This window comes from Lactuca virosa, chromosome 3, assembly GCF_052849685.1.
Source record: "Lactuca virosa cultivar CGN04683 chromosome 3, Lactuca_virosa_CGN04683_v6, whole genome shotgun sequence".
Lineage (NCBI taxonomy): Eukaryota > Viridiplantae > Streptophyta > Magnoliopsida > Asterales > Asteraceae > Lactuca > Lactuca virosa.
The window spans coordinates 226,837,742-226,909,830 of record NC_136428.1 but is presented as its reverse complement, the minus strand read 5'-3'; the positions used below and the strand labels follow the sequence as shown (position 1 = coordinate 226,909,830).

General features: G+C 38.6%; 1 protein-coding gene across 1 annotated transcript; it reads left to right on the top strand.

Annotated features, from left to right (window-relative positions):
* The first annotated feature begins 40,119 nt into the window (after nt 1–40,119).
* Nucleotides 40,120–67,499, top strand: LOC145164444 (putative receptor-like protein kinase At5g39000). The gene is made up of 7 exons (XM_079083159.1): nt 40,120–41,031; nt 46,139–46,165; nt 46,267–46,293; nt 46,394–46,420; nt 46,514–46,540; nt 46,919–46,945; nt 67,278–67,499. The coding sequence occupies exons 1-7, from the start codon at nt 40,120–40,122 to the stop codon at nt 67,497–67,499; spliced, it is 1,269 nt and encodes a 422-aa protein (XP_078939285.1).
* Nucleotides 67,500–72,089: the final 4,590 nt, after the last annotated feature.

Below are 72,089 nucleotides of genomic sequence, written 5' to 3'. Positions count from 1 at the left end.
GCCCATACTACCTTCCACATCTATCCGTACTTTCCTCAAGAGTTTCCTCGACTCCACCAAGTCCCTTGCACGACTACTACTGCTGCTCCCAGCACTAACTCATCCTAGGCCTACCCTAGGGAAACCTCTGACCCAAACCAGTCCTCAGCTGCTGAAGGTCTCTTTGCAATGCCAATTAGCCATCACCTGCATACCATCACATGTAACGAGGCTCAGATAATCCTTCGAGTAAAGGACTCGTCCCTACAACGGTTGGACTCAAACAAGAGCTGCGCAATAGGGCCAAATCCAGCACTATGAGATTATTCAACCCTGGTCACATGTGACTTAACACATTCACCTAATAGCTAACTCCCATCACTCAGAGTCCCACAAAGCACAAAGCAGGCAGCATTCAGACCAAAGGAAAATCTAACCAGAGCATAATTAAGCAATTCTATCAAAATACAAGAATCTATACTAGCATGCAATATAAGCTCACATAATCAGGAATAACCTAAACAGGCTATCCTACCACTGTCTAACCAATGCTAGCATATAGCTCAATAAGCGCATATAACAGTCACATAAGGCATCCTCCTAGATCCTTAGCCCTACATCTAGCATGCTGATCACATAATCATATCATATCATAAACTTGAATGGGTAATTTAGGAGAACTTACTTGAGCTCGGCTGATTGCATGCACCACACCCTTTTCTCTTTTCAAAGTTCCTTTTGCTTTTTCTAAAACCCTTTTCTTTCCTCAAAATCCTTTTATAAATATGGTCTTTCTTTTGAAAATTTAATACCACTTCCTCAGTTTGAGTTCAGACACACCCAAGAGTGTGCCCGAATCCCTCAAACCAAGGCTCTGATACCAACTTGTAACATCCCAAAAATCGGGTCCAAAAATTTCTTTTAAAAACATTACTAATTCATAGCGTTAAGACATTCAAACATACTAAAAGGGTTTATATGACAAATCATAGTTTCATTTCCAAAACACTTGTTTAATTGTCAGAGTAAACATCCCAGGCTAACTTGTCATGGTGTGTGCACTGCAATCCTCCCGAGCTCCTCTTCTGAAAACTGAATACCTGAAACCAAAACTGAAAACCGTAAGCACGAAGCTTAGTGAGTTCCCCAACCTACCGCATATCGTACATATCTACTGATCTATACATGCCATACATAATACTGAGCACATAACCACATACTGGGCTCCCGTCCGCTGTATTGGGCCTCGCCTGCTATCGGACCCCGTCCGTCACCAGGCCCCGCCTGGCTTCGAGCCCCGCTCGACGTACAAATCTGTTTTCCTTAGGCGCCGCCTGTCTCCGGGCCCCGCCCGCTAACATATACTAGCATACAATCATATCACAACACATAACTAACATACTCTACTGGATTATTGTGCTAAGGCCTCGCCTTTCTTGGGCCTCACCCCTGTCCTGCTACTGGTGAATGATGGAACCCCGTCCACGCTCCTACTGATAGTGAGATACGGGCCCAGCCCATACTCACTCTTATCCTAACTTGGGCCTCGCCCCTACTCTACTGCTAATGAGGTATGGAACACCGTCCACACTCTGCTATTAGTGAGATATGGGATCTCGCCCACACTCACCTCCCTACCAGGCACATACATGTATCACACAGACAACAAGTATAACTATCAAACAAACCATTCCTTGGGCACCCGCCCGCTAACATTGGACCTTAGTCCCGAATGTCATACTAGCATACTGTGCCTAGGGCTAACCCCCGGGTCTTCCTACTCATAACTACATGGGTCGGCATTGTGGCCGTAGACCCATTCACACAAAGGGAAACTCACCTCGAACTGCTGAAGCTGCTGATAACCCTCTGGCTGCTGTCCGACGACTCTATGAACCGCTGCTCCTCTAGCTCCCCGAGCTACCAATACCAACAATAACAATTAGCCTAACTGTCCTACAGAAGTCAACTAGGTCAACTCTGGTCAAGGTCCTTCTCAAGGTCAAAGTCAACGGTCAGAGTCAACTTCCAGTTGACTCGACTCGCCGAGTTGTTCTACCAACTCGTCGAATCCATGCTCCTCAAATCCAAACAACCACGACTCCGCTCGCCGAGTCTAGCGAGAACTCGACGAGTTCTCCTTCATCTAACACTTCGGGACTATCTTCAACCGACTCGCCGAGTTCATCCTTGAACTCGTCGAGTTCATCATCATCGTATGAATGTCTAGACCATGACTCGTCGAGTTCATCTTCATAACTAAGAAGATTGTCTTGGACTCGCCGAGTTCCTCTTCGAGCTCGTCGAGTACCATGATCTTCATGTCCATAACGGACCCAGCCTGGCTGAATCCTTTACTAACTCCACTCACTGATCCGAATCACAAACAGAAGGGTTTGGGTTTGCGACCCGACTCGCCGAGTCCATGAACTGACTCGCCGAGTCCATCTTGTGGCATCTCAATTTTGTCAATTACAGACCATCCCAACACCTCCAACTCATAGATCTGGACTCCTTATGCTAGCATTGCACGTAAAGTTGCTAACTTTACGTGCATGCAAGGTGTTATGGGGCTAAAACACTTAATCCAAGCTTCAAAGAAGACCTAGGTCATGAAATGGGACCTTTACTGAATAAAGCCAACTACTTTGAGCTTCTAAAGCTCAAGAGTGTCCAGATCAGCTGTCCAAACCATCCTTAACGGTTTAATACTCGGTTTAACCTTGGAAATGATCCAAATGTGACCAAAAGCAAGCTAGAAAGGGGATTTATCAATTGAAAGCTCAAGGTCCAGACTTTTTACCTTCTAACAGTTGCCAACTCGATGTGAAGGCTGGATCTACACTTCCTTCCTTGCTCCTTTCTCCCAAGCCTTCAAAATCGACTCCAATGGACCTTAATCTTCACCAAAAGCTCCAAAAATGAAGTTGGGTGGCTAAGGTTTTGGGGTTCTGGACGAGAGAGGCTGTAATGAACCCTAGGGAAGAGAATAAGATGCTTAAATAGGGCACCAAGTCCCGGAATTAGGGCTTCCTAACCCATACCTGACTCGCCGAGTCCACTCTCCGACTCGTCGAGTCGGTCACTTAATCTTGTACCCGGATCCTGCTCCGACTCGTCGAGTTCTTCCCTGGACTCGACGAGTTGACCCCTTTGACTTAGGGTTTTCCTTTCCTTTTCTTGGCCTTTCTGATTCTGGCTGTTACAGGCACACCCTGAATTTAGGGTTTCTGGACTCTGGACGTACGCTGAGCGTACCTCCTGTACGTTGGGCGTACGTCAAGGAGCACCCGCGACCATTTCCCTTATACGCTGGGCGTACCCACGCGCATCCATTTCACATGCATGGCCTTCCATGCCAACTTTTCTCTTTAAGGGACCGTTTATGCCAAAAACTTCCAAGTGTCATATCTTCCTCACCCGATGTCCGTTTTCGACGAACTTTATATCCATGAAAAGGTAGCGAGAATTTCTACACTTGAATCAAATTTATTTCTCCTAGAGCCCACTCGAACTCAGATCCAAAATTCATGAAAAGTCCAAACCAACACTTGCCGATACCCTTGGGACCTAAAGCACAAACCGAACCCCTTTCTCACACAATCCACCCTATCCATATCCAAGAAGACCTAAACATATCTTTTTCAAAATCTTGAAACCTTCTCATATTCAGATTACGGCCCACAAGTCTTGAATCGCAAACAATCTGAAACCGGATGTTACATCTAGTGTAATCGTACTATGTGTTTTCCTCTTTTCTTACTTATAATGTATGCTAGCATTGACTAGTGGTGATATCGATGTTTGTTATGTTATCTAATGCTTGTGTTTTCTTTTGTTGCCATATAACCTTCCTTATGTGAAATGATAACCATGCTTAACCACATAGCCTTGGTTTCTTCATTGTCTTATCTTATCTTAATCGATTCATGATGTGAAAATCATATTGACATAGTCGAACCTCATTATAACGACCATGGTGGCTTGTTAAATGGTTGAACTATAATGCGCGAGTCATGGTGACCTAACATAGCCAGACCATGATGGTGGAACCATGGTGGCTTGTTAACTGGTCGAACCGTGATGTGCAAGTCATGGTGACCTAACATATCCGGACCATGGTGTTAGAACCATGGTGGCTTGTTAACCGGTCGAACCATGATGTGCAAGTCATGGTGACCTAACATAGCCGAACCTTGGTGGCTGGTTAACTAGTCAATACCTATGATATCCAGTGCATACCACAGAAAGATTCATAATATTGATAATAATTAAATTGATCTTCGGATCAAACATATTGATTTCTTCATTCTTACAAACTTTCCAAACGAAGGAATCGAAAAAAGATGATTTAAAGATCTTATTTTCCGAGCTACCCCGCTTGAGGCTTCACTACTGAGCGATCTGAAGTATAGAAATGGAAAACACGCAAGTTATGCATGTTCCAAGTTCTTGGAAAATTTTACCCTTGCATGGTCTCTAACACATATGATCAGTTACGCCTGGCCTCCCCGACTCTATATGACCCTTCCCAATTAGGTAAAAGCTTCTTAGTGTGCTCCTCCTTGCTTGCCTTATTCTTCCAGAGCACCAAATCACCAACCTTACATGCCTTCCCTTTCACTCGCTTGTTACAATACCTTTCTCTCATACTCTTGTAAGCAACCTGTCGTATAGTTGTTTCATTGCTACCTTCTTTAAGCATGTCCAATTTTTCCCTCAGATCGATAAAGTTTGTTTCGGTATTCAAGTGCATCGTTCGGGTAGCTCGGATTCTTACTACAATAGGTGCATTGTTTTGGGACCAGGCTATAGGGTATCTCATTAGTTCAATTTCGGATGGTAGTTCGGTATGACCACAAGACATGTTGTAGTTCGTCGACTCAGTTTTATTTTTTATTTTCCCAGCCTAGTCTTGATTCCTCACACTATCGCTTGGTTAGTTACTTCTACCTGCCCATTGGCTTGGGGGTGTGCTGCGGACATGAAATTTTGTTTGATACCCTTGTCCTGACACCATTTCTTGAAGGGATTCTCAACGAATTACTTTCCGTTATCACCGACGATCGATGGGGTTGGCCATATCGACAGGTGATCTTTTTCCATACACATTTGATAATCTTCTTCCCATATATGACTACTAACGACTTTGCTTCTACCCACTTCATGAAGTAATCCACAACCACTCTAAGAAACTATAGTCTCACAGGGGCTTCAGGGATGGTCCCATAATGTTACTTCCCCATTGTAGGAAATGCCACTTACTAAAGCTGCTCATCATGGGAGCTGAAGGTAGGCCGACACGTAAGTATACACTTGGTAACTGTGGCACTTTCGAGTTAAGGCATTAGTATCCTTAGTCATTGTGGGCTAGAAATACCTTGTGTGTAGAATCATTTGAATCACTTCCCTAGACCCCATATGGCTCCCACACATGCCCGCATGTATATCTTCAATTACTTGTTTTGCTTAGACAAAGTTTATGCACTTCAGCCTAGGTGTCGAGTACCCTTTTCAATATAGCTCACCTTTGAAAATTATTTAATTAGTTGCGTTGACTCTCACTTTTCGAGCCTCCTTATCATAGACGGGCAAAGTATTTCTTTGAAGGTATTGTATCATTTTCACCATCCATAAATCCTCTTCTTCATGTAGTTCCATCGTTTCTACCGAGCTTTCTTCTATGCTTCTTTTGGGCAGGACTTCCATAAGTACCTTCTTTGAGAGATAGCTGAACACCACTGAGGCCAACTTGCTCAAAGCATCTGCCTCCTTGTTTTTTGATCGTGGGATTTGGGGTATGCCAAATCTTTTAAACCGTTTAATCAACTCCTTTGCTCTTTCCCGATATTTTACACTATGCACCTCCTTGGCCTCGTATGCCCCATTTATCTGATTTGCCACTAACCTTGAATCTACGAATGATTGTATTTTTAACACTCCCATGTCCAAAGCTATCTGCAGGCCTACAACCAATGACTCATACTCCGACTTATTATTTTAGAATTTAAAGTCAAATTATAGGGTGTAGGTCAATCTATCCTCCGTTGGACTGATGAGAACAATCCCCGCCCCCGAACCGTCATACCTTGAGGCCCCATCTGTGTACAACGTCCACCAGGCTTATCAGTCATGGCCTAATAGGGATGGCATACACTTTGCTGCTCTGACTTCTGATGTTTTCATAACACATATATTTGATTTTCTTCCGTCCAATATCTCATTCAAGAAGTCTTCTAGGGCTTAGTCTTTAATGCTCTCCCTCGGCTTGTATGCGATATCATATTCTCCTAACTTGATAGCCCATTTTGTCATGCACCCCAATAGTTCAGGTTGCACTCGGATCTGCCTAATGGTATGATCGGTCAGGACTATGATGGGGTGTGCCTGGATGTACCTTCTCAGTCTCCTTGTTGTGTAAACCAGAGACAACATGAGTTTTTCGATGACCGAGTAGTTTAGCTCCACTTCTTGAAGGAAACCTACTTACGAAGTATACATGTATCTGTTTCTTGTCTCTTTCGGCCACGAGTACCGCGCTTATGGCCTTCCTACTAGCGGAGAGGTATACCACTAATGGTTCGTTTGGTTTTCGTCTGGCTAGAGTTAAGAGGTTTTCAAGATGTTCCTTTAGCTTTACCAGGGCTTCTTCTGCTTCTTTTGACCATGTAATAATATCTTTCCCTAGATGGCTCTTCAATGATCGGAAGAAAGTGAGAGATTGCTCTGCCAACTTTGACAAGAACCTTCCTAGCACAACCAACTTCCCATTTAAGCTCTAAAACCCCTTAACCGTTCTTGGAGCCTTTATGCCTAATAATGATTTTACTTTATCCGAGGTTGCTTCAATTCCTTGATTTTACACGATATGTCCCAATAATTTTCCCTTTTGAGCCCCAAATATGCACTTCTTGGGATTAAGCTTCATGTTCGTTTCCCTTAAATAAACCATTGTTTCCTCAACGTATCTCAGGAATTCGTGATCCTCTTTACTCTGATTACCATATCATCGATGTAAATTTCCATGTTTCTCCTAATCTGCATCTTAAAGACTCTATTCAACAACCTTTGATAAGTTGCTCCCACGTTTCTTAGCCTAAATGGAATTTTTCTATAACAAAAAGTTCCTCGTTCTATATGCAAGGTCGTCTTGTCTTCGTCTTCTTTGTCCATCTACACTTAGTGGTACCCCTCATACGCATCTAGGAATGACATCCATTTTTATCCTCCCAACTATTATAATTTTTGTTCGATTTCTAGAAACCGGTAACTGTCCTAACACCCGGTTTCGAGTCATTTTATAATTCGGGGCCATGACCCGAATAGAAATTATATTAAGGCTTCAAGATTTGGGGAAATAGAGGTTTAGACTCATTTGGATGTGGGTAATGTAGATTATATGATCCAAGAGTCCGGGTTGTGTTTTGGAGCCTAAGGGTATCATGGTAAAAGTGATGGTTCAGACCTTTCATGAATTAAGGATTTTTGTTTGAGTAATTGTAAGTCAAAAGTAATTAGATAGGGTTGTAGAGCTCCTCAAATAAATTTCCTTGGATATAAGGATCATCGAATTCGGAGTTAGAACGAGGAAGTTATGGTCTTCAGAAGTCCGAATGGTTAAAGGCTTGTCGTGTATGCTGGGCATACGAGGGATGTACACTAGGCGTACATGACTAGAGTGATGGTGAAGGTTCCTTCGCATACGCTCGGCGTACCAGATGTATGTTGGGCGTATGTAACTTAGAGTTAAACCTTCATTTAGAGTCTTGGACCCTATTTAAAGGCCTTAACTCATTTCCAACACTCCTTATCTTCAACCTCCATCCACTCTAACCCTAAATTCGAAACCCTAGCCCCTATTGGGATAGATTTTGAGCATTGGAGTGATTTTGGTGGATTGTTGGTGCGTTTGGAATAAGAAGAACTCCTTGGAGAAGTGTTGGTTGTCTCGGAACATGAAGATCCAGGCTTTATTCTTCTTGATCTATCTCCTGGAGGTATAAAGTTTAAATCTTGATGGCTTTCTCATGTAGATCTAGCTTGGGGTTGTAATTTGCCATGTTTTGGTCCCCATGATTGTGGTTCTTATGATTAGAAGTTACTCTAGAACCTTTGAGCCTCATATTTGGTCCTTATTAAATTCATTAAGTTATAAAGTTTGAATCTTGATGATGCATTTGTTAGATCTACCTAGTTTTGGATGTTATGAGCTATTGGTCACATTAGTGCATAAAGTTTAGATCTTGAAAGTTTGTGACCTTGTTATGGATAAAGTTGGAAACTTTATCCATCTAAACATCATATTAATTCAGATCCAGTGGTTTGATATTGGGACTTAATGGATTAAGTTGGAAAAGATGCACTTTTGGTGTAACTGTTGATTTAGTATCTAAGCCCATAACTATAATTGGTATGTACTTGACCCGAGAGTAGCATGGTCCATTTGGGTTGCATGACACCAGAATAATTTGTAAGGATGGACTTTTGAGAAGAGGATATTTATGATTTATTAATATATTATAAATTCTAATATATTAATATGAAATCATATTATTTAATTAGTATTGATCAAGAATTAATTTGGAATTAATTTTGTGATCAAAAGAGACTAATTAAATATATGAGGATTGATTGTGTAAATCATTCATTCTTATAAAGTGGGCTTATGATCCATAGTTCTTTATATTGAGCTAAACCCATGTGGTGACCCATGGATGTGAAACCCATGGAGCCTAAGGAATGTGGAAAGTCATGCACATTAGGAATTACATGGTGTAACCCTAGTTGTGTCACACTATATAAGAAACCTCATGGCTACCAAAATTAGCACTTAAGTGAGATACAAGAGGGCTAGCCGATTTTGTGTGTGCAAGACAATCTCTTCTCAAGTTCTCCATTGTTGGTGGTGTTGTGTGAAGCATTTGAGGCATCACACTTGGGGTGCTAGGCTCTTAAATGCTTAAGGTTTCAAAGCTACAACAAAGGTAAGTCATCTAACTAGATTTTTGTAGTGTATATACTCCATAGTATGCTAGTTAGGATGATGCCTTGGAAAAATGAATGTTTGCATATATAATAGAGAAAAACATAGATCCAAGGCATCTAGGGTTGCATGTACACCATAGGAGTGTTAGAATGCTCAAAACCCTTCAGTGTTATCAGAGCCTAGGCTTGTTTTCAATTATACTTGATGCTACTTGTTTTTCAAAGTTAGAAAATCTGCCATTTTCGGTTCTGCCTGCTCACCATGACGTGGCAGCTATTACCACGACGTGGTGATGCACCTGTGAGCAGAATTTCGAGTTTTGGCTTGCAATTGGATTGGGATCATTACCCTAAACTGTTTTTTGAACCTAGAACCCTGTTTTTCAATAGGGTAATGTTCATGTTTGTCCAATTAGTAGATAATTGTCAAAGTTTCAAGTTTTATATTAGTTTATATGATTCTTGACAATTGTTGATGTGAATTATCCTTGCTTATGAGTTTTGCTAGATCATAGATATTATTTGACATATCTTGTTAGTTTAATTATTGATCTAAATGCCTTTTAATGGACTCCATAACTGTCCTCAAGTTATGGAATTCCAAAAGTTCTTTTTCTTAAAAGTCATTAAAACTCATAAGTTATAGAAATGAAAGGTTTTGAATAGTTTCAAAACTTGCCCTCAAGTTTTGGAATTTGTAAAGTCACTTTAGAATACTTTAATTCTAAACCCTAGAATTTTAAAAGTTTAAAATTCAACCAATATACTTTATAGTATTATAAGTTAATAATATATATATATGTATAAGATCAATTCAGTCTTACCGTTAGTAGGCCTCATTCACGAAGTCGGTCTATAAGGGGGGGGGGGGGGTATAAGGTTACTGCCTATAAAATGGCAGTTTAATGGGTGTCCACTCTCACCCACCGCTTCCTTGACTGGTGGAGGGTCGTTAGCCGAACAGGTAGGATAAGACTATAATTATCATTAAGTATAAGGATAATAAAGTAACTAAATGTTTTATTAAATTCCCAATCTTAGTTACTTTAGGAAAATGTGAAATTGATGCTAATCCATGAAAATTAAACTTTGCACCTTACCAAGTCGTTGATGGAGCGTGTATGGTTAACCATCACATTAACTTGGACTAGTAAGGGTGGCAAAGGGTGGCTCGATGTTTATCATAAGATCAATGGAGTATGTGTGGTTAACCGACACATTGATTGGGTGATAAAGTCGGGAGTACCAAGCACATTTTTCATGGTTATTCACACCTTGTTTGTGATCCTCGGTATCCCAGTCACAAACCTGAAGGGCATAATCGAGATTTAAACATGACATTGAATTGTTCAATAAATCTCAAAGGATCTAGGAATTTCAATCCAATTATAACTTAATAACAATTTCGTTTTTCATGGTGGAAATTGGTAAATCGTCATTTACCTACCTTCAAATATTTTGAAAGTTGGATTACGGCATCCCTCTTCCAATATATAAAATATTGTGTTGGGTCCTAGCCTTAATATTTCATTTTGGGTGTTATATTAAGGACTCTTTATCTAATCTAAACTTTGTCTTTCTTTCTTTTTAGATGTCTTCCAACACTGCTTCTGGCTCAAACCCTACTGGCTCCTTCTCTCTCATGGACCTTTGTGGGAGAGTCATCTTTGATGGTTCTAACTTCAATGACTGGATGAGGAACATCGGGATGGTCACTTGTTATGAGGACAAGGAATATGTCCTAGACAATGAGCTTAAGGAAATCGATGAGTCTTCTGCTACTCCTAAGGAGATCGCTGACTTTAGGGCTCATGAGAAGGATGCCACCAAGGTGTCTTGTATCATGTTGGCCACCATGACAGCTGAACTCCAAAACTCCTATGAGGACTTCTACCCTTTTGAGATGCACCGAGACCTGATGGAAAGATACCATCAGAGTGCTCGTCAAGAGAGGTATGAAATCATCTCTTCCATGATAACAACCAGGATGAAGGATGGTGAACCCATCACGGGCCACTTGCAGAAAATGCAAATGTTTGTGGGTCGATTGCTAAAGTTGAATGTGAACTTCCATGAGGAGCTGGCTATAGATATCATTCTACACACCTTACCTCCATGTTATGATCAGTTCCGCATGACCTATCATATTAACAAGGAGGAGGTTACACTTAGCAAACTTCAAGGGCTTTTGAGGACTACCGAAAGTGGTCTCAAAGGTAAAAATGTTGTTGTTTCTACTCCTACCGCAAATGCCCATGTTCTGTCAATTCGACAAGGGAAAGGGAAGAAGAGGAAGGCTCCCTCAAAGAGCCGCAAGGAAAAGTCTCTTGATGGATCCTCTTCAAGTGGGACCAAGGCTGGTTCTGCTGCTCCCTCTTCGATTCCTAAGGAAGCAGAGTGTTTCTATTGTCATGATAAAGGGAACTGGAAGCGAAGCTGCCCCAAATACTTGCAGGATGTGAAATATGGGAAGGTTAAACCCACCCATGCAGGTATTTATACAATTTTATCTAAAAACTCATCACATTCTAACTCTTGGGTTCTTGACATAGGTTGTGGAATTCACATTTGTTCTGATGTGCAGGGCCTAAAAAGAAGTAAGGATGTGGAGCACGGGAAGATAAACTTGATCATGTGCAATAGGAAGGTTTCACTTGTCACCAAGATTGGAGTTTACTCTTTATTCCTTAGTAGTGGGTTAGAAATAGATTTGAATAATTGTTGCTACTCGTCTGAAATGGCGAGAAATATTATTTCTTTTCATGGTTTGTACAAACAAGGATTTAGTTTTTCATTTGATAATGAATGTGGTGCTATTAATGATTATTATAATGGTGTTTTTTATTTTAAAGCATTACCTTGTAATGGTGTAAATGAAACTGTGATGCTTGTAGACAACTTAGGAAATAATGTGTTGCACATTGATTCTTCCAATGAACTAGATAAGGCATGCTTGTGGCATTGTCGTCTTGGACATGTCAACAAGAAGCGCATAGGCCAACTCCAAAAGGCTGGAGTTTTGGAGTCATTCGACTTAAGTTTAGATGACACTTGTGAATCTTGTTTACTTGGAAAGATGACCAAGTCACCCTTCACTGGTACTTGTGAAAGGGGTGAAGGTTTGTTGGATCTTATACACACCGATGTGTGTGAGCCCTTCAGAACCACCACAAGGGATGCTAACCGCTTCTATGTGACTTTTACTGATGATTACAGTAGATATGGCTATGTCTACTTAATGAAGCATAAGTCAGAAACCTTTGAGAAATTCAAAGAGTTTAAGCAAGAAGTGGAGAATCATCTGGGTAGGAAGATAAAGATGCTCCGATCCGATCGGGGTGGTGAGTATCTTAGTATCGAGTTCCTAGACTATCTTAAGGAATGTGGGATTGTCTCACAATTGACGCCACCTAGGACACCACAGCTCAATGGTGTGGCTGAGAGGCGAAATCGAACCTTTTTGGACATGGTTCGTTCCATGATGAGTCGTGCTTCGTTACCTATCTCATTTTGGGGGTATGCCTTAGAAACTGCCACCCATTCCTTAATCTAGTCCCAACTAAGAAGGTTGCCAAAACACCTCACGAGATGTGGACTAGTAAGGTTCCCACATTAGACCACATCAAGGTTTGGGGTTGTGAGGCTTTCGTGAGACGCGAGACTCATGACAAGCTCGAGCCTCGAAGTGAGCGGTGTATTTTCATCGGCTACCCACAGAAATCATTTGGTTATCTCTTCTACAGACCGAGTGACAATGTTGTCTTCGTTGCGAGGAGAGGAGTCTTTTGAGAGAGAGAGAGAGAGAGAGAGAGCTCATAGGCCAAGGAGACAGTGGGAGGAAAATTCACCTTGAAGAACTTCAAGAGTCAAGCGGTGAAGGAACCTCAAACACTAGCGATCAACCTGAATATGAAACTCCTGTCGATCCAATTTACGAGTCCTTACCTCTGAGGTGTTCCAGTAGAGTTAGAAATATACCTGAGTTTTATGGTTTCCATATTACTACTGAAGGTGATACATTTATCAGTGATAGCACACTGGTAAATTTGGATGAACCTAACAACTACAAGGAAGCCATGGCAGGCCCCGAGTCTACTAAATGGAAAGAGGCTATGGACAGCAAGATTCAGTCCATGTATAACAATCAAGTTTGGAACTTGGTTGACAATGTATCGGGTCGTAAGACAGTCGGGTACAAATGGATCTTCAAGAAGAAGACCGACATGGATGGGAAAGTACACACTTATAAGGTGCGACTGGTTGCGAAGGGCTTTACTCAAACTCCGGAAGTTGACTATGATGAGACCTTCTCACCAGTAGCGAAGATTAAGTCTATTAGGGTGATGCTAGCCATAGCTACATTTCATGATTATGAAATATGGCAAATGGATGTCAAACCGCTTTCCTTAATGGAAAGTTGGTTGAGGATGTTTACATGAGTCAGCTAGAGGGTTTTGTCGATGCAAAGTACCCTAATAGAGTGTGTAAGCTTGAGAAATCCATTTATGGATTGAAACAAGCATCTCGCAGATGGAATCTTTGTTTCGATGAGAAAGTGAAAGAGTTTGACTTTTAGAGAAGCGAGGATGAGTCCTGTGTATATGTCAAGGCTAGTGGGAGCATAGTTAGCTTTTTGGTATTGTGTGTGGATGACATACTACTCATACGAAATGACATCCCAACCTTGCAGGAGGTTAGGTCCTTTCTTGGGAAGTGTTTCGCTATGAAGGACCTCGGAGAAGCTGCCTATATTCTTGGGATACGGATATTGAGAGACAGGAGTAAAAGACTAATTGGACTTAGTCAAAGGACCTACTTGGATAAGGTGTTGAAAAGATTCAGCATGCATGATTCCAAGAAAGGTGACTTACTGATGAAGAGCAATGCCAAACTGAGTAAAGCTCAGAGTCCGAGTACAGAGGCTGAGATAGCTGAGATGAGTCCAATACCATATGCTTCCGCTGTTGGCTCGATCATGTATGCTATGACTTGTACTCGCCCTGATGTGGCATTTGCTTTGAGCATGGTCAGCAGATATCAAGGGAATCCGAGCAAGGCTCACTGGACTGCAGTAAAGAACATTCTCAAGTACCTGTGGAGGACTAAGGACTGGGTCCTTACCCTCGGTGGGAGTGATGACTTTAGAGTGGTGGGGTATAGCGACGCAAAATTTCAGACCGACAGAGATAATTTCCGCTCTCAGTCGGGCTGGGTCTTTACCCTGAATGTAGGAGCAATAACTTGGAAAAGTTCCAAGCAGGAGACTGTAGCTGATTCAACGTTCGAATCAGAGTACATAGCAGCAAGCGAGGCGGCGAAGGAGGCAATATGGCTGAAGAACTTCATCGGAGATCTTGGAGTTATAACAGCTATAAAGGAGCCTATGGATATTTTTTGTGACAACGAGAGTGCGGTTACCTTAGCCAAGGAACCAAGGGATCATGGCAGATCCAGGCACATTGATAGAAAATATCACTTCATAAGACATCGAATAGAAGAAGGACTCCTCGTGGCAAAGAGGGTTTTGTCTGATGAGAATCCAGCAGATCCCCTCACGAAGGGACTGAGTAGGGTTAATCATCTACAACATGTGAGGCACATCGGGCTGAAGGACGATATTAGTTTTAATGATTAGATAGCTTTCGAAACTTGTAATAGTTGAAATGTAATTGACATTTGATGCTTAAATAAAAGGTGCTTTTTATTTACTAGTATGGTACTTTCTTGTGTCAATCATTTACTATTGTTTCATTTTGCATGTTTTGACTTCCCGAATAATTATATTATTCAAAATATCCACAGTCGATCATACGTTGGAAGTAGGTATTGAATCAAGACTGTCATCATACATTGGATTAAACCCGCGCTCACTTGTATCACTTCATGGAATTTATCTCGAGTGATCGTGAGACGATAATATCATATAAGTCTTTAAACCAAGAGATATGAGTTGTTGACTATGAGTTCGTTGTGCATTGATAGTACGAACCGCTTCAGTAATTTGATGCTATAAAACGTGTTGTTGTGTACAATTTGATGAGTAGTTAGTACAAGCATATGAGTCGAAGTTTATATGTTCCTTTTAGTCCTTGGAGGATTAAAAGCAATATCTTGGGCCCCTCGATGAATTTTTTTTGAATTATGTGTCCGGCACGGTCAGAACTAAATTGATGTGTTCGATTAAGTTCTATGTCAAACAAATCGGAAATCGGGAAACAAATTGCTCGACAATAAGTATGACGTTGTTCCATTTATTTGTCCGGCTGATATCTTGAGAACAAAGGATTATATGATCACTTATCTAAAATGGAGCGTCTCAGTTCGACAGGGGATTTTAAGAGCTACGATTGCTAATCGGTGTTTTAAGTCGTACGTGTAGTTATATTTATTAGACTTATCCAAGTGGGAGACTGTTGGATTTAGTGTCTAAGCCCATAGCTATAATTGGTATGTACTTGACCCGAGAGTAGCATGGTCCATTTGGGTTGCATGGCACCGGAACAATTTGTAAGGATGGGCTTTTGAGAAGAGGATATATATGATTTATTAATATATTATAAGTTCTAATATATTAATATGAAATCATATTATTTAATTAGTATTGATCAAGAATTAATTTGGAATTAATTTTGTGATGAAAAGAGACTAATTAAATATATGGGTATTGATTGTGTAAATCATTCATTCTTATAAGGTGGGCTTATGATCCATAGTTCTTTATATTGGGCTAAACCCATGTGGTGACCCATGGATACTCCATGGAGGTTAAAACCCATGGAGCCTAAGGAATGTGGAAAGTTATGCACATTAGGGTTTACATGGTGTAACCCTAGTTGTGTCACACTATATAAGAAACCTCATGGCTACCAAAATCGGCACTTAAGTGAGATACAAGAGGGCTAGCCGATTTTGTGTGTGCAAGACAATCTCTTCTCAAGTTCTCCATTGTTGGTGGTGTTGTGTGATGCATTTGAGGCATCACACTTGGGGTGCTAGGCTCTTAAAGGCTTAAGGTTTCAAAGCTACAATAAAGGTAAGTCATCTAACTAGATTTTTGTAGTGTATATACTCCATAGTATATGAGTTAGGATGATGCCCTGGAAAAATGAAAGTTTGCATGTATAATAGAGAAAAACATAGATACAAGGCATCTAAGGTTGCATGTATACCATAGGAGTGTTGGAATGCTCAAAACCCTTCAGTAACGACCCAAAAATCAAGGGTGAAAATTTCATTTTTAATATAGTCAAAACATAGATATCATTTATTCCAAACATCCAAAACATCGTTAATTAAAACATTTATCGGAGTTCATCCCAAAATCATTCAATGCGGAAAACATGGGTGTGTGCACTGCGATCAATCCGAACCCTTCTTTTCGAAATCGATGATACCTGAAACCAATAAATAAAACTGTAAGCACGAAGCTTAGTGAGTTCCCCAGAGCATACCCCACACAATCCACACAACAGCATAATCCACATCAGCTATAACAGCTACATAAACCATATCAATCACATAACCATGTATATAAACATATACGAATGTCGTGGGCTCCCCCCAGGGTCTTACTCCAGGATGCCATGGGCTCCCCCATGGTCTAACACCTAAGTGCCATGGGCTCCCCCCATGGTCTTCAATAGGAAATCCATGAGCTCTCCACATGGTCTTACATCCAAGTGCCATGGGCTCCCCCATGGTTTTTAATAGGAAAGTCATGGGCTCTCTACATGGTCTTACATCCGGGTGCCATGGGCTCCCCCATGGTCTTCCATGCAAGTATCACAAAGACAACTAGCATACCACATACCACATAGTCAATAGCATACCACATAATCATTTGCATACCACATACCACTTAGTCAATAGCATACCACATAATCACTAGCATACCACATATACATGCATACTAGACATATCAATAGTGAATATACAGTAAACACTACAACTAACTGAATGGGCCGGCCTTTGTGCCTTAGACCCATTGGTATGGTGAGGAGACTCACCTGAAACTGCTGAAGTCCGACGGATAAAACTGTAGTTGCTGGTTGATAGGTTCCCGAATTGTCAATCATCAAAACGACACCCAATTAATAATTGGGTTCCAATACATAACCATAAATCTACACTTGGGGTAAATGGACCATTTACCCCTAATCTAGCTTGGTTCAAAACCCAAGGCCCAAACTCACACTCGAAGGCCCAAAAGCCAAACAATCAACCAAAGCCCAACATATAGCCCAATTTTCCAAATTGGGTCCAAACCTCTACATGGACTTATTTTCAGGCCCAATCAATTATTCTAGTCCAAACAATTGCATTCTGATGGACCAATAGCTAATAATCCTCAACGCCCAATTATGGCCCACTTATGGCCTAATTTTCCAAATTGGGCTCAAGCCTCTCTAATGGGTCTTATCCTAAAGCCCAATAATTTCCTTAGTCCATAAATATGTTCCCAATTGGCACACAAAGGCTCACAGCAGCTTAGTCCAATAAATTGACCAATAAGAACCCAAACCCAATTAGGGTTTTTCACATGAAATGACGATTAGGGTTAGGTGTTCCTTCTTAACCCATTAAGGACTTAATCTATTAAGTCCGTAAATATACTAGGTCAATCATATAGTGTGGTCGGGATTAATTCATAATCCCAAATCCAATGGTCAAACGCGGGTCCCGACAAATCCAAAATACACGTTTCCAAAATTAGGGTTTTCCAAATCCTAATTAGGGTTTCCAGCCCAACACAATCCAATTAGGCCCAAAAGCAAAGTCCTTAGGCCCATTAGGGTTTCATAAGGACAATTAGGATTTTCCTAAGTCGGGTACCACCCACTACCACCTCGGGTAGTGGTGGTCAACGGTGGCACACGGCGGCGGCCCCCACCTCACGGTGGTGGTTATGGGTCTAGTCCATTTTTATCCAAGCATCTCAAACGAAGTCTAAACACAAACAAAGCACACCGCCACCCAACACGACGACTAGTGGTGGTAGGAGGCGGCAGCTACCACCTCACGGTGGTGGTTATGAGTTTTCTTCTTATTATTTCGACCTCGATTACAATATACAACATAATATCCCAAAAATAACACACCCAAATAAAATACACATAGCCACCTCGTGGCGACAGGCGGCGGTAGAGAGTGGCAGCTACCACCTCACGGTGGTGGCGGTGGGGTCTTTCTTCGGGTCCCTGGTCAAGAAGCGCTCCTATAGCCATAAACCATCCCAACACACGAACACCAACACCATAACACCCACACAGCCACCACCACACGGCGACTGGTGGTGGCAAAACAGGAAAAGATAGTGGCAGCCACCATCGTTGGCAGCCATGGTAGTTTTATCGGGGTTTTCTGGCCAAACGAGCCCACCAACTACGAACAGCGCATCGAAGACACACACATGCTTGCGATACACGGCTGAAACGCACACAACAGCCTCCCTCGGGGCGGCGGAGGTTGAACGAAACAACCAATGTAGTAGAAGAGTCGCGTGGGGCCGGCAGCGGAGCAATAGATAACCGCTTCGAGCTATGGCGGCGACGGAGCATGGTACAAAACCACCGTAAGGGACGATGGCGGCGCGTCATCAGCCAAGAACAACGACGGCGCAACGGTGGAAAAGAAATGGAGACGGAGAAGGTTGGTGACCCAACTTGCGAACAACAGCAACACGATCCTTGATCTCCCGTTTTTCCTGACTAACACGGATAGCCTCGTGGCTCTTCGTCTTCACCAGTAATGGAAAAGTTGGCGGCTTCCTGCTTCAATGGTGGAGGGGTGGCGGCTGGAGGATATGGAATGGTAAGGTGGCGGCTCAGAATAGTGAAGTAGGGTTAGGGTTTGGTCATGTAAGGAGAGGGATCAGAATGCATCAGTTAAATCCCGTGTTCCATACAACTTCTTACAAAATAAACACTTCCAGTCCCTCCCACTCATAATCCTTTCAAAATAAGTCCATAAGTTACCATTCAACCCCTTATCCTCCAAAATCTATTCAATTAAAGTCCTAATAATTACCATGTAGCCCCTGTCTTAAAAAAATCCTTTCATATTAAACCCATAATTTACTAAACAACCCTCAACCATCAAAATTCTTTACAAATAAATACGGAAATTACATTTTAACCCCCGAAAGTCTAAAATATATCATTTGGCTCCCCGAAACCAACTCTCCATTAAATATTATTGATTTTAGGGCCATTAAAAAATAATATAAATTATAAATTTACATCTTGGGGCTCCGGGTTTATTATTTATTTAATTAATTTAAACGGAATGTTACAACTCTCCCCCACTTAAATTAGATTTCGTCCTCGAAATCATTCCTCACCACTCCTGACAAGCCAAATAACTTGAGCAACACGGCTACAACTACAAGAATACCCAACCTTTTCAAGGCAACCACAACCATCCCTCGTAGGGTTCTAAAACCCGCTGATGAACGAGTTCCTTGCAACTTGATCACCTTCACTCAATCTGAAATCTGGAGTCTCGAGATGGTTTGTCTTCCTGACAGACCGCCCACAACGAATCATTGCCGTGTTCACTGTACTTATCTCCCAACTGGCTATTCAACTTCTAACATTATTTATGCCCAACTTAGTATATGCCCTGAATGACATGCAGCTCCACACACAGATCCCAAGTCACTAAACTCACCACGACTCTTCTTGCTACCACTTGCTACTTTCTAGAGGCAGTTGAGACCTCCCTGATCTCACCTTATTTGTCATCTGCTCGAAACATCGGACACCTAACCGATTGTTGGGCTAAAACACCCGTAACAGTATTCCCAAATGACCTCCGAAGGATACCTCGTCTGACAATAACTGCCTTATCTATACCGCGACTCATGGTTCCTTCAATCCTTTGATCCATCCGATCATGACAGGCTGACAACCTGTCGCCACTGAATCCAACGCAAAAAGGTGAATGCTACCAGAATAACTGTAGTCTTACATCATACCCGGTCTCCTTCGACCGACCGTATCCTGATCCTAATTATGTTGTGACCTACTCCCAACCTTGCAAATTGGCCCACCCGGGCCTAAATCATCTGAACAAATCCATGAATGCCATGACTACCCTGTAATCTTTCTCCACTTCTCACACTATCGGACCGATTGTGAATGCTATGGATCCCCCGCAGTCTTACAACACTTTCCATACTATCTGACTATTGGTGAATTCTACGGCTCCCCCGTAGTCTTACAACACCCTCATCCTAACTGACTATTCGTGAATGCTACGGCTCCCCCGTAGTCTTACAACACTTTCACTCTAACTGACCATTAGTGAATGCTACGGCTCCCCCGTAGTCTTACAACACTTTCATCCTAACTGACCATTAGTGAATGCTACGGCTCCCCCGTAGTCTTACAACACTTTCACTCCAACTGACCATTAGTGAATGCTACGGCTCCCCCGTAGTCTTACAATACTTTCATCCTAACTGACCATTAGTGAATGTTACGGCTCTCCCGTAGTCTTACAACACTTTCGTCCCAACACAAACGCAATCCAATTCCTTACCCCTAATCTATCGATTCGAAGCGCTTACAGCGCTGAGCATGCACTCGACCGAACACCCGAACTGAACTCAATTCATGACTGAGGCCCCAACCTGCTTCCCCAAATTCTACTATTAAGCCCCCAAAGAAGACGCGATTCACACGCTGAGAAGTTTTACCGAACTCCAAACTCACACAACCCTCAAACTAAATAGCCACTTGGGTCACCATTTCCTTGATGGGGATGAGAAACTCATCCCGGTCTCATACCTGCTCCTGTCCAGAATACATGCGTGATTCTCCCCCACTTAGATTCTACTAAGTCTTCACAATACATGAGGTTTGAAGGATTCCCAATCCTTCTTACTCTTAAATAACCAAACTGCTGACAACCTGTGCTTACCCGTTTTAGTGTTCTATTATTAGCCCAAACCCTAAAGACCACACAAATCCTAAGGATCAGAAGAACACTCCCCGAATCCTAGTGAAACTAATAACCTCCGATACCTTGAAATGATACCACACTCATATCTTGAAGTCCAAATAATCGATGTCCAGACTAAAGCCTCTAGAGTAGACCACTTCCCCTGGCGCTTCCAAACGCCGACCCAAGCACAATGGATGAGTCACCAATCATGACCGTAGACCTTCCGCATCACGTCTCTGAACCGATCTCGACCATAGACCCAAATAACATTGGATGTTCCAAACCATCAAGGAGGGAAACGAGTTTTCACTAACCATCCCGTAACTCACGGTATGCACATGGCATGAGATAATGTTTGAAGGTATAACCCAATTTCAAATAGGGAAGCAAACTCAGAGCTATACTTAGCCAAACCCTTGGAACGAAAAATTCCATCATGCAGTTTTTCCTACAATTACTGCACTGAATCCGGCCCTGCTGGCCGCTCAAAAGCTGACCCGAACTCTTGGGTCTATATCCGGGACCCTCTAATATATGCACCTGATCTGGTTCCCTCTTCCGAAGGTGCTCCAAGTCGATCCCTCGCTCTTGGCTCCATAAATCATATCATTCAGGGCCTCGCACCCTGACACACCCACCAACTCAATCGTCAACGGCTGATATGCCATAGCTGGAGCAACCTCTGCCCCACCCGAGCTACAACTACTCCCAAGTCATAGTCTCCAATCCTAAAAATGTAATAGATCGCAAAATCAATCTGTGCCATTCGATATAAGAGTTCCACGGCGAACTCAAAAGCCTAGCAGTCCTTCCACTAACTGGCTCACCACCAGAGCCGGGACCAAACCCTGGTCCTTCCTCATGTGTGCTCATCCTCATCTGGAAAAGCAGCTATCCTCAGTATCAAAGCATAACCAAGAATTCTCCTTCTCATAAGCTTCTTAGATTTTCCAAGAGTCTCACTGATTCGAGTGTGGAGCCTGTGCTTTCAGTAGTACGGGCCCATACTACCTTCCACACACCTATCCGGACTTTCCTCAGCAATCCTCCTGAATCCTCTAAGTCACCTACTCCACTGGTGCACCAAATATCCGCTAAACAACAACACAATACCCACCAAAGCAACTCCTAGGCTCCCCTAGGTTCCCAACCTCAACGAACCGTCCCACCAACTCACGGGAGCATATCCTAGGCTTTTCTAGGTTCCCAACCTCACCCTGCTATCAGCTGCTGAAGAACTCCCCATGATGCCAGCTACCCACCTCCTGGATATCGTCATATCCACTTAGTAGTTGACTCCCATCACTCAAGAGTTCCACAAAGCACAAAGCAAGCAACATTCGTGAAGTAGCACTCTGATCCAAAGGACTATCATAGAACATTCAGCCCACATATCGAAACTCGTGCTATCCTTATCCATCCATCCTCACTAGCGGCTGCCTTATGCATGCAAATTATACACATAACAGGATCTAATAGACTGTCATATAATAGACTCTACCCTAGGACCACAACCAGACAAGGAACAGGAAATAAGGCCAAATCAATTATTCTACGGCTATAAGATCCTAACCGTATACAATTTTAAAAGCATACACTTAGTAGTTACTAATACCAATAATCCTTCTCATTCAAGCATGTCATACAATATTTCCAAGGCTACAAGCATCACATATCAGACCAATCTATCGCTGACTACTCAGCCCTAGCATGCAAGTCTACCAGCTCATACAACATATAGAGGCATATCTCCTAGCCCTAACTAGCATGTGATTCTCAGATTCATAAACCAAGTCATAACAGATAACATATATGGGTATTCTGGGAAACTTACTTGAGCTCGGCTGATTCCATGCACCACACCCTTTCTTGTCTTAGAAAACTTTTTCCTTGAAAACATTTTTCCTTTTGAAACTTTACAGATCCTCAGTTTGAGTTCAAACACACCCGAAAGAATGTCCGAATCCCTCAAACCAAGGCTCTGATACCAACTTGTAACGACCCAAAAATCAAGGGTAAAAATTTCATTTTTAATATAGTCAAAACATAGATATCATTTATTCTAAACATCCAAAACATCCTTAATTAAAACATTTATCAGAGTTCATCCTAAAATCATTCAATACGGAAAACATGGGTGTGTGCACTGCGATCAATCCAAGCCCTTCTTTTCCAAATTGATGATACATGAAACCAATAAACAAAACTGTAAGCACGAAGCTTAGTGAGTTCCCCAGAGCATACCTCACACAATCCACATAACCACATAATCCATATCAGCTATCACAACTACATAAAACATATCAATCACATATCCATATCAATCACATAACCATGCATATAAACATATACGGATGTCGTGGGCTCCCCCCAGGGTCTTACTCCAGGATGACATGGGCTCCCCCATGGTCTTACACATAAGTGTCATGGGCTCCCCCATGGTCTTCAATAGGAAAGCCATGGGCTCTCCACATGGTCTTACATCCAAGTGCCATGGGCTCCCCCCATGGTCTTTAATAGGAAAGCCATGGGCTCTCCACATGGTCTTACATCCAGGTGTCATGAGCTCCCCTGATGGTCTTCCATGCAAGTATCACAAAGACAACTAGCATACCACATACCACATAGTCAATAGCATACCACATAATCACTAGCATACCACATATACATGCATACCAGACATATCAATAGTGAATCTACAATAAACACTACAACTAACTGAATGGGCCGGCCTTGGTGCCTTAGACCCATTAGTATGGTGAGGAGACTCACCTGACACTGCTGAAGTCCGGCCGATAAAACTCTAGCTACTGGTTACAGGTTCCCAAACTGTCAATCATCAAAACGACACCCAAATAATAATTGGGTTCCAATACATAACCATAAATCTACACTTGGGGTAAATGGACCATTTACCCCTAATCTAGCTTGGTTCAAAACCCAAGGCCCAAACTCACACTCGAAGGCCCAAAAGCCAAACAATCAACCAAGGCCCAACATATGGCCCAATTTTAAAAATTGGGCCCAAACCTCTACATGGACTTATTTTAAGGCCCAACCAATTATTCAAGTCCAAACAATTGGCATTCTAATGGCCCAATAGCTAATAATCCTCAAGGCCAAATTATGGCCCGCTTATGGCCCGCTTATGGCCCAATTTTCCAAATTGGGCCCAAGCCTCTCTAATGGGTCTTATCCTAAAGCCCAATAATTTCCTTAGTCCATAAATATGTTCCCAATTGGCCCACAAAGGCCCATAATAGCTTTGTCAAACAAATGGCCCAATAAGAACCCAAACCCAATTAGGGTTTTTCACATGAAATGACGATTAAGGTTAAGTGTTCCTTCTTAACCCATTAAGGACTTAATCCATTAAGTCCATAAATCTACTAGGTCAATCATATAGTGTGGTCGGGATTAATTCATAATCCCAAATCCAATGGTCCAAATGCGGGTCCCGAAAAATCCAAAATACAGATTTCCAAAATTTGGGTTTTCCAAAACCTAATTAGGGTTTCCAGCCCAACACAATCCAATTAGGCCCAAAAGCTAAGTCCTTAGGCCCATTAGGGTTTCATTAGGACAATTAGGGTTTTCCTAAGTCGGGCACCACCCACTACCACCTCGGGTAGTGGTGGTTAACGGCGGCACACGGCGGCGGCCACCACCTCACGGTGGTGGTTATAGGTCTAGTCCATTTTTGTCCAAGCATCCCAAACGAAGTCTAAACACAAACAAAGCACACCGCCACCCAACACGGCGGCTGGTGGCGGCAGGAGGCGGCAGCCACCACCTCACGGTGGTGGTTATGAGTTTTCTTCTTATTATTCCAACATCGATTAAAATAATACAACATAATATCCCAAAAATACCACACCCAAATAAAATACACACAGCCACCTTGTGGCGGCAGGCGGCGGTAGAGAGTGGCAGCCACCACCTCACGGTGGTGGCGGTGGGATCTTTCTTCGGGTCCCTAGCCAATAAGCGCTCCTGTAACCCTAAACCATCACAACACACGAACACCAACACCATAACACGCACACAACCACCATCACACAGCGGCGGGTGGTCGCAAAACAGGAAAAGATAGCGGCAGCCACCATGGTTGGCAACCATGGTGGTTTTCTCGGGGGTTTTCTGGCCAAACGAGCCTACCAACTACGAATAGCGCATCGGATACACACACATGCTTGCGATACACGGCTGAAACGCACACAGCAGCCTCCCGCGGTGTGGCGGAGGTTGACCAGAACAGCCAATGAAGTAGAAGAGTCGCGTGGGGCCGCCAACGGAGCAATAGATAACCGCTTGGAGCTATGGCAGCGACGGAACACGATAGAAAACCACCGTAGGGAACGATGGTGGCGCGTCATCAGCCAAGAACAGCGGCGACACAACGGTGGAAAAGAAATAGTGACGGAGAAGGTTGGTGACCCAACTTGCGAACAGCAGCAACACGATCCTTGATCTCCCGTTTTTCCCAACTAACATGCATCGGCTCGTCGCTCTTCGTCTTCACCAGTAACGGAAAAGTTGGCGGCTTCCGGCTTCAATGGTGGAGGGGCGGCGGCTGTAGGATATGGAATGGTAAGGTGGCGGCTAAGAATAGTGAAGTAGGGTTTGGTCATGTGACGAGAGGGATAAGAATGCATCAGTTAAATCCTGTGTCCCATACAACTTCTTATAAAATTGACACTTCCAGTCCCTCCCATTCATAATCTTTTCAAAATAAGTCCATAAGTTACCATTCAACCCCTTATCCTCCAAAATCTATTCAACTAAAGTCCTAATAATTACCATGCAGCCCCTGTCTTCAAAAAATCCTTTCATATTAAACCCGTAATTTACTAAACAACCCTCAAGCATCAAAATTCTTTACAAATAAATCCGGAAATTACATTTTAACCCCCGAAAGTCTAAAATATATCATTTGGCTCCTCGAAACCAACTCTCCACTAAATATTATTGATTTTAGGGCCATTATAAAATAATATAAATTATAAATTTACATCATGGGGCTCCGGGTTTATTATTTATTTAATTAATTTAAACGGAATTTTACATTTGGTCGCTTTGAGACTTAAAGACTAGATCTTGGTTGGTCGGACCATTCTAATGGTTAAAGATGGAAAGTTTATCCTTTATGGGGTTATTAGAAACCATAAAAATGTAATCTTCGACCTTAGTTTCCTTCCATGCATGAGCTAGGATGTCTTAAAGAGTTAAGAAGTTAAGGTTTTTGGTATTGAGCACATAATAGCCATGCAAGACTATAAAGTTGGAAACTTTATGGTTAAGGACATCATTTGAGGACTAGATCTGGAATTTGGATGGAAGAGCTTAAGGGATTAAGCTCTTAATAGAAGGAAATGATAGTTGAATGTACGTCGGGCTTACGCTATGGTACCCATAACGTATGAGGTCAACAGCTCGTTTCTGGTTAAGGCTTGAGTACGCTAAGCGTACAAGCTGACTATGTTGGGCGTACTCAGCTGAGTTGACTTGCTTGACTTTTTGGACTTTTCGACATTGACCTGTTTTTTACCAAGTTTGACCTAGGGGTATTTTGGGTATATTGATTATAAGTTAAGTTTGGTCATGTTCTAATGAATAGGTGACCGATAGAGTTGATATTCGAAGCAGTGTCCTATTCAGCGATCTTTTAGATTGGGGGATGAGTATCTTCACTGTACTCGTGGGTCGAAAGCACTAATGCTGGCCTATTGGATTATGTTTGTAGGATGATAGTTGTCCTTGTGACATTTACTGCTATGCTTGTATGTGCTTGTCGTCTTTGTGACTCTTGCTGATATGATTGTATGCTTAGCTGTAAGGGGTGAAATAGACCCGATACCGGTTGAAAGAGACCGAAGGAGCTGAAATTGACCCAATATCGGTTGAAAGATACCAAAGGGGGTGAAATAGACCCAGTACCGTTTGAAAGAGACCGAATAGGGTGAAATAGACCCAGTACCGGATGAAAGAGACCGAAGGGGGTGAAATAGACCCAATTATGCTTTGAACTGTCATGTATCTATGGTATGGAGTATTTTGGGGAAATCACTAAGCTTTGTACTTATGGTTTTACGTTTATGGTTTCAGGTACTTTCGGTACGAAAGAGAAGGGCCGGGCGTGACTGCATCGCATCCACCAAATTTTTTCGCCTGGACAATTTTCAATTGTACTTTGATGTTTAAATAATATATTCACTTTGATCGGTTTTGGAACAACTTATTTGTATGGTTTATTGTTTTAAAAATAAAAATTTTACTATGAACTCATACTGAGGGATTCGGGCACACTCTCGGGCGTGACTGAACTCATACTGAGGAATTGGTAATCTTTTGAAAGAAAAACAAATTCTAAAATGATTTTTATAAAGAAACGGGGGTGTGATGCGTGCAATCAACCGAGCTCAAGTAAGTGATTCCCAAAATTCCCAAACATATTTGCTATGATATATGTTATGAGAATTGCATGCTAGAATAGAGCTATAGGTCTTCTCAGGATTTCATGATTAGGAGAGATACCTTTATATGCCTATTGTTTGAGCTTTTAGAATTGCATGCTAGTATGTATTTAAAATGATTGGGATATGATGGCCCGAATAGGTGATGCCTTGGTTAGTTTTACGATGCACAAATGCTTCTTGTTTGGTGCTTTGTGTAACCCATATTGATGTGAGTTAACTACTGAGTGAATATGTTAATTCACATGCTGAAAAGGTTAAATAATCTCAAAGTGACGGATTTGGCTCTATTGCGCAACTCTCGTTTCAGTCTAAACGTTGTAGGGATTAAGTCTTTTACTCAAAGGATTATATGAGCTTTGTTTCATGTGATTGTATTCATGAAGTAGTTAGCTGACATTAGTGGGAGTTCTTCAGCAAATTATGGCAGGGTGAGGTCAGGAGCCTAGGATAGCCTAGGAAGCGCTTTAGTGGGTTGGTTGCGCTATTTAGCAAGTACTTGGAGTACCGATTTGAGAAGGCGATTTGGAGGATTAGGGATAGATCTTGAGGAAAGTATGGATAGGTGTGAAAGGTAGTATTAGGCCCATACTACTGAAAGAATAGGATGCATACTCGAATCGAGGGGAGTCACATAGAATCTAGAAAGCTTGTGGGATGAGGATTCTTTAAGTATGTCCTGATTATTATATGGTTGCTTTTGACTATGGTGGTGAGAACTCATGGCAAAGGATCTATTTCAGGCTTAGGTGATGGCACTCAGTCGATTGATGAGTGGATGTAGGAGTTCATCTCGTCAGAGATCACCCATGGTATTTTGGAGCAGACTCATGTGATCTTTGGTACGATCAATGAGGGGATCATGAAGATTATGCAGGAGAGTTTGGACGCATATTGCACTAGGATTATGGAGTTTTTGGATGAGTGACTCGGTAATTTTCAGGCCTAGATCGCGGAAGGACAGTTAGGAGCGCAGACTCCCTCATTTCGGGAGTTCAAGGCTTGAGGAGCTCCAGAGTTCCTTGGGGCGAAGGACCCCATCGCTAGCTACCGATGGATCGCTGACATGGAGAATGATCAGCAGACGAGCTTCTGCCATGATAGGGAGAAGGTGGGATTTTCATATTATTGTTTGAGGGACTAAGCCCATGATTAGTGGGAGGATGTCAGTAGGGCATTGGGATCTGCAGCCATGGTGGCCATGTCTTGGGAAGATTTTGTCACGAGATTCCAGGAGGAGTTTGCACCGGTGATTGGGGTGCAGCAGTTGGCGAGGGAGTTTCAGAACCATCACCAGACTACTGAGACTGTGGTAGAGATTACTGTCAGGTTTTGGTAGAGAGCTTTGTTTTTTCCGCAATATGCAACGAACGAGGAAATGAAGAAGGTGAGGTTTCATGATATGCTGAGGGATGACATTAGGGAGTTTGTGAGTTTGTCATGGTGCAAGACCATGAATGATATGATTTCTAGAGTCCGAGATTGGGATTCTGACTTGGATCACCTTAGGAAGAGGAAGCCAGAGTAGATTCAGATTACAATGGGTCAGACGAAGAGGCTCAGGACTCAGGATTCTCGTTGTGGTCAGATGGGTCATTTCAGTAGGGATTACCCTCGTGGATCATTTCTGATGTGTTTTCATTGTAAACAGGATGGCCACAAGAAGGCCGATTGTCCGAGGTTGATAGGTGGAGGAGTGAGTGCACCTGGTCCAGTTACTTTGAGGATCACTGAGGGTCGTAAGGGCAGGGAAGAAACCCCAATAGTGAGTGGTCGAGCATTGTAGCTTCAGTCGGGAGAGGATAGAGTTCATCAGATGCTATTGAGGGTATGTTACCTTTTGTTCTTCTAGTGCCTTAATTTTGTGTTTATGTGCTTTTGAATCATTTACTTTTATGTGTAAGAAATTACCTTCAATTTAGTTTCCCTGTAATTGTCTGGCTAGTAGTATCAAGGGTCATTATATGTCATTCTGTATGCTAAGAGTTATGATTGGGGCACGTCGTGTTGAGCTGGATTTAGATTGTCAGGCATTTTGTTATGGGTCATTGGTGGAAGCACATTAGGGGTACGCTTGGAAGATCAGTAGTCGGATCAGCATGTAGTTCAACAATAGGACAGAGGAAGTTGTAGTGCAAGTACGTTGACTTTGGAAATTCAAGATAAATGTGGTGTGCAAAGGATTGATTGGGATTTGAGTGCAAGAGGGTTGCCATCAGATCAATGTTCTCAAGACATGAGGGTAGTCCTTACATCAGAAGCTAGAGGAAAAGATCTCTTGGAAGTTGGTTGTCCCATTTTAGGACAACAAAGTCAAAGTTCAGAAGTGTTTCTGTCACTCAGTATGGGTGGCAGTGGTTTATTGGACTCTCGGGTCTGATCGCTACCGTCACTAGGGAAGGAGCGGTGGCAAGTAGATGTTGATGATGATGGGCATGTGGGTTTGTTCAAACACTATAATTGTCAAGGGAATTTTGAATTGTATTGGTTGAAGATGTTTATAATGCATAAATCCTTCGCTAAGTGGAATGTTGGGTTGGTGATCTGTCAGTTCCGGTAAAGGGGTTCATTATTCGTTGTCTTTAGTAAGGTTGGAAAAGTGTAGTTAAATCCAAGTGGGGGTGAACCATTTAGATTTGCGTGCATTGAATCAGGTGCGGAACCCGGGAGAGTTCCACATCCTAGTCGAGAAAGAAGCCGGTTCAAGTGTCAGTCTGGATAGAGTTTTCGCAAGGTTGGGGGTTTAGAAACTTCCAGTGATGGGTTGGCGCGTTCGTTGTAAAACATGTCAAGCATATGATTAGATCCAGGTTGAGGGTTGTGTTAGTCCCTATCTGTCTGTTCTTATCTGATGAAGACTTTAGGGTTCAAAGCATGACCCGAACACCTAATTGGGGTATAGTCGGATGCTGGTTCAACCTATGTTTGATTGAGGGTTGGTATGGCAGATGGAGAGCAAGCCCATGAGTCAGAATCATGGCTGATATGGGACTGTTGTATGACTACGGGGTAGTCATAGCATACACAAGGATCATAGGCCGTCAGGGAAGTGTTGTAAGTCTGCGATGTAGTCGTATCATTCACCAGGATGAGGTAGGCTATGGTAGGAGTGTTCGTGGGCTAAAATAGGATCAATGCATGCCTGGGTTGAGGCGGACAGTATTGTTGGAGAATTTGTCTTGTTTTGGGGATCGTTGGATCTAAGGAAAGGTTATGCCTGTGCAACACTCATTTGGGTGAGACCCGTGGACGAGGCCTATTCGATTGTGCAGGCTGGGTGAGACCCGTGGGCGAGGCCTATATGGTTATGATAGAGTAGGTGAGACCCGGTGGAATTGGCTTGAGCAAAGTATTAGATCACGTTTAGAGTGGGATGACTCTGTGGTCAGTGGTTGGTATCAGTGTGATGGTTAGGCTAAGGTGGCCCTTATCAGCTAGACTCTTAGTTGGAGACTTGTGGTGCGACCTGGTGTGAGACTGTCAGTCGTCGTGGTTGATTGGGTAGTTTATATCTCAATTCAGTGGGAGGTCACCTTGAAATCAGAATATTCCACATAGATACAAGTGTGAGTCTTTGGATTTCGGAATGTGAGTCATGTTCTGGGTTGACACCAAGGGGTTGGGACTCGCGATGGGAGTCGCCTTTTCTTTTACGAAAGATCTTTTTAATAGCAAGGTATGGTCAAGGATTCTGTCTGCTATGGGTATCGATTGGACAATTTAAGATCAGAAGGATGTCTTCTAGTTCAAATTGCATAGAGACGACCTATTGGTTATGTTTCAGAATGGTTCTGCCTGTGAGGAGGTTAGGTAAAGTTTTGGGGGTTTCGAAATTATAGCAGTGAAGTGTTAGATTTTCCATATTGTATAAGTTAGTGAATCAACAACTCGTTCTCCATCAGGGCATAAGAATACTGATGTGTTTGGGTTTTGAGGGTAGCATTGGAAGGTCGTCGTGTGTATGAGTCAACCTTTTCATCGAAGAGGGGTTCAAAAGGAATTGGACGGATCCTCTAATTTCCTGGAAGGTAGTAAGGAGTGATTTCGAGGACGAAATCTAATTAAAGTAGGGGAGAGTTGTAACACCCTATTTTGAGTCAATTCATCATTTGGGATCGTGCCCTGCAGATAAATTATATTAAGTCTTTGGGATTTGGGGAAAGAGAGGTTTAGACCCATTTGGATGTGGGTAATGTAGATTATGTGATCCAAGAGTTCGGGTTGTGTTTTGGAGCCCAAGGGTATCATGGTAAAAATGATGGTTCGGGCCTTTCAAGAATTAAGGATTTTATTTTGAGTTGTTGTAAGTCAAAAGTAATTAGATAAGGTTGTAGAGTTCCTCAATACCTTTCTGTGGATATAAGGATCATCAAAATCGGAGTTAGAACGAGGAAGTTATGGTTTTCGGAAGTAAGAATGGCTAAAGGCTTGCCATGTACGCTGGGCGTACAAGGGATGTACGTTGGGCGTACATGATTGAAGTGACCGCGAAGGTTCCTTCACATACGTTGGGCGTACCAGATGTACGCTGGGAGTACGTGACTCATACTCAAACCCTAATTTAGGGTCTTGGACCCTATTTAAAGGCCTTACCTCATTTCCAACCCTCCTTATCTTCAACCTTCATCCCCTTTAACCCAAAATTTGGAACCCTAACCCCTATTTGGATAGATTTTGAGCATTGGAGTGATTTTGGTGGATTTTTTGTGCCTTTGGAAGAAAAAGAACTCCTTGGAGAAGTATTGGTTGTCATTGAAGCATGAGGATCCATGCTTTGTTCATCTTGGTCTAGCTCTTGGAGGTATAAAATTTTAATCTTGATGGTTTTCTCATGTAGATCTAGCTTGGGGTTGTAATTTATCATGTTTTGGTCCCATGATTGTGGTTCTTGTGAGTAGAAGTTACTCCAGAACCTTTGAACCTTATATTTGGTCCTTGTTGAGGTCATTAAGTTATAAAGTTTGAATCTTGATGATGCATTTGTTAGATCTAACTAATTTTGGGTGTTATGAGCTTTAGGTCACATTAGTGCATAAAGTTTAGATCTTGAATGTTTGTGACCTTGTTATGGATAAAGTTGGAAACTTTATCCATCTAAACATCATATTGATTCAGACCTACTAGAAGGAAATGATGGCTGAACGTGCGTTAGGCGTACGTTATGGTACCCAGGGCGTACGAGGTCAACAACCCATTTTCGGTCAACGATTGAGTACGCTAAGCATACAAGCTGAGTACTCTATGCATACTTAGCTGAGTGGACTTGGTTGACTTTTTGGACTTTTCGATATTGACCTGTGTTTTACCAAGTTTGACCTAGGGGTATTTTGGGTATATTGATTAGAAGTTAAGTTTGGTCATGTTCCAATGAATAGGTGACCTGTAGAGTTGATATTCGGAGCAGTGTCCTGTTAAATGATCTTTCAGATTGGGAGGTGAGTCTCTTCATTGTACTCATGGGTCGAAGGCACCAATGCCGACCCACTGGATTATGTTTGTAGGATGATAGTTTTCCTTGTGACACTTACTGTTACGCTTGTATGTGCTTGTTGTCTTTGTGACTCTTGTTGATATGATTGGATGCTTAGCTATAGGGGTTAAATAGACCCGATACCGGTTAAAAAAGACCGAAGGGGTTGAAATAGACTCGATACCGGTTGAAAGATACCAAAGGAGGTGAAATAGACCCAGTACCGGTTGAAAGAGACTGAAGGGGTTGAAATAGACCCAGTACCGGTTGAAAGAGACCGAAGGGGGTGAAATAGACCCAGTTATGCCTTGAAATGCTAGTATGTATGGTATAGGGTATTTTGGGGAACTCCCTAAGATTTGTGCATACGATTTTATGTTTATGGTTTCAGGTACTTACGGTATGAAAAGGAAGGGCCTGACGTGGCTGCATCGCATCCACCAGAGTTTTCCGAATTGGCAATTTTCAATATTACTCTGATGTTTAAATAATATATCCAGTTTGATCGGTTCTGGAACTACTCATTTATGGTTTATTGTTTTAAAAATGAAAATTTTACTATGAATTTTTAGGACATTACACTTGTTCAAGCTAGTGAAATCCACACACATCCTCATCGACCCATCACTAAGACTGGATTTTCGATCTAGGTCGGGAATTGAGTGACCCGTACTACCCCAACATGAACTAACTCAGCTACCTCCTGATTAATAAGTGCATTACATTCCTTTTCCATTGCTCTCTTCTTCTGCTTAATTAGTCTGAAGCTATAGTTAACATTCAGAAGATGCTCATTAATTGATATTGGGATCCCCGTCATATCATCTAGCTTCCATGAAAATACATCAACGTATCTAGTTAGTAGCTCAGTTAGCCCCTTCTTTATATTGTTAGGTAAGGCTGAACCGATACTTATCTTCCAATCCTTATCACCGGAGCCCAATACTACTTTATCTTCTTCTTCTACCGAAGCACTATCTTCTTTTCCTTTTTAGGGAAGTTCTATAGTGTTACTTTGCTCTGAGCGCTTCATCGGTATTTTTCTTATAGTAATGATATCATGCTCTGAGGGGAACTTCAATAAGCCATGGACCGTCGATGGAACTGCCTGCAACTGGAATAGGCCAATCCTTCCTAAGAGCATGTTGTAAGGTGAGGGCACCTTTATGATAATGAAGTCCGCTAAGATCATTTTTGCAAGTATTTTTCATAGTCTTTCAATGTGAAAGGCAGCATGATCTTCCCTTCTGGCCATATTGACTGTCCTGCAAATCCTACGACTGCCGAAGTTGCAGGTTCGATGAAACCTCTGATCACTTGCGGAAAATAGGCTATACAATGCAAATATATGATATATATCGAGCTTCCATTATCCATGTAAATTCTATGGACGAGGGTCTTGCCTACCGAGGCTTTGATCACAAATGACTCGGTTCCTTGATGGTTGGGTGGAATAGGGTTGCTCGAAGTGAACTCCAACCCAACCCACTTCCTTTTCTTCACCTAAATCCTCTTGTATCCTATTCGTAACATCATAACCTCGGTATCATATACAATATCTTCCTTCTGGGCTTCCAATAATTCTTTAAACGGGTTCACTTTACTCTTCTCCTTTTATTTCTTCATGCACTTGCACTCGGCCATTGCATACCCTAAGTTTTTTTTATGGAAATCACAGTATTAGTTAGGGTCACAGGGTACCTCTTTTGAACCTTCCCATTGTTTTCTTTACTTACATCTCTATGCGACCGAACATCGTATGCTTCATGCCTGTATGGAGTGGCTTTATTGTGATACCTGCTCATGTCTCTTCGTGCAGGCCTCAAATGCCTTCTTACCCAGTTAGAGTAGTCATGATCAAACCTATATGGAGCAGGTGGGTTTTCCTCCTTGCATACAGATGGGGGTTCCTTTATTCTTTCCATGCGTATCTTTTCGGAACTTTCCTCTTCTTTTCAGAGAAATATATTAAATTTCCTTAATAATTCCTCTATGTTACTCCACTCTTGCCCACTACCTTGCAAAACAATTCTCCTTCCAACAGACCATACTTGAAGGCAACAATGATCATGAGGTCATCTCGTGTGGGCATCCTTCTACTTCTTTCATTGAACCGTTTGAAATAGGTCTTGTTTGATTCTCATTCCCTTTGTCTGCAAGCGAATATAGACTGAGTCTACTGCTGAAATCTTTGCTGTTGTATGAAGCTATTACAAAACTTCTGACACAGTTCCTCGAAGCTACCTATGTTTTTATGAGGAAGCATGGTTACCTAATAACAAGCCGAACCATCGAGGGTTCCTGCGAAATAAAGACTCCACGACTTAGAATCCATAGGGATCATTTTGATTGAGCATTCATAAGGCTTAAGTAAAATACAACATGTACAGTGATAGGATCGTTTCATGTGCTATCTGTTGCTTGAGCTTAACATTGACTCATTTAACCGACCTTGCTTGTTTGGATGGAACTTTGTTCCTCATCATGGCAAGCCACAAATAAGTTCGTTTTTTTATGGTTCAGAGGAAGATAGCTTAGTAATCAGTATATACCTCATTAGTACTTATATCTTGCTACTTAAGCATTGGAAAGATTCTAATTTATCACTTAGCAATGTCATTGGTTCCTTCATTTTATGACTCTTTTCATATATACATACACACACACACACACACATATATATATATATATATATATATATATATATATATATATATATATATATATATGCTTTTTACCAAATTTCAATCATTCTTTGTTACGAAGATACATATCTCCAAACTTGTCAAACATTTCTTTTACTTGAACTTTTAACATTCATAGTCATTTGGTATGCCTTTTTATTTTCAATTGTTAACGTATGATGCATATTGCATGTTGTAACGTCCCAAAAATTACAAAGATATTTTTCATTTTTAAAATATAATAACCAAATAAAACTTTTGTTTCAAAAACCGTTAACTAGCATCCATTTGATTAAAACCATAAAATATCATAGTTAAGTTTACAAAAGCGCAGAAAAGAACATCTTCGATGTGTGTGTACAATCCTGTCGAGCTCTTCTCATGAACGACCTGCAAAATGTTTAATCCATAACGACAAGCATAAAACTTAGTGAGTTCCCCAATATACCACATATTCCATCATACATACAATGCATCCACTCAAGATCTCGGCTCTAGCGTTGAGTAACCAAATCTCCTAATCACATATATGCATCATATGCAATGGGCCCAACCCAACTCATATAATGGGTCCCGCCCGACTGTACATAACGGGCGCCGCCCAACATAACAATCCCCACCCAATTATACATAACGGGCCCTGCCCACGGAGTAAACGGGCTAGCCCAACCCCTAGTGCCAGAACATCTCGTGGTCTTCCATACAAGACATAAAGTCGTATGTAATCATGGATCAGATAGACAGTGGAATAGATGATCCACCCAAGAGTGAACAAGCAGACAAGAACATCACAATCAGGCATTAGACGTAGAGTTCTCAGGCTATCCAACCTAGACGAAATAGGACCCACTATATCACTACCACATAGCATAAACACATGCATAAATAACAAAGCACATTCCCTTGGCACTAGCCTTTCCTAGTTACCCTGCCAAACATACCACCAAACAGAATCATATGATCAACAGTAGAAACCATACCAGTCAAGCATACTGAAGCACTAAGTGCTCTACCTGCAAGGCATAACAAGAACTCACCCTAGGCCACTAACATTCTTGTACTCTAACAGTACCTATATCCTACCTTGTAAAGGATATACAATGAGATACGTGGTATAGAGAGAAACTCACTTGAACGGACCAAAGAAGCACATCAACACTCTCACACCTTGCACTACTCAATCCTGCGAGCCGACTAATCACCAAAAAAATGAATCCTCAATTAACAACCCAAATCCTCCAAGTTTGACCCCCAGTCAAATTTTTCAAAAGTCAACGATCGAAAGTCCACAAAGTCAATGGTCATCTTAGTCAAAGCCAATGCCATGTCGTGAGCCCTCATTGGCCACGTCGTGGTCACGCAAGTTCAAACAGTCAACAAACAAGACATTGCCACGTCGTGGCAATGCTAGGAAAAAAACAGTTGCGATTCAAAGCACCACCACGTCGTGGCTTCTGACTGAATGCCAAAATCTCCATCAAGTGCTTAATTCCTTTATATCAAAGCCTAAAACTCTAGATATAGTTATTTTTACTAACTTAATGGATAAAGTTTCCAAATTTATCCATGAGGACTCCATCCCAAAGCTAGATCCACTACTCTAAGTCCTTAATAACATAAAACCCTTCCCAAAACATGCATAGCTTCAAGAACAAGATCAAGATGTAAACTTTCCCAATCCAACAAGATTATGAGATGATAAAATAAGCTCAAGAGGCGTTGGAGTTCACTCAACTCTAAGAACAAGCTCTCACGGACCAAAAATGGACATAAATGATCAAACTACAAGATCTAGCAAACTAAAGATCAAGATGAAAGCTTTTTACTCACAATAGTCCACAAACTAAGTCCTCTTGCTAGATCTACACTTGATCCCTTCACCAAAACACTTTACAAGAAACTTGGTCTTCAAGATCCATACCAAAATATGAGAAATAAGTCTTGAAATGGCCAAGAACACCAAGAACACTCAAAGGGGCTAGTGTTTTCAAATGGAAAGGTTGGAGGCTGAAAGGGATGCCCTAACTTGTAGTTAAGGTGCTTAAATATGGAGAAAACCCTAAAAACTAATGGGCTTGGTCTGCCATGCTTGCCACGTCGTGACCACTCTACTGCCACATCGTGGTACTTTCCCAACACGTGTATTCACCATCTTGCATGCCATGTCGTGACACCCCATGTGCCATGTCGTGGCATATGGTTTTCCTCAAAAACCATGCCTTTGACTCCCGTATACCATGCAGTGATCCATTTTGGGAAATGGGTGTTACATATATTACTTATAATTAATCTTTTCTTTCAAAAAGACATTTTACACATACTTAACACTTTATATGTGTAAAGTAAAAGTATCCACTTTAGGCATCAACCAAGTTTAATTACCTTATGTTTATGTTACTTCCATAACCGTATTTAATATTATACTCATCATCATCATCATTATCTACATTATCAATTCCTTTTCATGCTAAAGTTAACCAAAATAGAAAATCAACATATCAAATTCATAAAGTCATCCATCACATAATTATGATTCCTTGGTGCTTTTAAGCTCCATGTATAATGTATTTTTATAATCAAGTTCTAAATTAATCATGTATTTAAGAATTTCATGTTTCCATATACTAAATCGAGCTTAGGATCTGAATGGTTACCTTTAATTCATGTCAAGCAGGTAACATTAGGGGTTTACAAGCCATTTCAAGCATCAATCAATGATGGTTGTTAGCTCAGATGATTGTCGCCTCTCTAGAGCCATTGGAAGCAACACTTTCACCTTTTTTTTCGGACACAGAAGATGCATCAGGGCTTCCGTTGGCGACCTTCGTTCTCCCAATACTGCTCTTGTTATGTCTCTTTATAACCTGCAATCTATCTCTCTCTCTCTTTCTCTCTCTCTCTCTATCTCTATCTCTCATACACACACACACTCTTTCTCTCTCTCTCTCTCTCTCTCTCATTTTTGTATTAATTGCACACACATCGGGAATAGACCATGATGGTCTCCCCTTTAAAAGGATCTGGAGAACTACGTGTCATATACGATGCTTATCAAGCTAAAGAACATATTTCAACATCAAGCTAAACATGAACTATATAAGGGGTTGTTTCATAAACTTCTTAATAGTTCAGTTAAGGTGGGCGACATTGTGTATTTTTTTGGATATTGTATGGTCTCTCAAATCCCAAGCCACGTTATCTTGATCTAGTGTCGAATCCAAGACATGTTGGTTACAGAACCTTTTATTGGAACTTCGTTTTCCTCTTACCAAAGCCACTATAGTGTGAGACCGTGACACCAAATTTTTTTATTGAAATATTCTAATATTCTATTGTTCGTAAAAATAGAATATGCAATATATTCTAACATTATATGTTTTAGAATATTTCAATGTAAAATATGTTAAAATTATTGATTTAGAATATTAGAATATTATATATTTTTAATTTTTATGAACATTAGAATATTAGAGTAATTCATTAGAAAAAAAATAGTGTCATGGTCTCACAAAATTAGTCTGTCTCATATGAACCTAACTATATATATATATATATATATATATATATATATATATATATATATATATATATATATATATATATATATATATATTATCTTGTGTTAGTTGAATTATCATACGTAGTTTAAGTAGTAGTGTGTTACCATCTTTAATATAAAACCCTAGGGGGAATGCTTTATTCTTAATCAAGATGCCTTAACTTGATAATATCACTTCTAAATTTATATGGATGGTTTTTACTTTTTACTCTTCTCTTAAGAATAAACTGAAAGAAGTGTTAAATACTTTTATTGGTATTCAATTATGATATGCAATTCAAATGTAATTTAACAATCCGGCCGGCAAGTCCTTACTTGATCTTAAGGTACTTTTGCCAATCTATAATCTTATGCATTGAATTGTATATTGGTATTCAATTATGATAATGCCATTTAATTGTAAATAAAACAATCCGGCAAGTCGGCATCTTTAATTTAACTGATTTAAGATAAATAAACGAAGTGTGGGCATCAAGTCACATATTTTTATTTGCAAACCAAAACTAAGTCAAACTAAGTCGAAGTGTGGAAACTATTTTTTAATTTTTTAAAACGCAAGCCATCTTAAGATTGAAGCATATGGAAAATCACCCACTGGACCATCTTGATGGAAGTACTGATAATTTAAACCCGATGGATTCATATATTGTAAGAATTAATTGCAGGAATATGCATTATCAGTTATAAGTAGCATTCTAAAATGCATTATTATCATAATTCTTTTTAGCATAACTAGATATACTGTCTCCCCAAAAATATATCCACACTAAAAATAGTTATTCGTCTAAAAGGCATTATTATCAATTTATCATAATTTGTTTTATAATAACAGTGTAAAACAAATAACAATCATGAACAATTGGCCGGCCTTTTCTTTTTATATATCAGCTGGTCTGGTCTCATCTTTGTTTACGCTCGTATCCATCCCCTTCAAAACATCAACTTTCCTACTGCATCCTTTCTCAGCATCATTTGCTTTTCATCTTTTCCCTCTTCACTACTTCCTCTTCCCACACAAATATAATGTCTTTCTTTAAAGAGTTAGAGCACCTTAGAATACCCTTTCAAGATATTGTAGTAGCCACCAAAAACTTCACAACCATTATCGGACGAGGAGGATATGGCCCTGTTTATACAGGAAAACTCTCACTTTCCGGTAATCTTACCCCTGTTGCTGTAAAGCGACTACCATTTATCAACCTTTCTGGTCAAGGGCTTAAAGAGTTCTTAACAGAGATTAACTTACTCTCTCGTTATAAACATCCGAACCTTGTTTCACTTCTTGGTTACTGCGAGGAAGGCAATGAAAAAATCCTTGTTTATGAGTACGCTGAGCGTGGAAGCTTGGATAGGTACCTAAATAAGTCTAATACCACGTGTTCACTCACATGGACGCAACGGCTCAATATATGCATTGATGCAGCACGTGGTTTGGATTATCTTCATAACCATGTAGGTGCAAATCACAGAGTTATCCATAGGGATATAAAGAGTGCAAACATTCTTTTAGATAAGAACTGGAAAGCTATGATTGGTGATCTTGGGCTTTCGAAAATAGGTCGTGCAAATGAGAATGAGACTTACCTGATTACCAATGGTGGTGGCACTCATGGTTACTGCGATCCAGCCTACATTAATACAGGGATATTAACAAAAGAGTCGGATGTTTATTCATTTGGCGTCGTATTATTTGAAGCATTATGTGGTAGGATGTGCTTCATGGACGTAATTGGCGAACAACGCCATCTAGTCCCACTAGCCCTATGCTGCTACGAAGAAGGAAAATTAAATGTGATTATGGATCTTGATTCCATGGACTCAGAATCTGTGAAAGAATTTACGGATATTGCATATCGATGCTTGCATAATGACCAGAAAGGACGACCCTCAATGAATTTAGTGATACAGAAACTTGAGAAAGCATTGGAACTACATGTAAGTTAAAATCTTTCTGAAAAATTTGAACATCTTTTGCAGCCCTCAATTTAGGACAACAACCTTAATTTATGCTAATCATGTTAGAATAACAACCTTAATACTACTAGAAAAATGCAGTTATTCCTACAAAAATTTCCCCAAAAAATTCCTTGGAAATAGCTCGAGGAAATTTACTTCGTCGGAAAAAACCCTCGTAGGAAAAGTTTTCGGGGGAATTTTTCTGAAACATTTCCGAGAAAATATCTTTGTAGGAAATATCGAGGACTTTCCTACAATTAAAGGCCTCTTATGGGAAAATTTGCGAAACATTTCTGAAGGAAGCAGATTCCTAGGGATTTTCGAGGAAATTTATTTCCTAAGGATTTATGAGGGAATATTTTCCTAAGAATTTTTGAAGGAATCTCTATGATAACAATTTTATGATGCTTTTGTCATATATTTGTGACAAATTTTTCTAGTGTTTTCCTAGAAATTTCAAAGAAAATGTACACCAGTAAACAAAACCCGAAAAACACACAAAAATCCAGATTTTTTCTATCCAAAATGCAGAAAAAATATAAATACAAAAAATCAGATACATTTCACAAAGACGAAAATAAATTTCAAATGTATTCATTAACAAACAAGTTTAAAAAAACATCCAAAATCACAAATATAATTTAAAATATCTAATAAACATACAAGAGTTTTCAACAATAACTAACTAGATTGTTATTACGGAGCTGTCTCATGATTTCAACCATTTGCGCTTCCAATTGTGCATGTCGTTTGGCTTGGATTTGCAATTGCTCAGCTTGGCTTTGCATTTGGGTTTGCCTTTCTTCCAACTCTCGGGCCTAAAGAAATGTTAAAACAAACATACATGTAACACTCCAAAAATCAAAGAAATTTAAAATTTTCATAATCAACCATTAACCAATATTGTTTATGAAAAGAGTCATTGTTTCAAAAGCATTATTTTAAAATCAAAGTTTTCCCAAGACCCAGTGACATAAAACAGGAAGATGTGCACTATCACACCTTTGCTTTCCCACGATCCTCAGAAGTACCTGAAGTAATAAACTAAAAATTGTAAGCCAAAACTTAGTGAGTTCCCCCAAAGTACCAGCACACCACATAGCAAATGAGCATACAAATGTGAGCAGTTAGCCTGACTGGACCGCCTTGCAGGTCCTACAGCCTATCTGGACAGCTCTACTAGCCTTCGACATGACTGGACCGTCTCGTAGGGCCTACAGCCTATCTCGACCGCTCTACGGGCCACCGGCCTAACTGGACCGCCTTATAGGGCCTACAGCATATCCGGTCGTCCCCGGGTGTCTTGGCCTTCAGCACAAAGCAGGTCCGCCTTAACCCAAACACAATATGTCGACATACATAACAGATAAACAAAAACACAGAGCCAGCAAATGCAAATATCATACGGATCTACTAAACAACTACAAACTAGCATAATACTATCCTAACCAGGATAAATAATCTAGTGGGTCGACATTGGTGCCTTCGACCCACAGGTACAATGAGAAAAACTCACCTCTCAGTCGGAATGTAAGCTGAATAAATATCTGCTCTGAAAATCAGCTCAACGATCACCTAATCAAAACCAAGGACCTAATCTTAATTAACATCTCAAAATACCCAAAATACCCCTAGGTCAAAGTTAGTCAAAACTCTGATCAAAGGTCAAGGTCAACGAGTCAACTCGGTCAACTTTGCTGAGTACGCGGGGCGTACTCAGCTTGTACGCTGGGTGTACATGGGCCTTGACGGGGATCGGTGGTTGACCTCGTACGCACAACGTACATAAAATTACACATGTCGTACGCATTGAAGTCCTTTATTCCATAATAAGAGCTTAATGCATTAAGCTCTTACGCTCCAATTGTAGATCCAATGCCAAAATACCACTGAGAGTCATAAAGTTTCCAACTTTATGACTTTGCATGCCCATTAAGTGCTTAATACCAACAGTCTTAACTTTTTAACACCTAAAGACCTTCTAGAGTATGCGTGGGGAAGAACTAAGCATCAAGATCTCATCTTTAAGACTCAAGACCCCTCATTGGGTCTGAAAGGATAACTTATTTGGTTAAGAGCATGCCATGCTCAAGAATCACAAAGGGTGGGACCAAAAATGCCCTAAATGAAGGAATATCTAGATCTATAAGAAAAGATGATCAAGCTAGGAGCTTTTTACCTCCTGAAGGTTGCTAGCAAGCTGAGAATCCCAGATCCAAACTTCTTCCAAGCTCCAATGTCTTTCTACCACCTTCTTCTTCTTCAAGAACACCACTAAAACACACAAATGAGCTCAAGGTGCACTCCTCACACTTAGGGTTAGCTAGAGGGATGATTTTTAGGTGGAGGCTGATGAGGGTGAAGGTCTTGGGGCCATAAAGGGGATTATATAGGGTGAAATCCCTCAAAACTAGGGTTTTGGTCTAAACAGTATACGCGCGGTGTACCTGCTGAGTACACCCGACGTACGCATGCGAGTCCCGCTTTTCTCATGCATGAGTACGCATGGTGTACGGAGCAAAAGGTAAAATTAAACATTTTTAGGTTTAGAAATAAACCTTCTCGAAACGGGTGTTACAATACATCTGCTCCTTGTGTTGTAAACTGGGCTTTAGTATTCAACTATCTGCTCCTTGTGACGTAAAATAAAAGACTAGTATAGATTAGACAATATTGTATCATATGAGATGATATTTTGTCGAACACCTGGTGGGCTTCTTTAAATATAGTTGCAAATGAAGAAAGCTACTTGTAGTAATGTTTACTCCACATAAAAAATCAAATTCACATACTAAAGAATAAGAAATTTGAAGAATGCTAGAAAAGACTAGAACTTACACATAGTCAATCATAATCATATATCAATTTCGACATTAAGTGAATAATTATCGATTCTTCAAAGAACAAACCTCCAGCGATAAGAAGTTAAATAACTTTCTTGTGTTATATTTTAGAAAAAGAAAATCAAATAGAAGATGAAGAAAGAATCGAGCAATAAATTTTCAGGTTCAAGTTTTCTGAATTTGAGCTTCAGTTTCAGTTTTCTACGGGTTCAATCGTTCAGATTAAATCAAAAAACTTGGGAATTAATTCAAAAAATCAAGGTAGAAGAAATCGATTAACTTGAATTAGATCGTTTAAATTCTTTGTTGCTGGTGGTCGTGTTTTGATTATCGACATGCAGGAGAACTTGTGTGAAGATCTTCGACGGTGGTGTGATGATGAAGAACAAATGAGCTAGTGAAAAATAATTGATGTTTAGTGAAAAATAATGGATGTTTGCATCTTTTTAGGAAATGATCAAATAAAACGACATAGTTTTAAATACTGAGTGCCTAGCTTATATACCTATTTTCACTTTTCTCATATATATATATATATATATATATATATATATATATATATATATATATATATATATATATATATATCAAGTTAGGTTCATTTGAGACCACTGTATTTTGTGAGACATAAGGACGCAATCATAGTCATTCATTTTGAAGATTAAAAAAATATTTTTAAAATGCAAAATAATTGAAAATTTTCGACATATTTTAAATATTAATTTCGTCATTTATATTTTCCAAAAAAAAATACCGTTTTTTTAAAATATCTGTGAAATATTATAATATAATATTCTAGTATAAAAATTACAACAAAATTGTTAGAATATTCACATATTCTACTAGAATATTAGACTACAAATAATCAAACAATTCTAATAGAATATTAGAATATTCTACAAATTATAACAATTTTAGTAGAATATATGGCAATTAAATTTGAGATATTTAGGAGGTGTTTGGGATTGAATTTCAAAATAGTGTATTGATTTATTGGTTTTAATCAATAAATCTAAAAAAAAGTATTTGGCTAGTAAACTTTTAAAAGTAGAATTTTATTTCTGAAACTTTTAAAAGGAAATAAAATTCCATTATTTATAACGAGAGAAATATATGAATCAAAAAGTCATTTTTAAAAAGTTAGAGTTTGGGAGTTTTTTAAAAACTTAGGCTATTGAGTGTGGGACAATATTTATTACATGTTATCACATCCAAAATGTTCACCTCATCATCCTAGTCGGAGTTTTGGTGTTATAACGCCTAAAGTGAAAATCGACAACACCAAATAACATGTGATAACACCCCTTATTTTTTATTATTATTTTTTTTGATGTTTTTAATTTCTATTTTTCCCAATTGCTTTATTTTTTTTATTTATGTCATAAAATTTAAAATAATCATATAAATTAAATCATAAATTAAAAATAACATTTAAAAACTAAAAATAAAATTTTAAAAAATCCTAAATTAAAAATAACATTAAAAAAATTACAACAAATGAAAAAACCATATAAAACCTAAAAAACAATAAAAGATGAGAAAAATTATATTTTTTCCTAAATTATTCATCTTTGGTACCATTATAGATATGATCTGCCAAATCTTTTCGAAATTGTTTGTGTTTTCGTTGGTCTTGAATGTCAGCGACTCTATGTAAATATTCTAGTACCCTTCAAACCAACCATTATCCGGTTCACATTGTTAAATCATATTTAGTGTTTTGTCAAATGGTTGTTTTCGCAATTATGTATTGTTCCGATTCCGAAATGAGACATGTCCATTTTTGGAATTATTATCTTTTTGGTCTTTAAATAGTGCATGTATTTGTCTTTTATGTAACAACTTTTGTATCGTTCTCTTCGAGCTAGAAAGAATAGTTCCTCCTTACGAACTGTTCTATTGTTAAGATTAATGGAGTTCATCTTCTGTTTAATCATCATCGTTCCATTTCATTGATTCAGTTTTGTAATATAGAATCTACCGATCTATTATTATTTCTATCACATGTCTTAAATAAACTCGTTTATTTCACAACCTATTCCTAGAATGAACTCATACATTTTCTGCTCGCACTCTCTATAAGAATTATTTAGGGGTACAAAACTTGTCCAAAAATTACAAGGGAAGCTAAACTCACGTGTGTTAAGAATGAGGTTCTTTCATGTCCAAATATATGTGCTAAATTACCTAACAAGAAAGAATAAACTCATAACAACTTTCTGAAAAACTATTTGGTGGTGCAGGAATCGGAGGAAGCATATGAATTACGAGTAAGTTATATCGGGTGAAATTAAGATGTTCCTTTGAGTCTATCTTCTTAATTACATATATGAACTAATGAACTTCTATGTAAAAATGTTTTGTGGCATAGAAACTCGAAGAATCATTGGAAATACAAGTATGTACACATTATTGAAGCGAAGAGTTTTGTCTGTCTATATGATAAATTAAGTATAACGAACTCATACATTTTTCTACAAATTTTCTTGGTGGTACAGAAACTTGTGGAGACATTACAAGTGGAGGTAAGTTCGAGTTTATTGAAAAGTCGGATTTTCATATGTGTCTATATAGCCAAATAAACTCATACAATTTTTATCACTTATTTGGTTGAACAGGAAGTCGTGGAAGCATTGGTATTCCATGTAAGTTTTTGTCTTATTCCCACATATTATATATATATATATATATATATATATATATATATATATATATATATATATATATATATATATATATATGACAGTTCTATAAAAAATACATGATTATGACAACACATGTTTAAACCAATAAATACATGACAACACATCATTTTTAGAATAAACTATATAAATAACTTCTATAATACATCACTTATTAATAATTAAATAGATCCGTATCACTTGATCATTGGTTCTAAAATATGTTGTCCATTTATGCATTTTCTATTGAATATATATATATATATATATATATAATTTCACCTAATATATAATACAAGGAATTAATAGTTTTTTTTTTATAATTTTTTTGGTGTTATACAGAAACATGGCGACATTTTGGACTTGCAGGTATGCTTTTTTATATGGAATTGTACGTTCAAAATTGTTGAAAAGTAGGAGGTTTATATATCTTTATATATGCTAACTTATACATAATGAATGATACACTTTTTCTTCACAGCTATATTTAAAGACATAATCCAAATCCAATTCTCGATCCCATAATAAGTATTATATGTTTTTAATAGAATGGCTAAAACCAAAGTTTTAAAAAGCTCATCATGGCTCCGTCATGGTGCGCCATGGCTCCAATGCTTGTACCTGCCGTTAAACTTTATCAAAACGTCGCCTTAACTTATATATGTGTATACAAATATTAATTATATACAAAATTGCCGCATTATGTCACGCCTTACAAACGACGTGGCTCGCCAAGGCTCAGAAAAGCTTAAAGGTTGACATTGTCGCCAAGTCACGTCTTACGTTATTTAGAACCTTGGCTAAAACGCACACTCAATAATCCTAATGCTAAATACATAAAAAAAAATATAACATCAAATATATTTAATTTCTCTATTCATAATAGCATACAAATATATCAATAAAACTAATGAATATTTATGAATAACATATGTTTTGTTAATATATATTTGTTATGGAAGTTATTTATTATCAACAATTTGTAATTCCATATATTTATCATTAATGTAAGTTTAAATACTTTTTTATGTTGTTATTTTTTTATCATATTAAACAATAAATCAAATATTATATAATTATAACTTCTTATTATTTAATTCCAATGACAATATTTATGCATAATAAAGAAAATTAATATACAATTGATCAACAAAACTTTTCCATGTCTTTCAATTTTTTCATGACATCTAAACACCACATCAACCCCCGTATGGATCCCTTCAATTCCCTTTTCACCTAGGAACTGATCATTTTTCCCTTCCTCACTAATTAACGTTCGAGAGAGTGGAACATGGCATGTCATGCTGCCACGTCATTTTTAAAGCCACAAATTGCATATCATGTCAGTTTTGCCACACAACATAAATGACATGCTATTTTTAGGGGTGGGCCACGACTGATTATATTTTGTTTTTTTTTAATTAAACTAAATTTTTTATAAATAAACAACCATTTCATTAAAATAAAATAAAGCTACAACATTTGAAATATTACTTAAAACTTGACTTAAACTAAACTTAAAATTATTCAATATTGGACTTCAAATTAAATGCTTAAAAACTTGACTTAAAATGTGACTTAATACCACTTGTCAAACTCATATATCTTTTCATAAGCTCCTATTGCATTTTCTCTGCAACTCGACGTTGACACTCGGGTAATTTTGAAACGTCTTTCATCATTAGCTTCTATTCACAGTTTCTTTGTTTTTGTCCCACAAGTTGCAACATTCTTTGGATGTGCTCATTTAACTCCATGAGCCCCTCTCTTTTCTCCTCATCCGAAGAACCTTCGACACCCTTGAGCTTTCTCTTCACTTTACCTCTTCATATAGGACGAGTCGACATCAGAATATCATATGGTTCGTCATCGTTGAGATCTATTTCAATATGTGCATCCAAAGATTGACTATGGGAATTTTCAGATGTTTTAGTTCTTTTTGAACTACCCGTAAAGTCTTTCAACATGTATTGTTTTAGCCATATTTTCTTTATCCTTCACAACATTCCAAAAACTAATATTTTTTTTATTGTTTTCTTCTTTTCCTTACGGTACACTTCTTGAGATTTGGATAGGATTTGTGTACCATTAGCACCGCTTGGCCAAGATTGTTTGAAGTTGAAGTTGACACCATTGAAATCCATTGCATATTTGCTTGTATTCCTCCATTTTGAATATATTTGATCTTTCGTTCGGTGTGAACCTCTCTTCATGCGCTTAATAAAAATTTTCCACACTTTTACATAAAAAGTTTCTCCATCTTGGTCATCTCCAATGATAGGATCCTCCGATACGTCAACTCATGCTTCCGCTAACGCCTTTTCTTCATCCGTTGACCAATTTTTGTTGTCGGCCCTCCCTTTTTTCTTGTTGTCGACTCGAGGGTTGCATGGTAGAGGGTCGGGTTGAGTGAGGGTGGATCTTCGGATTTGGTTGAATCTGATGCAATAGATTGAAAGATATTTTCTTGCATTGTTTCGAACGGGTTAATTTCGGGATATGAAGTGGGTTGAGATTGGAATTGGGACTTAAATTATGATTGTGATGGAATTTGGGGTGGGATGGAATTTGAGATGAAGATTAGAATTAATTGGGGTCGGGATGGAATTTGAGATGAAGATTAGAATTAATTGGGGTCGGGATGGAATTTGTGTTGGAGATTGGAATTGGGTTGGGATGAAATTTGGGTTGGAGATTGAAATGGGTTTGGTTTGCTCTATATGTATAATATGAAACATTTTCGGGATAATGAATTGTGACATCCCCATTTTCACGGCCAAAAAATACCGATTTGTTTATGCTTATTTAAAAATCAGAGTATCCTATTGAAAATAATATTGCGGAATTTGTTCCCGAAAACATGATAATGTTATTATCAAAGCATTTCTGAAGAAATGTATTTTATTTATATTAAAACATTTGGGATGTAATCGTCAATACAAAAACATAAGAATAACGAAATATTAAAGTCTTACAGTAATTAAACTAATGGCTTAAAACTCCTTGAATCTCTCAGCATAATGTATCTTTCATATTGCTACATATGATACATTAAACTGAGTGAGTCATGTTGGGAAACCTGGTGAGTACATAGGGTTTTCAACCCACAATAATATAATTATTATGTTTAATCATCAAACAATTAACCCAATTTCTCATCCCCATTATATTCTTTATTCTTAAGGATCTGCGCTAAGAATCATATATTCTTTATTTATTTATTCATAAAGATTATCCTAAGGAATAGGCACGAAGTCCATCGCTGTCAGGGTTTATCCAACAAGCACTAAGTCCATAGTTGCCGATGTTATCTATTAGGCACAACTGCTAATGTTCATTTGTAAGGCACTAAGTCCATAGCTGCTAGGGTTTTTAGAGTACATCTGGTGAACATGTCGTTCACAAACAGCTACAGGTTGCGAGCCTGCTAGCGTTCCACTGGACTGTCTAGAATAGTCTGTGGTGTCATCTATACTCTGCTACATGAATGGATCATCATTAAAGTCAAGGCTTCTCATCATCTTTCACCTCTCATAATTCATCTACCCATCTTTACCCAATATATTTATAGATATAAAAATACATATACAGTTTAAATCACGTAAAACTTGTATAAATCGTTCATCTAGCATAGATATCAGGAACACAGATAATAAGCACATTTAGCATGTATTAATATTAAATACTTCATATCTATATGTAATATGAAAGAAACTATGCACTCACTTGTTAAAGTGACGAATCGAAATTCGGGCAACGTTTCGCTTCTAGCAATTGTCTATTCCTTTAACGTAACCTAGTATTATTATCGCTAAGTTTTAGTCTAATATTTATTGCGACTAATCATTAGTCTAGATTCATCATTAAATCAAAGTCTACTTCAAGATCTATCAAGTAAGGATCAGCCAGGCAGGATAGTTGGGAGGCAGGACCATTTCGACATATAGTTTTTCTGAAATCCAATAACCAAGTCAACGTGACCATTCTAGACACCTCTCCCGTAAGTAGATCAATCAGTATAACGACTTTGAATCACTGATAAATCTTTTTTATAGATCCATAATAACGATAATGAACTTAAACATAAGTTATACTTAAATTATGGTAAGCATGACTCACTTATAGGTGGTTTAGCGAGAAACCAGACTTTGCGCGGGTAGAACTTCATCGCTGAATCTTTCTAAAAAGATTTTTGTATCGCTTCAGCACTTACCTTACTATACTAAAACTACAAAAAGAGAAGTTTAATCACGAGGGACCGAAATTCTCGAGGATAAGAAGAGAAAGACTCTTGAATCAAGAGAATGGTGGAAGAAATATAAGAGCCTAGAGCCTCTTATTTAGATTAATTGAATTTTCAAAAACCACCATCTATAGTTACTTAAATGACCTTATAGTTATTTAAACGACTAAACAACCCTTTATACTACTATTTTAAATAGATTTAACAATATTTGTACTAAATTAATGTCGAAAGTACTCAACACTAGTCGCATAACGACCGCATCGTCGATACCTTTCTAATGATATATATATATATATATATATATATATATATATATATATATATATATATATATATATATATATATATATATATATATATATATATATATATATATATATGTGTGTGTGTGTGTGTGTGTGTGTATACGTATATATGATTTATACTTTATTTTAATACGTAAATGCTATTATAAATTATAACTCGTTCATACGAACTCCGTTTTTAACGTTCTTTATATCCACGCGTAGCTATCGACAAGATCTACAACTTTTGTTTAGACTCTGTCGGGTAATTTTGACTTTATTTTTCGTCCATATTTTTATAAAATTAAATGATTTTTATAAAATCATAACTCTCTCGTACGGACTCCGTTTTTGGTATTCTTTTTCTCAAAATTTTTATTTTAAAGAGTACTACGATTTTCTTTTTGGTGGCTTTAGCTACAAGTCAACCATTCTCTTCGTAGCTTTTTACGTCATGAATTCGTTGTGCACGGCTGACTTTTATATCTTATAAAAATCATATTTAATTTATACAGAGTCAGATTTCTACGAAATTTATATTTTCGGGATTGGGAAGACATGTACTTTGTATATATATATATATATATATATATATATATATATATATATATATATATATATATATATATATATATATATATATATATATATTGGCGCACTTATTTTTACGATTTACAGACGATTCAACTGATTTTTCCTATTTTATTATATTATAATAATCATGAAACACATAATATTCATATAATTCTTCTTTATTATGTCAAATAGGTTACAATTGTTGGCCCTAACTATTACTTTGGTTAAGGTTTTTTATCCTAGATAATCTTCTATAAAAGAAACAGTTTTAATGCTTATTATATCTTAATTTGACTAGCCCGAATTTGTGGGTGTTACAATTATCTCCCCCTTAGGATGATTCCGTCCCAGAATCATCAACAAAACAGGGCTTGTATAATGACTTTGTACGTTACCCTTCCATTCTAGGTGGTAATCGTAACTCTTATGTTCTTTCAAATAAGTATCTAACTTTTGGACTTCTTAACTGCTGACGGTGCTCAATCTTACACCCACTGTTCATACTATGTTGGACTTTCAATCGTAACCTTTGAGTTACAAACTCGTTCCTTATTGGAGACTCCTTATCCTTCTCGAACAAAACTTAACTTAAGATAAGTTCTTTACTTCGATTACCGTAACAGACCAATAGGTCATGTTCTAATGACCGCTTATCGTATGATGCAATGCTTAGACTCAGACCTGTTTAAGTTAGATTCCAGAATGGAAGATACCTTCCTTCATGTTCTAATGTGATATAATCACAATCTAGCATGTAGCACTTCTAGCTACAAGCTTCTTACTTTAACGGCGATCGCGATAATTCTATGCTTCGATTATCTTTTACTTCAATCTTCTGGCTTAAGTTAGATGCTACATCGAACTTGGTTCTCTGAACTACGTATAATACTTATCTTAGCCGAACTCGATTTAATATGACCACTAGGTTTGGAATATCAATAATCTTCTTGGTCATTACTGAAACGATGGTAACGACATACATGAACAAAACGAAATCACTTACTAGCGCCTTGGTAACCTTGTGACTTTCCCTGATCCAAGTGTGAGTCATGTGCTTCCGGTAGTATAGGCCTCTACTACCTTTCACACCTACTCATACTTGTCCCAAGAATTGTCGCGTAGTCCCCAAGTTCTATATTTCCTAAAATCACAAAACGATTTAACACATACGAATGTGTCTAAATAATCTTAAAAATTTCCCTAGACTCTACTAGGACTTCTTCCATGCATATCTTCAACAACAATTTTGCTTCAACTCGGTTGGTGATAGAAACGCCAGACGATAGGACAACTTTAGGAATTACACCAATCATTCTATCATCCCGCCAATCAAATGTGTACATTCGGACATATCGCACTCCACTAGACGTACTGCTATTTTATCAGATGTATTCTAAAAGCAATATACCACTCTTACAATATCTTCCGATAGGTATCATTTACTATCGTAAGCCTTCTCATTTCCTCCATTTACTCAATTCACTACGAGTCTTCACCAAGACGTTATATTCACGGAAGCATGCGTTCACTGTATCGGGACGAGAATATTAAGATACGGAAATATTTATTTACGATAGACATATAAACCTCCTTATCACTCAGAAAAGTTACATGCAAGTTCTAATACCGTAATTTAAATATTTAGAAATCTGAACACATAAAATTTCTAGATCCGGTCGGTAATAGACCATGGATCCGATCAAACGATAGCATCATAAAGCATATAAGGCATCTCACAGCATAAATTGTTTAGCACATAAAAGCAATTTAGGCATCTTTCCTAAAATAAGCTAGTGATCGTGTCTATCCAGCCATATTTCCTAAATATAGTAGATGTGACAACCTGAAATTTCAAGCCAATGTAACGAATTCCAGTCGAACCTTGTAACCCGTTTTAAGTTAATAAAATATCTTCGAAAATAAAATGTTCAAAAAGTTTCAACTGGGTTGTGTAAATGATAGATATCGTTTCAAGGGTTTCAGAAATATAAAGAACACTAAAAACCGAGTTATAACGAAGAAGTTATGACCAATCTAAGATCCGCGGCAAAAACCGGCAATGCCGGTAAACGTAAAACGCGAAGTTTCAATACAATAATTATTAGCCTTAGGTGTCTAAACAAAAGTCGTAGATTACGTTAAACCGTGAGCATGCATAAAAAGAACGCTCAAATCTGACTTCGTATGAGGAAGTTGTGATTTTTCTAAGTTCCGAAGTGGCAGTAGACAGCTAAAAACTCGAAACAGTGATCGAGTGATTTGTGGCCGACACAACCTAAACGAGAATCGAAGATCTCGTCAATGGTAGCACAACAGTAAAAAGTCTGACAGAAACGGACATCGGATGAAGAAGTTATGGATTTTAAACAGACTTTTCGTTTCCCGGCCTATTAAAAATATATAATTAAAAATAAAGTCAAAATTTGCCAACGAAGTCTAAACGAGAGTTGTAGAGTACATTCTCACCTACGCGTGCATATAAAGAACGTCAAAAACGGAGCTCGTATGCGAAAGTTACGGATTTTACAAGTTCGAGGCACACACACCGAGACGATTTACGCCCAGCGTACCCTCGTACGCCCAGCGTACTCGGATGCTAGGCTCCGGATCGTCCACGTCGCCCCTCTACGCCTCTATGTCGTCCCGTCCGAAGTCCGGCAGTCGATGATGCGGTAAGCAGTGACGCACGAGTACGCCCCGCGTAACCTCGTACGCCCAGCGTACCGAGGGTTCCCAGCCCCTATAAAAGGGATGCGAGGGTTCCGGGCATAAGTGCTCATTTTCTCTCCTTTTCTTGTGTTTTTACTCCGTTTTGCGTGCAAGAAATATCCCGAAGCCCCGGTTTTCATACCCAAGCCCCGAAGGAAGTTCTACGCTCCCGAGATTCCCGAGAATCCCGAGAAATCCGCTTTCTCCTGTCAAAGTTCTGCCCGGTCTTCGTCTCAAGTGAGTTCATACCCCTACAAACACACTTTAAATACATTTTAAATGCTTTTTTTTTAATACTTTTAAGGGGGGAATACAAGTAAACACCCGGTTATTATCGTGTGAAAATATTTATCCTTTGCTATGTATTCTATATTGTTATTTAATCAATCTTATATAACTAGTATACAAATGGATTTACTACACGTTTAGCTGTTTCACCAAACATATTAATTCAAAGGACTTTCTCAAACGTTTTTACATGTTAAAACTCTTTATCAAACTGTCTTACATACTTTAGGTTTCCTTTCAAACGCTGTTACAATCGTGTTTCAAACAAAGGTTTTTCTTATACTTAAAACTGTTCTTATTAAACTAACTGCTTTCAAATCATCATTTCTTAGTTATTAAACTTTTCAAAGGTTTTACCAAAACTTCTTCTATACTTTTATATTGCCAAATGCATGCCTATATATGTATAGTTATATAAGTAATGTTTAAAGGACTTAGGACGGCTAGCTCGCTTTATTTCCTTTTCCTCGTTGGGATGTGGCCTTAGGGCATCGGTTATTCGTCCGAATGTCGTCTAAATATTAGTTAAATATCATGTATACATATATAGACGTAAAAGTTCCATCAGTTGGTTCAGTACCTTTGGGTAGCAAAGGCATACTTCGGTTATACACGTACATTACTAGTAACTATAATAGGTATAGTTAGGAGATACTACTTACTATTCCAAGTACAAGGAATCACACAAGAGTCAGTTCATTCACGAGTCTATACTAATACATTACATACTATATGAATTACGAACACATTACATACTATATGAAGAGATACGATTACATAAAATCACAAGACATACAATTACAGGACGTACAATTACAAGACATACAATTACAAGAGATAAGATTACATAGATACATTTACATAAATACGATTACATAGATAAGTTTACATAGATACTATTACATAGATTCTATTACATGCGTTTCGGGACTGACCATTCCACACCCAAGGCTGTTAGCTACAGTAGGGAAAATGCACATCGACGGATGTCTACGGTTGTACTGTTCGGCGAGTTACCACGCCGTGAATATCCTAGTGCAAAAGGATACAATTTTAGTTATTATATTATTTTTCCTTCTTACCTTTACTTTGTGATACATACACATAAACGATGAGGTAGACGATAGTTTTATAATAATATTAGTTATACAAGGGAAAAACCGACACATTTACAGTAATGCATACTTTCAAAACAGTCGGGTCTTGGTAGAAGACTACTTTTTATACTAGTAGGAAATATGGGATTTTCTAGGGTTTTCAAACGTTTACAATTACTTACAAACATGTTCATTGATACAAATTTTTCTCCAAACATTTATAGGTCTTTCTTTACAATTTTACAAATCAAAGTCACATAAATACTTATGAATTCACCAGCTTTATTGCTGATAATCGCTTTCAAAATAACTTGTATTCTCAGGTCACAAATAGACAGGTGCGACGACCAGGTTTTGTGGAGACGGAGCCGTCAAGACTCGTCTTTTTATTTTGAATATTCATTATGTTGATTTATACTATTAAAGAACTCACATGTAATTAAAATTATACTATTAATGCAATGGATGATGTTGTTGCTTGTTTACTACCTTGCATTGTTGTGATACATTACATGACGTCCTCCGCCCCAGAACGTTTCCGCCGTTCTCGGTTTTGGGGTGTGACAGATTGGTGTCAGAGCATTGTTTATAGTGAATTGAGTATATCAACCCATAAAAGATATACAGACTATAAATACTATAGGGATTAAAATACTCTGATAAAGAGTCTATACTTTTAAATAATAAAATATTTAATTAAGTATACATGCCTGCATTCATACTAAAATCAGTGTCACTAGGACAGAACAAAAGTATTACGATTGTTGGGCAGCACAAGTAGACTTAGAGACATATAGTCAAAACTGGGAAGATATAGCCTGATCAACTATATTATCCGAGGGTTGACTAGCATGTGCCTAAGTGCGGTTGTGAGGTTGCAACAAGTCTAAAAACTTACCCACAATACCACAATGAGAACAATAGAACATAAACCTAAAATACTATAGGAGTATTTTGTGTGTTACTATAAACTACTTATGTGTTAGATTCTTATACCCCAATTATCGCATAGATAACATGGCTGGACCCCATCCCCACGGCGACCCGTACTTCCCGAACGAAGGCAATGCTGCATGGTTTGGAGAAGAGCCAGAAAATGATTATCCAATCCCTTTGGACGATCACCATGCTGAAGGCTTTTCGGACGGTGCTAATTCCGAGCCCGAAGTTGAGAACCTACCCCCGGTAGCTCCCATTCCAAATCCTAACCCTCGTCCGGCTTTTCATGGCCCGACACCTCCTTGGGTTGAGTGTTTGGAGACGTGGAGCATAGAGCAAGACCAACCTATGCCGTTTAACGGAGACAGAAGTTTCTATAACCTGAGCGAGGGAAGCTCAGCAGACAGGGTTCTGCCAATCCTGGTCCGCAGAGTTGCCCGAAACAACATTCAGGGCAGGACAGCACTCCACCAAATCATGGAAGTTGTCACCAATGCGAGAATGCATACCCTCCGTACCATTCATCTGGAAGATGCTCGCGAGAGATCTAGGGGAGACCATGAGGCCCTACTGCAAACACTAGCTAAAACTCGAGCCGAAGTCATAGAGCTCCGAGTACGCCAGAGGGTGTACGAAAGACACCTGCTAGATATGGAACGTCAACTGGCTGAACTAAGGGTTCACCAGAGGGATGACCGTCACCAGTAAAAGATGCTTTATGTTTCCTTCCTTGTTATAAGGAATCATTTTCCTGTCTATGCCCTATGTAGCACTTTTCTATGTGACTACCACAGTACCGTGAGTACTTTTAGTTAGGCTTTTATGCTGTCAAAACTTCCCTTCTTCAGATATGATGTAAGACCTACTACAAGGTCAACTTTCCCAAACTTATTGCATCATAAATACCAACGATATGGACAGTCAGCTAATTTCTGTGTCGTCCTTTGTTCAAAAACTTTCATCCTACTATCGTTAGAACTCTATCTGAAACGCACTCTAGTCAGGTTATTGAGCTATGGTAATTTAGCTCTGGGATCATTCCCAATTCTCTTTCAAAGGTTGGATCATGTTATCCACCAACCAATGGCACCCCGGTTTGGACGACAAACGTCTTGTAACCATTCTATGAACTTACCTCTATTCTTTACTAGGACTGCATCATAGGGATGTAGGTCAAACCCTCGAGAACACATTTTTACTCTTTACATGAATGATCAGAATACATCTAGGTTCAACCATAATCACTCATGAACTCATTTTCTTTTGGTTAACAGAATCATGTCGTCACCCAGAAATAACCAGCCGAACAATGAAACCCCTGTCCTTCATATCGACGCTTCTACATTCCAAGCCGCGGTAACAGCTGCCGTGACAGCTGTCCTTGCAAACCTCAAGTCTGGCAACGCAAACACGACTGGCAAAGGAGTTGACAATTCCGATTGTTGTATCGATCCGAGAAGCCAACAAATGACAACAGTCACGGACTTGCAAATTCGTAAAACCGAGAAGAAGAAACGAAAGCGCCAAGCCCAAAAGGAGCGCAAGCGACCCCAAAAACTTGCCATGCAACAACAACAAGTGCAACCCCTGCCATTCCAGCACCGATCAGACCATACGAAGGAAAAATCCCGAAGTGTGACTTTCATCATAATGGGGCTTACCATGAAATGCAATGTTGCAATTGCCACAAAATAAGGCACCATGCTCGTAGCTGTGGAGCACCGGCACGACCCATCACTCAAGCCCCTGACATCGGAGTCAACCACGCTTACTATAGTGGTGGTCAAACCAGACACTATAAAAGGAAATGTTCAAAGTGGATGAACAAAGAACACACCCGTGTCCACATAACTCTGACTCGACACATCACTTCCACCACCGATGCTAGTATTAGCCAGATATGTCACCAATGCGGTGAGAGAGGGCACCTCAAGAAGGATTGTCCAATAACAAAGAACTTCGGCGCAGACGGGAAGATACTAAGGATCACCGCCGCAGGAGAGGCTACACCGGACCCACGTTAAAGTAGGTAAGGCGTTTCGTTGTAACAGACTCCTAAACTGTTTAAAACTAGTGCAACTCGAGTCTTATCTTTTGCGAGATCCCGTCAGTCAAAGGGACCTGCGTGCTGCGTATACTTGTCTTTTGTAGTATACCTTGTTCGCAGCAGTAGTCTTGTAGTTAATCCAAAGTACTGTAACTCTGTTAAAAGTTGCATTATTGTCTTTTGTCTGTAACACCTTTATGATCTAATCTAATGCCCTTATTTTCTAAGTGAGTCTGATACTATCAGATAACTTGAGTCAATTCGACCCTCACAATACCAGTTCGTGCGTACATCTTTTTCTCCGTAAACGTCTTTCTAGCGAAGCCGTCATTCCAGAACTCCGAGGCACTCATGCATAGATTGCCTTATGTTTAGTAGCTTTCCCGAAGTAACCTCAGCAAACCTCCCCGAAATACCACTCGTATAGTACGTCAAGTTCAATCCGAAGGCCCATACGGTTAATCTATCACTGAGGAATGTATACGCAAGGGTGGTACATAATTAAGGTTCTACAGGTTTAGAATTGATGATTCTGCTTTAACTTCTTTTCCTTGTTTGGATGTGAGCTTAGAGAAAAATCATTTATTCGACCACCTTTTCAATCTTAATTATATACGGCTCGTATACCCGAGACTGTGATTGATGAACCAGGTATGAGTTCTACTATGAACTTCAGGACGGAGACTGCCCAAGACTGCGAGTGATCGTGCTTCCGTGAGAATAAACTTAGACGTACCCATCCTTTTCCTTAATTCATGAGTAATCATACTTTCTTTTAGATCTTGACGACATCTAACCCACCCTAAGGTTTTGACGTCATAAACAGTATAAGTTGGTTAAGTCTACATCGAGCCGACATCATGTACTCTGATAAAGCAGCTCGTCCTAACCTCCCTAAACAACGAAACTCTAGTTATTTGCAGCGACGAATCAAGTACGAACCTTCTCATCATTTCATGTATGCAAGCCCAGAAGTGCTTACGAATGGAATGGCATACATTCCTTGCACACATCGTCGATACGAGCCAAGAAGTAAAAGACATTCAGAACATTCCAGAAGTACTCAACTTTTCAACCACAGCGCCAAGTCAAGTTTCAGAATCGACTTAGTTCCAGGAACTACCCCAGTAGCCAAATCGCCTTATCGTCTAGCTCCAGCTCTGAGATACATAAACTTTCCAGTCAGCTTAACGAGTTACCAGGAAGAATTATCACCCCAGTGAAGGCAGACAAAAGAAACAAAGTCGTACCCCGATAGTGAAAGGTTAGTTGGAGTGCCATGCGAAGACCTGAATACACTTAGGAGCACGAAGATCAGATGAAACAAAAGTACCCGCATCTTTTTCCCTAATCCACAAATATGTACCTTACATTTAAATTTCGGGACGAAATTCCCTCTAACGGGGGGATGATGTGACAACCTGAAATTTCAAGCCAATGTAACGAATTCCAGTCGAACCTTGTAACCCGTTTTAAGTTAATAAAATATCTTCGAAAATAAAATGTTCAAAAAGTTTCAATTGGGTTGTCTAAATGATAGATATCGTTTCAAGGGTTTCAGAAATATAAAAAACACTAAAAACCGAGTTATAACGAAGAAGTTATGACCAATCTAAGATCCGCGGCAAAAACCGGCAATGTTGGTAAACGTAAAACGCGAAGTTTCAATACAATAATTATTAGCCTTAGGTGTCTAAACAAAAGTCGTAGATTACGTTAAACCGTGAGCATGCATAAAAAGAACGCCCAAATCTGACTTCGTATGAGGAAGTTATGATTTTTCTAAGTTCTGAAGTGGCAGTAGACAGCTAAAAACTCGAAACAGTGATCGAGTGATTTGTGGCCGACACAACCTAAACGAGAATCGAAGATCTCGTCAATGGTAGCACAACGGTAAAAAGTATGACAGAAACGGACATCGGATGAAGAAGTTATGGATTTTAAACAGACTTTTCGTGTCCCGGCCTATTAAAAATATATAATTAAAAATAACGTCAAAATTTGCCAACGAAGTCTAAACGAGAGTTGTAGAGTACATTCTCACCTACGCATGCATATAAAGAACGTCAAAAACGGAGCTCGTATGCGAAAGTTACAGATTTTACAAGTTCGAGGCACACACACCAAGACGATTTACGCCCAGCATACCCTCGTACGCCCAGCGTACTCGGATGCTAGGCTCCGGATCGTCCACGTCGCCCCTCTACGCCTCTATGCCGTCCCATCCGAAGTCCGGCAGTCGATGATGCGGTAAGCAGTGACGCACGAGTACGCCCCGCGTAACCTCGTACGCCCAGCGTACCGAGGGTTCCCAACCCCTATAAAAGGGATGCGAGGGTTCCGGGCATAAGTGCTCATTTTCTCTCCTTTTCTTGCGTTTTTACTCCATTTTGCGTGCAAGAAATATCCCGAAGCCCCGGTTTTCATACCCAAGCCCCGAAGGAAGTTCTACGCTCCCGAGATTCCCGAGAATCCCGAGAAATCCGCTTTCTCCTGTCAAAGTTCTGCCCGGTCTTCTCTGTAAGTAGATCAATCAGTATAACGACTTTGAATCACTGATAAATCTTGTTTATAGGTTCATAATAACGGTAATGAACTTAAACATAAGTTTTACTTAAATTACGGTAAGCATAACTCACTTACCAGTGGTTTAGCGAGATACCAGACTTTGCGCGGGTAGAACTTCATCGCTGAATCTTTCTAAAAAGATTCTTGTAGTGCTTCAGCACTCACCTTACTATACTAAAACTACAGAAAGAGAAGTCGAATCACGAGGGACCGAGATGCTCGGGGATAAGAAGAGAAAGACTCTTAATCAAGAGAATGGTGCAAGAAATATGAGAGTCTCACCTCTTATTTAGAGTAATTGAATTTTCAAAAACCACCCTCTATAGTTACTTAAATGACCTTATAGTTATTTAAACGACTAAACACCCCTTTATACTACTATTTTAAATAGATTTAACGATATTTGTATTAAATTAATGTCGAAAGTACTCAACACTAGTCTTATAACGACCGCATCGTCGATACCTTTCTAATGATATATATATATATATATATATATATATATATATATATATATATATATATATATATATATATATATATATATATATATATATATATATATGATTTATACTTTATTTGAATACGTAAATATGTTATTATAAATTATAACTCGTTCATACGAACTCCGTTTGTAACGTTCTTTATATCCACGCGTAGCTATCGACGAGATCTACAACTTTCGTTTAGACTCTGTCGGGTAATTTTGACTTTGTTTTTCGTCCGTATTTTTATAAATTTAAATGATTTTGCTAATCATAACTCTTTCGTACGGACTCTGTTTTTGGTATTCTGTTTCTCAAAATTCTTATTTTAAAGAGTACTACGATTTTCTTTTTGGTGGCTTTAGCTAAAAGCCAATCATTCTATTCGTAGCTTTTTACGTCATGCATTTGTTGTATGCAGCTGACTTTTATATCTTATAAAAATCATATATAATTCATACGGAGTCGGATTTCTACGAAATTTTTATTTTCAGGATCGGGAAGACGTGTAGTTTCTAAATATATAATAATATATATGTTTTGGCGCACTTATTTTTACGATTTACGGACGATTCAACTGATTTTTCCTATTTTATTATATTATAATAATCATGAAACACATAATATTCATATAATTCTTTTTTATTACATTAAATATGTTACAATTGTTGACCTTAACTATTACTTTGGTTAAGATTATTTATCCTAGATAATCTTTTATAAAAAAATCATTTTAACGTTTATTATGTCTTAAATAACTAGCCCGAATTTGTGGGTGTTACATGAATTATTAGTGGTGGGTATATGGGTGCTTCAAGTTGAGGTCGATACACCAAAGACGACAAATTGCTCAGTGAAGTATTTGAAACATTTATCTTATTTTTTCTAGGGGTTTTTTGTTGGCTAGGAGAAGAAATTTTTGAATCTGAGAGATTGAAAGAGGTTTGATGTTTTGTAGGTTGGTGTGGAATAGTTGGAAGATATAGATGTGTTTGTAGAGGGTGAATGAGATTTTAAAAATTTTGAATTTTAAAACTCTAATGGCTATTTTGAATGGGTGATTTTGAATTATAAAAAGTGGTTAAATAAAATTTGAATATGTGAGTTAAAAAGGTAAATTAAAAAAAAAAAAACTAAATGCAAAATAGCTGTTGGCTCTTCTCCTTCCTCGACATATTTATGTCGTCGACCCATGCCACCCTCGGCATGCCACCGTCGAGGGAGGGTGTATGTCAAGCTCGCCGAGCAAAATTTCAATCACACTGGCAATTCGAGACACGAATACACGAATCTGTGAGAGACACGAAAAGACACGAATACACGACATGAATACATATTTAAAATTGAGATAAAGCTTATTCTCATCGTGTAATCGTATCGTGTCAAATTCGTGGCTGACACATTTTCATAAGACGAATACATGAACTGCCAGGTCGTCCACACCCCAAATCCTAAGTGTTAAAAGGTTCTTCTATACAAATAAAAAGGCAAAGGAATGAAAAGAAAAAAGAGGTTAAGTTTGTGTTGCATTCCTACTCTAATAGAATGTAATTTGTCTTCACTTTAGCACCTCATTTTCGTTAAAATGAATTAACACTTCATTTAAATTTTTTTTGCTCTTTTTCGCAACTCTTCAAATTCCAAGTATATCACCAACATTCCCCTTCTATGCACTTTATTTCCAAATTCAATTTAGTTGCCACAACATTAAACATATAAATGAATATAACCACACCCACAACTAAAAAAATATGTATAACCTTAAGCATATACTCTACATATAACCACACCCATATGTAAACAAACCGAAAAGTTAATTAGCTTAATAAACCAATTTTCCCAACTAATAGCATACATAAACTACATCCTAAGTCATGATTGTAATCGATGCTCATTATTTTAAAAATGTTATAAAGAAATAAATATATCTTATAAATGGAAATATAAATAAGTATTATATATTTTTGTTAATGATGATATGGAATAGTCTAAAGGAAATCTTCAAAAAAGTCCTAAAATTTTACCTTAATTTAGGAAAAAGTTCTAACTATAATTTGTTTACGACAAAGCATAAATTACCGGTAAAAATGATGATTTGACAACTTTTTCCTCGTTTACTGGTTTTATTACTTACATGGTTCCATTAAAGTCCTATTATTTTACCTTAATTTACGAATAAGTCCCAAACTAAATTTTAGTGATGAGTTGGCATTTTTCTCCATGTAACATACATTTTACCGGTTTCAATGCTAACTGGATGTCTATTCATTAAATGAGCTGATGAGATGGATATGTAGGGTTATATAATGTTATGTTTACCATAAAACTTGATATCCTTATGTAGTGTATATTTTTTGGAAAATAAAATGCATCCAACGAAGACTGCAACAATTACATCAACTAGCAACATCTTTGTTATCTTTTAAGTTTATAAAAAATGTTAAATTATCTATTTAATCTTATGTAACCCAGTATACACATCTCATCAGAAATCAGCTGATCATTTCCCACATTTTTTCCCATAAACACATATTTTATCGGTTTCATTGCTGACGTAGATACATATTCATAAATGAGCTGATGAGATGGATATTGAATATTACGGTAAACTTATCATTATATAACCTATCATATCCATCTTATAATCTCATTTAATGACTAGACGTCCACGTCAGCAATGAAACTGGTAAAATCTATGTTACATGGAGAAAATGGCCAAATCATAACTGAATTTTAGTTTTGGACTTATTCGAAAACTAGGGTAAAATAATGGGTCTTTAGTGGAACTAGGTAACTAATGAAAACGGTAAACCGGGAAAAAGTGGTCAAATCTTCATTTTTACCGGTAAATCATGTTTTTCGTAAACAACTTTTAGTTTGAGATTTTTTCGTAAATTATGGTAAAATGTTAGAAATTTTCTGGAGATTTCTCATAGTCGAAATACAAAAATATTGCTTTACACAACTAGAAACAACCTAAACCGCTAACCTCCTCGAATGAAACACCTAGTCCATAGAGTATAAGACCCAAAGTAAGGGAAAAAACTGAAGGGTATAGATGATAATACAAGCATTATGTGTTATTTCCCCCCACAGACATCTCACCATCTGAAGAAAAAATGTGAGAAAATGCAATCTCTATCACAAACTTTAAACCTTCGAATATACATGTATTTCGAGACTCCTCAACCACAAATTTTAGACCTTTCATCGCAATAATAAATAATATAGGCAACAATGAATCATTTTGCCTAAGCCATATTTTAAGTCTAAACTCATGGTTAGGAATGTTTTGATAAACATTGATGAATCAAAAGAGTCGAGACACACTTTAATTCACCTTCTTAGTATCACCAAACCGAGGTAATCACAACTTAACAAGTCATATGTTTTTTCAACATCTACTTTGAAAAGATCAAAAACATTTTTTCTACTTGACCCATGTGACAGACTCATTAACAATGAGTAGAAAATCCATAACTTGTTTTCCTTTTGACAACATCTATACATTGTTGTCCTTTTGCAAATGTTGATTGGGACTTACTAAGAACCAGAGGAATGACATGTTTTAATGATTGGCTAGGATATTATACAGTTATCTTATATTGAAAACCAATTAAGCTAATTGTTTGATAACCCCTAATAAAAAAATCATTTACCTTTAGGATACGGATGATAAAACACATATTGCATCAAAAAGTGTTAATTGTGGTAAAAGCCCTCTTGATTAGGGTATTATATTGCAAGGATATATATATATATATATATATATATATATATATATATATATATATATATATATATATATATATATATATATACATAAAGGCCCCTATACAAAACACAGTGAAAAATAAAGACTATAAATTACCACACCCCCTCAGTTTAAACATGGGGTTTACAAATGTTTAAACTGTCCCTAAAGTCTAAAAATAACTGTGTTGGAAGACCTTTAGTGAATATATCTGCAAAGTGGTGAGCTGATGGCACATGTATGACTCGCACATAACCAATAACAACACGTTCCCTAACAAAATGCAAGTCTATTTCCACATACTTGGTACGTTGATGTTGTACATGATTAGATGATAAATACATTGCACTCACATTATCGCAAAACACAACCGTTGCTTTAGACAATGGACATGATAACTCAAGGAGTAGGTTTCGAAGACAGGCAGCTTCGGCAACGACATTAGCCACCCCACGATACTCAGCCTCAGCGGAGGAACGCGAAACAACATGTTGACGTTTGGAAGAACAAGATATAAGGTTATCACCAAGATAAACACAATAGCCAGAAGTAGACCGACGAGTGTGAGGACAACCAGCCCAGTCAGCATCAGAGTAAGAAACCAAGCTATTAATAGAGGAAGGGCGAAGAAAGAGACCGTGAGACAACGTACCTTGAATATACCTAAGAATACGTTTAAGAGCCAGAAGATGCGGTTCACGAGGATCATGCATAAACAAGCATATTTGTTGAAACGCATAGGCAATATCAGGGCGAATGAAGGTGAGATACTGGAGAGCACTAGCAAGACTCCGTTAGAGGGTGGGGTCAGAGACATGATCGCCATCAGGGGAAAGTTTAGACTTGGTGTCAGAGGGAGTAGCACAAGGATTGCATGTAGCCATGTCAGCACGAGAGAGAATTTCCTTGGCAAAGGAACTTTGAGATAAAAATAGACCATTGACAGAGCGAGTGGCAGAAATGCCAAGAAAAAAGGATAGAAGACCAAGATCAGACATAGGAAATTCCGAAGATAAATGGGAGATGACACGAGTGATGAGAGCAGTAGAAGAGGCAGCAAGAATGATATCATCAACATACAAGAGAAGATATATATGATCATTACCGGAATGATAAGTAAAAAGAGAGCAGTCAGAGCGACTGCTAAAGAAACCTAAAGAAGAGATGAAGATAGCAAATCATTGGTACCAGGCACGAGGGGCTTGTTCAAGCCCATACAACGCTTTACGAAGGTGGCACACGTGGTTGGGAAAGGAGGGGTGAACATAACCAGGAGGTTGTTTCATGAAGACTTCTTCAGAAAGATCGCCATGAAGAAAAGCATTTTTAACATCTAACTGGTGTATAGGCCAGCATTTTGATGTATCAATGCTTATGACAGTACAAATGGTGGCATGTTTGACAACCGGGCTAAAAGTGTCATCAAAGCCAAGGCCAGGTTGTTGAGAGAACCCTTGAGCTACAAGACGACTTTATAGCGATCAAGATTGCCTTTGTTGTCAAACTTGTGACGATAGAGCCAACAACTAACAATGTTTGCATTTTGAGGAGGAGGAACAAGATCCCAAGTATGGTTGGATGTGAGAGTATACATCTCACTATCCATGGAAGATTTCCAGTTAGGATCACACTGAGCCTGAGCAAGAGATCAAGGAATGGGAGAAATGTCAGAAGTAGCTGAGAGATTAAAGATTTGTTTGGGTCTCAGAGATCCAGTGCGAGATCTAGTGACGATGGGATGGGATGGAGGTGGGGGATGGGGGTAGGAGTCGGAGGAGTGGTGGGTGTAGAGGAACTTCCATTTGGAGAGGGAGGGGAAGTGGCAATGTACGGAGTGACAGAGATTGGAGAAGCAGGAGGAATGAAGGAAGTGGTAGGAGTGTCGTCATGGAGAAAGGAGTCATACTCAGAGAAATCAGTGGTGGACTGAAAGTCGGTGAAGGGAAAATGATCCTCATAAAAAATGACATGACGAGAGATAATGACTCGTTGAGTAATAAGGTCAAGGCACCAATACCCTTTGTGATCCGAGGAGGGACCAAGATAAATGCAAGCGGAAGAACATGGAGATAGTTTATGTTGAGCAGTAGAAGAAAGGTTTGGATAACAAAGGCATCCAAAGACACGGAGGTGGTCATAGGAGGGAAATGAGCCAAAGAGGAGTTCAAAAGGAGTCTTGAAGGAAAGCGTAGTTGTTGGAAGAAGGTTAAGGGTATGAGTGGCAGTAAGAAGAGCTTCAACCCAAAATTTTGGGGGAAGAGAAGCCTGAAAGAGAAATTACGAATGATGTTATTAATCATGCGAATGGCTCGTTCAGCTTTTCCATTTTGTTGAGATGTATAAGGACAAGAAAAACGTATTTTAATTCCTTTTTCGTTAAAAAAATTTAGTAATGATTGGTTATTGAATTCACGACCGATGTCACATTGAAACAGTTGAATGGTTGTGTGAAATTGATTGTAAACATAATTATGAAAGTTTGTGAAAACAGAAAAAACATCAGATTTTGCACGAAGGGGGAAAACCCATAAAAAATGAGAGAAATCATCCAAGAAAAGAACATAATATTTATAACCACTTATACTAGTAACAGGAGATGTTCATAAATCAGAATGCACTAATTCAAACACACGAGACGTTTTAGTTTTAGAAGCAGAAAAAGGTAAACGACAATGTTTCCCAAGCTGACAAGCATGACAGATGGGAAGCTTATTAGTAGAGCTAGAAATAAAATGACGAGAATGTAAAAACTGAAGAACAGACGAGCCGGGATGATCAAGACGCCGATGCCATGTAGGAAGAGTAACAGCAACACAACCAGTAGCAATATGAGAAGGATTGATGGAGGGAAGTATAGGGTAGAGATCACGTACACTATCACATTGCTGAATGAAAGCACTTGTTTTAAAGGCCTTCATAGTGAAACCAAAAGGGTCAAAAGTTACAGAGACAGAGTTATCAGTAGTGAATTTTCGCACAAACACAAGGTTTTTGACCATTTTGTTTGAGATAAGTACATTATTTAAAGCAAGACGGTTGTGTGAATGCGGAAAAAAGTATGTCCAATGTGAGTGACAAGCATGACAGCACGATTACCAACCATAATAGATTTAGAGTTGCATGGAGTAAGGGAGAACATGTTACCCGAATTGATTGACATGTACGAGCTAGTCCCGGAATCCATGTAGTAGTTGGTGTCAGATGGCGGTTGAACCGACATAGCTTGAAAGACGGAGGCTAAATCTGTGAACTGTGATGGCGTGGACTGAGCATGACCACCAAAGGAGGAACCCGAGGCTGGAGCCGGCTGTGTATACACCTAGGATGGCAGGTGTGAGGCATGCTGTTGCTGGGCAGTAGTAAGGTCGAAGCAAGCCATAGGGCGGTGGGGCCGGAGCTGGGCCATGATGCGGGTGTTGGGACAGAAAGGGCTGTTGCAACGAAAAATTATGATGCTCAGGAAGTGGAGGCTGCAAAGGATGCAACTGCTGAAACTGCTGCATGGAGGCTGTTGGTCCAGGACTGTGAGCAGGAATCGGAGCATGTCCCAAAACACCAGCAGAATTCTGCTGCAAATCACGTTGCCCACTATGAGATCCAGGTTTAGTGGAGTTCCGTTGTGTGTTCCGATTTTTTGATCAGCGATTTTTGGATTTTCTAGAATTGTTGGAGGACGAGAAAAGTGTCGAGTTTGAAGTCACATTGGAGTCAAGAAGTGAATCAGATGAAGCTTCACGAGACTCATGTAAGAGTAGCATGTTTTTGGCTTCCAAAAACGATGAGAACGAATTCGTGTTTGTGATGACATCAACGATGCTGTGGTACAAGGGAGGGAGTTGGCGAAGGATTTGCATCACAAGTTCAATATCGGTGATGGGCGAGTCAACATCCTTAAGATCATCTGCAAGGTTCTTGAGGGTATGGCAGAATTCAGTGATGGAGTTGGAGCCTTTCTTTGTATTACGAAATTGATCTTGAAGCTGTAACATTCGAGACATCTTATTGTTGAGAAAAAATTCTTGAAGTCTATCCCAAAGATCTTTGGCAGAACAATCATCTCTGTAAATAATCTGGAGAAGACTGGATCACAGGTGCTGTAGAACCAGGACTTTATGTGTGCATCAACTGAGAATCATTCCTCATCATCATTAGTGGTGGGTTTTGAGTTTCCCGATAAGTGACCATAACTCATTGTTCCATGGCACATGTTAGAAAAGATTTGCCTCCACAGCTTGTATCGTGAACCATCAACATTCAGTTTAAAACTGAATTGGTTATAAACATTTGTAAGGTAACAGACCAGGTTCAATTTGGATGTAACAGTGGTCAATGAAGAAGCTGGTATGGTGGACATAATGGCTACTCACGATGGTATGTAGGGCATGCAGCAGATGAGAGCGTAGGTGGGGAGGAGCTGTGCAGAGGTTTCAGTCTTATAGAAACCAAAGCAGACGTGAAGCACCAGGACCAGAAAAAAAAGAAAAAGAAAAAGGAGGGCAGTCAATATGAAGAAGCCGACAAGAATAGAACAGCTCGTCGCAGAAAAAAAATCTGGACTTGGAGAGGTGCCGTGCGTGAGAATGAAGGGGTTTAGAAACCCTAGCTTGATATCATGTTAATTGTGGTAAAAGCCCTCTTGATTAGGGTATTATATATATATATATATATATATATATATATATATATATATATATATATATATATATATATATATATAATATAGTTACATAAAGGCCCCTATACAAAACATAGTGAAAAATAAAGACTATAAATTAACAAAAAGGTATCAAGGCCTTTAACTTCAAAATTCTCTCGCAAACCTTAGTATGTTGGTTATAAAATCAACCAAAACTTTTTAAGGAACTCAAATGCAAAACCGTTCATTCTATAGTTTACATCCAACACAGTCCCACACCTATCTCTGATCTCCTCAATGATTACATGTTAATCCAAAAATTCAATTTTAATACCTGGAAAATTATCGTTAGTCATTTTATAATTGGATAATTATTTAAAAGTTTATGCAACAATTCAATGGTTATTCATAGGAAAATGATTAACTTAATATTGATATTCACCGGTCTCTTGAGAATGACCATAAAATACAAGAATAAATCATTAGATATTATATGTTTGTTATATACGCTAATCAAGAAATCATTAGATATTGTAAATTCATTATATATTCTAATCATTTGTATGAGAATTTGGACATGAAAATCATAGATATTCATCATTCACATGATAATAATCATAGTGCACACCAATAAATCGTTAGATTGTGATACACAATGATCATTCATTTCACAGTGTAAGCATGAAAATCAGTTCATATTCATCATTCGAAATAGAATGACTATAGTATAAATAAAAGAAATCCTAAGATATTATAAGTTTACTGTATACAATGATCATTCACATTAGATGTGTAAACATAATTATCATTTCATATTTATCATTCACATTGCCCATAACACACAATGAACTTACGAATATCAACATGATTGTGTTCATCATTATCTTTTGAATGACAAACTAAGATGTAGCATATTTGTTAACATTCTTTTTGTGAATGACAGCACGATCTCTAGCATAATTTTTTATTAGCTCAAAAGTATATCGATATTGATATCTATTTGTATAGAAAGAAAATAATAATAATAAATAAATGTTACTATATTTGGTTTATTAGATAAAAATGTGAAATATAAAACTAGTAAAAATTATAACTCATTAGCAAAAAATAGGGTTGATATTGGTATGATTACTTAAAATTAAGGTTATTAGGCGCACAGATTAGCATATATTAAGTTAACTAGTTGTCAGACTCATTTATTATATAGGTTAATTTTTTTTTTTAAAGTTTAAACATAAATGTCTAAATATTTGAAAACTTTAAATTTATAAGAAAATAAGAAAATAATGAATTATTAAAATTGAAATGTTTTTTATATTTTAAATTGAAACAAATAATTTAAATAAATAAAAAAATTAATAATCTTTAATTTAGGAATTTTGAAATTGGAAGGTTAAGTCTGTTCATGAAATTGATATCCATTTATTACTATATTTATTGTAGTTATTAAATTAAAATATTATGTGGAATTTAATAAAATAAGAAAACTCATAAAATGACAAGTGGAAAAAAAATTAATTTAAAATAACCAATTTTTGCAAATTAAATGAGAGTGTGACATGTGAAAAAAAAAATTTCATTTATTACAGTAGATATATGCTAATCGCAACCGAATAAATTACATAATTTTATAATGATGCTAAGTTAATATTAAAGTAAATAGAATAACTTTGAATGTAGTCGATATATCTTTTTAAATCTGATTTGTGTTATCTTTAATATAGTTTATTGGTTAATCCTAAATAAAATGTGAAGTAGATCTTCGGGTAAATGGCACAAAAAACACTATTTTTACACAGAAATTCGATTTTGACACCGTATTTTTTTTTGTGTCAATTTTGACACCGTGTTTTCCAATTTGTTACAATTCTGACCACTTGACCG

Excerpts from the sequence above, each read along its gene's own strand:
- LOC145164444 (XM_079083159.1), top strand. The coding sequence starts at position 40,120 with ATGTCTTTCTTTAAAGAGTTAGAGCACCTTAGAATACCCTTTCAAGAT. Across the intron at positions 41,032-46,138 it reads AGAAAGCATTGGAACTACAT|GAATCGGAGGAAGCATATGA; the intron begins GTAAGTTAAAAT and ends TTGGTGGTGCAG. Across the intron at positions 46,294-46,393 it reads AAGAATCATTGGAAATACAA|AAACTTGTGGAGACATTACA; the intron begins GTATGTACACAT and ends TTGGTGGTACAG.